At 34.5% G+C, this 72,089-nt stretch overlaps 4 protein-coding genes across 6 annotated transcripts in view; 2 read left to right on the top strand and 2 right to left on the bottom strand.

Moving 5' to 3' along the window:
- LOC102804638 (exonuclease V-like) overlaps window positions 1-5,958 on the bottom strand; it is a 12,451-nt gene extending 6,493 nt beyond the window's left edge. The window contains exon 1 of the mRNA XM_006821046.3: window positions 5,812-5,958. Coding sequence (XP_006821109.2) covers window positions 5,812-5,815 — 4 coding nt within the window. The 5' untranslated portion in view covers window positions 5,816-5,958. The remainder of the gene's footprint in view (window positions 1-5,811) is intronic.
- Window positions 5,959-6,344: 386 nt separating this feature from the next.
- On the top strand, window positions 6,345-25,569 carry LOC100374739 (uncharacterized). Of its 2 annotated transcripts, none has more exons than XM_002738420.3 (2): window positions 6,345-6,618; window positions 24,940-25,569. In XM_002738420.3, the coding sequence occupies exons 1-2, from the start codon at window positions 6,435-6,437 to the stop codon at window positions 25,428-25,430; spliced, it is 675 nt and encodes a 224-aa protein (XP_002738466.1). In that variant the 5' UTR covers window positions 6,345-6,434; the 3' UTR covers window positions 25,431-25,569. The 2 variants fall into 2 exon arrangements, with proteins under 2 accessions (XP_002738466.1, XP_077868547.1); XM_078012421.2 differs by lacking the exon at window positions 6,345-6,618 and adding an exon at window positions 21,012-21,228.
- A 5,521-nt stretch (window positions 25,570-31,090) lies between these two features.
- On the bottom strand, window positions 31,091-56,716 carry LOC100376833 (uncharacterized). Of its 2 annotated transcripts, XM_085491293.1 has the most exons (4): window positions 46,170-46,336; window positions 42,816-42,995; window positions 42,153-42,276; window positions 31,091-32,905 (listed from the first exon to the last, which is right to left on the bottom strand). In XM_085491293.1, exons 1-4 carry the CDS (start codon window positions 46,212-46,214, stop codon window positions 31,566-31,568), a joined length of 1,689 nt encoding a protein of 562 aa, XP_085347419.1. In that variant the 5' UTR covers window positions 46,215-46,336; the 3' UTR covers window positions 31,091-31,565. The 2 variants fall into 2 exon arrangements, with proteins under 2 accessions (XP_085347419.1, XP_085347420.1); XM_085491294.1 differs by lacking the exons at window positions 42,153-42,276; window positions 42,816-42,995; window positions 46,170-46,336 and adding an exon at window positions 56,692-56,716.
- LOC100376683 (acetoacetyl-CoA synthetase-like) lies at window positions 52,202-71,621 on the top strand. Its single transcript, XM_085491292.1, has 17 exons — window positions 52,202-52,596; window positions 58,091-58,194; window positions 59,044-59,161; window positions 59,644-59,757; window positions 60,066-60,163; window positions 61,026-61,222; window positions 61,600-61,753; window positions 63,468-63,548; window positions 63,897-64,021; window positions 64,356-64,420; window positions 65,121-65,243; window positions 65,824-65,937; window positions 66,138-66,263; window positions 67,104-67,173; window positions 67,349-67,407; window positions 68,055-68,257; window positions 68,796-71,621. Exons 1-17 carry the CDS (start codon window positions 52,482-52,484, stop codon window positions 68,931-68,933), a joined length of 2,004 nt encoding a protein of 667 aa, XP_085347418.1. The 5' UTR covers window positions 52,202-52,481; the 3' UTR covers window positions 68,934-71,621.
- The last annotated feature ends 468 nt before the right edge of the window (window positions 71,622-72,089 follow it).

Genomic DNA, 72,089 nt, shown 5'->3' with positions numbered 1-72,089 from the left:
AATCACTAAAATACATGTAGTATACTAAAAAAAAAAAATTGACTTCTCGAAGTGGTCACTGAATCATTAAAAATTTCAATGTCACAATCCTGAATTGAATTAAAAAATCCTGACTCAAGACATCCACACATTTGGTCTAGGAATTTTCAACCTATAAAATGATGTACAACCAATAAAATATAGATCTAGAAAACATTTATGCAAGAAGATATCATCAAAAACTTGCATACATTGGCCATAAAAATTACAAATTATGAAATAGTAACAATGGCATTATGATGAGACATGTTAGTAGTCAAACTAATAAATTTTGCATAAAAGTCATCAATATTATAAATTATCTTAAAAAGTTTGGTGTCATCACCAAAAATGAAAAAATTTGAAGCCTTTGACATGTCACCATGCCCAAATAGCACGGTTTCGCTAAAGCCGGAAATTCATAACTGTCCCACATTTTCACATTTACCTATCCTAGTTATAACAGATAGGCCTTATTTTTGACCCCTATTATCTTAAAAAATATGACTTATCTTGACATTATATACTTGTGTCATAAGCACATGTGCTACTAATCCTTGGGGGGAGCTACGTCACAAGACGTTCCATGTTGCTAAGACACGTACCACTATTTCTATGGGCTCTGTGTGCACTGCTGTGGAACGTGAAAATAGCGAAACTTGAGAAAACACAAACTCAACTTTGAAGTAATCCTGAACAACTGAATTTATATATGTTACACATGCAGGGGTAATCTTGTTACACTGTTCAGGGAAGTCTCAACAACCATCCCAAAGTACCGTTTTCTGAGAGTTTTCGACCTTTGTTTTCACCGTGATGGTTGCCAGGTGGTGAAAATGCTAGGATGTCCGCCCCCGAGAATAGAGCACACATACAGTTACTGTGTTTTGGTATTAAAGAGTGGCAGTCGTCATGCTATGAGGTTTGACCTGGGCATGACTTGCACTAATTACCCCAGGTGACTCTTTTTTTGATACCTTGCAATCACCTAAAAAATACTTAATTGAAGCTTTGTAACATCTCAGTTTTTCTCAGTTCATTGACCTGCGGCAGAGCAACAGTCAGTCACCATCTTTGTTTATATGAGGCCAATATATCTAGCACATGCGTGGCGTGACAACTACCGTCCTTTAACCCAACATTGCAAGATTGCCACACTGACAATGTATTTTTGTTATGGCTAATCTAAAAAGTGGCCACTAGAGGGTGCTCATCTGCTTGCTGGATAAATTCCTCCAGAAAGCTCCTTTTTAACTGTGGACCAATATGTCCAGCAAAAGTGTGACTAATTGAAATAAAACAAGTCATTGTCAATGACACGTCCCCGTTCCGTTCATATTTGAGTGACATATACATTCAAAGCAGATCATGACCGAAATGCACCTGCATATGTACAACACATTGTGCTAAATCTGAACAAAATCCATCCATGCATGACTGAGATCCGGTTCTGGAATTGTGAAAATATGTGATTTTGATGCATTTTCGGCCTTAAAATGGCCATCATTCCGCTATTGTTAAGCAGCTCATGAAACAAATGCACATATCTATTTGTGACATGATGTACCATGTGTGTGTGAAGTTTGAACTTGATCAATCCAGACATGTCTTGGATACGGATCCAGAACTGAATTCTTTAACAAAATGGCCGCCAGTCGGCCATTTCGAATTTGATCCGAAAAAAAAAAAAGACGTGCATCAAGGTCCTATTATGTTTAATGTATGTACCAAATTTGAACAAAATCCATCCATGCATAACTGAGATACGGGTCCGGAATGGTGAAAATGTGCGATTTCAATGCATTTTCGGCCTTAAAGCGGCCCCCATTTGGCTATCGTTAATGAGATCATGAAACAAATGCACATACATATTTGTGACATGATGTACCTTGTGTGTGTGAAGTTTGAACTTGATCAATCCAGACATGTCTCGGATACGGATCCAGAACTGAATTCTTTAAAACAAAATGGCCGCCAGTCGGCCATTTCGAACCCGATCCAAAAAAAAAAATGACGTGCATCAAGGTCCTATTATGTTTAATGTATGTACCAAATTTGAACAAAATCCGTCCATGCATAACTGAGATCCGGGTCCGGAATGGTGAAAATGTGCGATTTTGATGCATTTTCGGCCTTAAAATGGCCGCTATTCGGCTATCGTTAATGAGATCATGAAACAAATGCACATACATATTTGTGACATGATGTACCTTGTGTGTGTGAAGTTTGAACTTGATGAATCCAGACATGTCTCGGATACGGATCCAGAACTGAATTCTTTAAAACAAAATGGCCGCCAGTCGGCCATTTCGAACCCGATCCAAAAAAAAAAATGACGTGCATCAAGGTCCTATTATGTTTAATGTATGTACCAAATTTGAACAAAATCCGTCCATGCATAACTGAGATCCGGGTCCGGAATGGTGAAAATGTGCGATTTCAATGCATTTTCGGCCTTAAAGCGACCGCCATTTGGCTATCGTTAATGAGATCATGAAACAAATGCACATACATATTTGTGACATGATGTACCTTGTGTGTGTGAAGTTTGAACTCGATCAATCCAAGCATGTCTCAGATACGGATCCAGAACTGAATTCTTTAAAACAAAATGGCCGCCAGTCGGCCATTTCGAACCCGATCCAAAAAAAAAAATGACGTGCATCAAGGTCCTATTATGTTTAATGTATGTACCAAATTTGAACAAAATCCGTCCATGCATAACTGAGATCCGGGTCCGGAATGGTGAAAATGTGCGATTTTGATGCATTTTCGGCCTTAAAATGGCCGCTATTTGGCTATCGTTAATGAGATCATGAAACAAATGCACATACATATTTGTGATATGATGTACCTTGTGTGTGTGAAGTTTGAACTTGATCAATCCAGACATGTCTCGGATACGGATCCAGAACTGAATTCTTTAAAACAAAATGGCCGCCAGTCGGCCATTTCGAACCCGATCCAAAAAAAAAAATGACGTGCATCAAGGTCCTATTATGTTTAATGTATGTACCAAATTTGAACAAAATTCGTCCATGCATAACTGAGATCCGGGTCCGGAATGGTGAAAATGTGCGATTTTGATGCATTTTCGGCCTTAAAATGGCCGCTATTCGGCTATCGTTAATCGGATCATGAAAAAAATGCATGTGCATATGTCCCATATAAGGTGTGATGTATGAGTGAAGTTTGAACTTAATCGGTCCATGCATGTTCAAGATACAGGTGATCACGGACGCACGGACGCACGGACGCACACAGGGCAAAACATAAGTCCCCGTTTTCGGACTGCGTCCGAACGGGGACTAATAATATGACAGAATAATAAGTTATCCTACCCAATTTTTATTTTCAATGTTATCAGAAACACGTTAATTATTTTATTTGCCCACCAATCTTCTTTGACAAACTAAACTATGCATATAAACATTCCCGGTATCCTAAGTCATGCAAAATTTTTTTCTCAATGCAACTTATTCCCCTGACATTTCCAGGACAGTATTTGAATTACGGTACATACATTCATAAACTTTATGACTAATCATTGAAAAAGAATGAAAATGAATCCATTGAATTCACAGAAAATGAATTCCAGCTAAAAATTACCAAAATTGTGTTGCAGTATAATTATTCATACTGGCATTGCGTAATGAGATGAAATGAACTGATCATGAAAACCGATATCTCCCTATTAGTTTCCCTTAGAACATTGCTATATCCTTTGAAACCTTATTATCAGTGTGTTTCAACTTTGCTTTAAACAGTTGTAAATTTGCATATCAAAAGTCTCACTATAATTAATGAGGTGTTCAAATTTGAAATGAAATTGTATGTTTGTGATCAAATAAAAATGTATTTTGTAGAACACTCCAAGAATTGAAAAATTAAAAGGATTTGTCCACTCCCTGCATTTAATCTGAGCAGTTTTATCCTGTCAGCCCCATGCACTTTTACATTAAAGGGGAGCAGAGGTGTGGCTTTTGTCACTCTGTACATGAAATCGTTATGGCATTCATAACACAACACCTCGCCATGTTACAACTTTTAAGTTGTCAGTTAACAAGGCCTTTCATAGTAGCATTTCCGTGGGATTGACATACTAGAATGAATGGGTTCAATTATCAGTGTTCACTGATGACATCATTTGACTGGCCCTCTAGAGGCGAAATAACGCCAGGCAAAGCGGAAGTTTGTCGTCTGCTTCACAGCCCGTTTTATACCCAATATTTAAGGCATTTCGCAGCACATACAAGTTATTTTTATTGACAGAATTCATTCATAGATCTCAAATTTCATGTACAGAGTTTCACAAGCCACACCTCTGCTCCCCTTTAACTCAGTGACCAGATAAAGGTTAAATCTTCTACTTTTTTATTGCAAGGACATGCCACTATTGACATATAAACAACAAAATGTTACCCTGGGACACACAGGACTGTGCACATACCACATGTCCAGTGTTCAAAACTAAGGCAGACTTTTAGCTCTGCTGTCAACTTTTTCGAGCACAGCTTATCATACGAGTCATAGAACGTCTGTGTCAACTTTTTTGTCTTCTTCTTGAAAACTACAAGCCTGATTGCTTCGATACTTGGTGTATTTGTACCTTGGGTAGACCTTTCTTAGCTTTTTTTTTTTTAGTCTTGTGATGATATCTTCAATTCTTTAATTGAAATGTGCATTGCTAACAGCAGAGCTGTGAGGCTACTTGTTTAGTAGTTTTTTGATGGCCGTAAATATGATGAAACTGTTCAATGTGACAAACATTTAAGGCAACAAATGATCATCAAAACTACACATTTTTATTTTGTGTTCATTCAAGCAGAGCCAATACCTTCTGGTTCTGACGGCCATCAACTTTTTTACACAAGTACTGAACACTGCATATTACACCTGGCAGGAGAAAATTGATCAATTGCTCACTTTTTTCCCACTACATGTATTATGGTAGGTTTTTTCTTATTTCACTGCAGACTGAACTCTCCTCAAAGCCCAGTTTTTGATCAGAAAATGAGTAGATAACCACCATAATTTCAGACTCTGTTGCTAATTTTAGATATTAACTAGTTCGATACAGTAAAAAGGTTGCTGCTTTTGACCAGACAGTATTCATATTGGTAATAATGGTGGGTCAAAACGTTTGGGGTTGTGACGTCAAGGGGCTCTAGTGTTGATTGGTCACCGTAATTCTCGATTTTATTATAGTTTTATACAGTAAAGTATTGCTGCTTTTTACCACTAAAGGTGGGCCCAAATGTTGAGTATTGTGATGTCAAGGTGTTCTACCGTCGAGGGGTCAAAACGTCCAGAAGTCTAATCGTTCACAGGTCGAAACGGCGAGGAGTCCAAACGACTTGTAATCGCATTCAATATATGTATCAACAAAAGACAAGTAACCTTGACGGACAAGACTTTCCATAATATTATGGTTCTTGTTGTGATGTGAAAAGACTTTCCAACGTCTAATCATGGAGGTAGAAAGTTCTCTTTTCTACCTCCATGGTCTAATCTACTCTAGGAATATGTACAATTAATTTGAGGAGTCAATAGATGGTAGGCGTTGGGTTCGAGTTAGTATTAGACGTGAAAGTCTTTCCACACACAGTCCCTCAACACTGTGTTCCACACCACAACAACGACAACCATAATTAAACTCCTGTCACTGAGATGTTTATAAATAAATAAACGCTGCTCGGACTGAGATGGTCGTCTTCGAAGTAAGCGCTCGATTGTAAGACAAGTTGCTCAACATTTCAGTGAATCACGATAAACAATCTTCTAAGTACCTACCCATTTTTATAAATATTCACTTGACGATGACTATACAGAAGTGTCCTTTCATACCATTGCTGTAATTTGCCAATTCATGATTTTCAAAAAACGTGAAATGTCGTCATTCCGCGAACGCCGCCATGTTTGAATTTCGCGGGTGAGCGCCCTCAGGGGTGGAAGTCAAATTACGAATAGTATAAAATAAGAAATACATGAAGAAACCAACAAATATTACATTATCTTTGGGTTGTTTTTGTGAAAGGCGACTGGAAAATTAGGTACATTTTTAAAATAATATACAGCTTCCTTCAAAATAAAAGTTTCAATCACTTTTAGTCATTCTCAGAAATATTCATCCGCTTATGTGAAATATATTTTTGATTTTTGAAAAAAATATGGTTATGAATAATATTCATTCATCTACACGGCGTGTATATATTAAAATAAATGTAATTATAATAATTATTAATTTGTATATGAATATATTACAAGTTAACAAATAGGGACTACATATCGCGTAGGTTGATGTTATGTAAATGCGTTCTCCGTCGCACCTGTTGCATGTGAAGTCAACTGCGCTGACTGGCGAAGCGACTATGACTGGTTCTATTGGTAAAAGTGTCAAATAATATCTCGTAAAAATGGACAGTAAGACACAGACAAAGAAAAAAGCCACGAATACCTCCAGTGGGGGAGATTTATTAAAGAAAACTGGCAAGAAACGGCGAAAAAGTAAGCAAAAGACGAAACCACACGACGACCTGGCGTTAAAGAAAAGTTCATCGAAATCGACGAGTCCTCATTCGGATAGTCCCTGTGAAACAGGTAAGCAGAACTAGATGTCGTAATATTTACCCTGAAATAGCCAGACTGTCGAGTCACTGGTTCAACGACGCAGGCTGGTGGTAGCAACGACATACACATTCAGATTCAGCAATTGTTGACAACAGTGAGGTTGACCGGCGAGTGGCTCGATTGTATCGGTGCTGCCGGTCCGACGGGCAGACTCGACTTGTGGGTCCTAGTAGTTGAGATTGTGGTATGTCGGTACCAGGGTTAGATGGACACCTCGTTATACGAGATAAATTAAATATGAAATATTAAACTCATTGCGATCAGAACAAATTACCGTTACTGAATTGAGTCTTTCACGTAAACATGGTATGCCATAAAATTAAGTAGAAAACATCTAGTGTTTAATCAATATTGAATGTTGACGTGCCTCAAAACTATCATTGTACCAGTCGATTACAGAGTACCAAGCCTGTTGTAGGACATTCATTGTATAATGTAGTTGATAAGGTGAAACGTCAGACTATGCCCAAAGATAAAAAAAACTAATAAATTCACACCACATCCTGATGTGCCCACACATTTATTTGTGTGACAGATCGTGCTTGGTTGCATGTCAGTTGTTCCTACTCCAGGTAACTGTTTTGCCACTGAGCTCAAAACACAATAGTTCTTTCTTCATCAAGGACAGTGTGTTTATTCAGACACCTTCATAGGAACAGAAAAGTAAGCAGGAAAATGAGTCGCGTATTTGGAGAAAAAAGATATTAAATGTTTTATTTTTTTCTTCATTTTATTTTCGTCCACATATTTTATATTTATTTTCTGCAGTAATATTAAAAAAAATTTAAACTACAGTATTGAAATTTAATTCATAAGTTTTGGTATAAATAATTGTAATTTGAGTTAGAAATTCTGGTGTGAATAATTGAATCAATATACTATACTCGGTTTCACGCTGCCCAACATGCTTCAGTGATTTTTCATGAAATAACCCCATTGAATTGGCGTTACACCCCATTGCCCCTGTTCGCTGTTTGAACAGTTTTCCAGCAGCTGATGAAACAGACACGGTATATAAAGTTGTGCAATTTTTGGCTTTAACAGTCAACAAACTCACAATGTTTGTTGGGTTTGACATGCATAACTCTTCAACCGATATTAGCTGGTTTTATTTTGTTGTTGGTTTGTTTTGTGTTTTGTCACTTACTATGACAACAGAACATGTGCCTTGTATATTGAAAATCACATACCCTCTGACCTTTTGGTCATAAAATGTCTAACAAATACAAAAAAGTTACTCCATCAAATTACACTACCATTACTGTTATGGAATTAGATCATACGTTACGTTAACCTCATTTTTTCATTTAAAAGCAAACTTGTTAATCCCATGGACTGCACCATAACTTTTTTTTTATTCTATTAAACTTTAACTTTTAGAGTACTCAACAAGTTATCACCAGGCTTCAACTACAGAGCGTAAAATAATTTGTGCCATTGTGGCTAGTTTTTCTGGAATCGCGAAATTGATAAATTTCTCTCTTGTGAAATTAAAGTTTACATGAAGTTGTTTGTGAAACTTGATCATACAAACACTGAAGGTGCAAATTACTGAATACTTTGATTCACCTTCATCATGACTCCATACCTTTTGTTGTATTGTGGTACCAGCCTGACCTATGTGTTCACTGATTATTGCTAATAATGTTTTATTGTACACTGACTACAAATGCTCTGTCTCTTTTCACAGCCACTATGCTTGTTTGAATGTTGTGTGAGGCTTTGCCATGAACAACTAATGACAGTTTATGTGTGTTTTTATAATATGTATACTACCCGGTAGTACATGTTCATGTTAACTCTTTGTTATCAGAGTTGGACTAAATTGGCTGTGTTTTAACTTTCTTGTCACTTTTCACAAAAAAAACTTTTGTTTGTGCTCAAGACAGAATGGCTCTTATTATAAGAGTTTAGAGCTCATGAAAAAAACAAAAAAAGTAAATTTTATAACAAATCGTTCTTGATTTGCCTCATTTTTTTCATGAATAGACACATACTGTTTTGCAGAAATATCGTAGAAATGTATGTTTGAATAAAAGATGTATAGAAAGTTATACCTTATCCATTTTCATACGAATTATGTTTTGTATTCCATATTTTACGACAATTTCTGAAACTTACAAATATAGAATCAATATGGTAGGAGCAGAACTGAAGCTTGTACAAAGATATATCTGCTTGTGACATTTGACCCCTCCCTCACTATAGTTATAAAGCAACCAGAGAACCCAGAACTTTTAAAATTAAATCATAAAATTAAGTGTGACTAAATTGGAGCTTTTGTCACATTACTAAATACATGTGGATCTTAAATGGGCACTTCCAGTTAAGCCTAATCTGAGAACAAAGTTACTTTCTGGATTAAAATTACAATGGATAACAAAAGATATATTAACATTGTAAACAATATAAGCAATAGTGTCCCATGATTCTTTGGTGCAATCCCAAGGTTTGGAAGGTTCCCCTTTAAAAGTGAGTCGGCAACTGTACAACAGAATCAGTACATCAAAATGGTTGTTAATGGGTTAGGTGAAACAGTTCAACAAATTGAGCTAAAGTATTCGCTTGTGTCAATATATACATACATATCAAGTCCTTGCGTCAGATCAGGCAAAAGTTCCATTCGAGTAGGACAGTATAGATTCTTAAATAATTGGTGCAGTAATTTAATCTGTTGTTACAATGGTAATATGTAATACAGTTCAAATAGTCTGATGTGAAAATGAATCCTTTCTTACTATAGACTGACATATTTTTTTGCTGTATTTATTTTTGAATTCAGTATTGATTTTGAGAAGGGGTTTTGATTGATGATTTTTTTTCATTCTTCACGAAAACAAACATTTTTTGAACAGTGAAGGTGACAAAAGTTAATGGGAAAGAAAAGGTTAAAAGGACACTGCCATCAAAACCTCTGTATGTATGTAGTATTATATTCTATTACTGTTCTTCTAGTTGATGTTTGTTTACCTACAACGCTCCAGCAAGAACATAGTAAAACTGCTCATGGTTACATATATAAAATGTGACAAAATAAAACAAAGCAAAATAAAATGTGACTAAAATAAAATTATCAGAAAAATCATTGCATTATGAATTACTCAAATTCAGAGATTTTAACATATAGATAACATTTTCTTCAGAGTTTAATAAACTTGGTCAAGAATGCAAATTTATATATTTATTAAATGCATTAAACTTATAGTAGATTTTGCACATTATCTATATTCCATTTTTAATGTTGTTGATAATTATAATTAATGATCATATTGTTGTATAACGTTGATATGGTGTTGTATCAATAAATTATTTGTAAAACTATATCACATCAAGCCTTGAAGTAAGGCCAAACCCAAAAATTACTTTGGTTTGCCCAATTATTCTACTTACCTTTCCAGTAAAATGACTTTAGCAGACCTTTGATTGGTTGCTATGTAAACAGGACTTCAACATGTGCCTACCCATGATGCAGTTATGACAACACTGTCCACTTCACCAATTAGTTCCTTTTCACAAAATAATTCTGCATAACTTTTTCCCCATTATCCAATGTTCTGCTAATTTTGCTAATTATCGTTTGTGTTATGTAACCTACAGTAGGCTACTGCTCAACAGAATATCAACAATTTAATGTAGTATCTGTTTTATTTGCTACTTTTTTTTGTAGTTAGTAGTGATAAATCTGTAGAAATTTGCTAAAGTGCATCAGATTGATAGAACAGTACACTGTCAAACCATGTTTATTTATTTTACACATTCAGTAATTACTGACAATTAATAATCTATAATAGTGTATTTCTGTTTGCATTAATATACTGAACCTTTATGATTATTGTAAATGTAGTTAATATACATTTGTCACCATAAGTTACTGCGAATTCCAAATAAGTGTCCTCTAATAATAAAAACAAACATGGCAGCCCCCAGAGATTGACCGGACCCCATACAAAGAAGTTTGCTCAATCTATTCTAAACTTTTTGTATTTCCGCATTCATGATGTATCCTTGAGAGAAAAAGATGTATAACAATAAGGTTATTACGAGTATACCGAAAAGTATGCACGAATTCAGTACAGCAGCAGTATCACCGAGGCACAGGTCATATTATTAAAACTCTGGTATTATGTAGACATGCCTGCCAACAGTGGCTGGTAGTTCAATTTCATTTCAACTTAAAATCATTTAAATATCGAATGACAGATGTATCACCTCAATCAATCTGAACATATTGACCTTTACACTAATACAAAACCTATGTTTCCCTTAATTCATCCATCAAACTTACCAAATCACAGTTTAACGAGAAATAAATTGTACAGTGGCATAAACATTGTTTTATCTTGATTCGGACAAGGAAATGAGAACTGACATTTTCATTTCCAGTTTTTATCAGGGTCTCAGATAACAGAATATATTGGTTGATCAAAGTTCAACTGTGTTAAGCTAAACAAACGATTCTCCTCATTTCAATACTTAAAATTTGAAATTATTTGTAAATCTTCATATAGAAATTCGTATGTATTGTATTTGGTATTCTGAGGACACCAAATATCAAAGCTAAAATTTGTAAAAATGCTTCAGACTTATGAATTGAATTGAATTTATTCACTTAATTTACAGGCAATATTGATAAAAGAATACAATGCAAACAACACTGAAATACATAGTGAATAGGAGGCTGGAAAATAGTGTTAAACACTAGTCGAGTCCACCCCCTTTTCTAGGCTAAAAACAAACTACAATATTAATCTTGTTTTTCTTTAATAAATTACCATGACTAGTCTATTCTGAGGCATATTTTAGAAGAATTATGCAAAAGTTGGAGCATCAAGGCATTGAGGTGGGGCTTCCTGACAATCTCCACCAAGATTTCCAAAGTTTCTTTGGTAATTTTTATGAACTTTTATACACTTTTGTGATGGAGAAAATTGAAATTATTTCTAATATTTTTTTTTTTTAAATAAATATCATTTGCTGCATAATGCATGGCGTATGGTGATTGTATCAGCATTTGCTTCCAAGTTGATTCATATCTGTACTGCCTAGTTATGACATCTGAGTGTGCTTGTAACACTTTTGATTACTTCCGACCTGGGTTTTTACAGACAGACAGATAAATCTATTGTTTTTGCTGCCAGATATTTAATTACAGAACAATGATGCATTGACATCTACTGGGTCAGTTTAAAGTTGATCAATACAGTTTCACGAAAGATAAACTTTATTACAGATGAATAGTAAAAAATACTTTTCTATTTGATCAGGAAAATGTAAATAAAATACAACACAGATAATTAAATCAATCATGTCTTATGGTAGCGGAATTTTTTTTTTTTTCAGAACAACTTTTTTTTTTTACTTAGGAAACAGTAAAAGAAGACTTGTAAAAAAATTTTGAAACTCAATATTATGAAACGACTTGAAAAAGGAGGGGCTCAAACCAAAATAAGTGACAGTAATATGTAGGCAATATGAAATCTTCTGTACTTTAGGAGTTTTGAACTTTTATTCTAGATATTTTATTGAATGAATAAATGGCAATATTAAAAAAACAAAACATTAAAGGTCATTTCTATTCCAACATCATACTTTTAAAAAATGATCAATGTTAAATTTGAAAAATAGTGAAGTTCACATAACTGCACAGAATAATAAAACTATTGATCCACCTTGACACAACAAACCTGTATTCAAGTGAATATACCTTAGCTCCTTAGCCACTTGCTTGATTGCTTTGGAATTTTGTCTTTCATTGTCAGGGTCGAAACTATATACATTCTCCTTCAAAACTGATTTTCAGATTAGTCTGTAACTAGCTGAACATAAATCAGGACTCTACTTGTCTCTACAATTTAGTACTTCATAATATTTGTTGTTGAGCATGAGCATTGCCCTGAACTTTTTTTTTCCACATGCGCAAATATTCTCCATTGTCACTGGGTTGTAGAAATCACTTGTAAACTTGCTGGGAAGTACAAGGATTTGACTTAATAATACTACTTGAGAATGTCGTTTCTTCAGGCTCTAAAACCTACTGTGGTGTGACATTAAAGCCAGGATTTAAACTTTTACACACTTCATATTTCCTGTGGCAATGTGAAAATCTATTCTATTGCACAAGACAAAAACGCCTTGGATCTGAAGTGTATGTATGATGTGAGAACATTATGACGGGTTCAGTTACAAACTACTTTAAACTCTGCCTTGTAGTCTGTATACACATGTACGGTGTCATAGTATTTCTTGATTAAATTTAAATAACTGTTCGTATATACAAAACTTTGTTTGTCCACAAATGAATTGTCCATTATTTTTAATGATTTTAAAATTGAAAAATTACAAATTATTTAGTTTGTCTGTAGTTTGGCTTTGTCTTATCTGTCAACCATAGTTTGAAATGAAATCAATTTTTGGCTTGAATTTTTACATATTAATTAATTTACATTAATGTTTTTGTGGGCTTTGATCACACATAATAGACAATAATTTAAACAGAAATAAAACTTTCAACTGTTGGTGAATTAAACTCAATAATGAAAGAGCAAGTTCTATATATTTTCAGAATCAAAATTTGTCATAATTTTTCTTGAATTTTGTCATAATTTACAATTTTATTATTTAAGATGTGGCTGGCAGGACAAGGGTTAAAGGTAGAACATATATTCTTGTTTGAAATAAAAAAAAAATGAATAATTCAGTTGTTAAAATGGGAAAAACATGTAAAAAAAAGTTTTAAGAGTGGAATGCAGGGATTACTTCATGTATTACTAGTGAATTGCTGCTTGAATGAATTCTTTCCTAAGGTAAACTATTATGTATGCAAGTTGAGGCTTTTTTTCACTGAGCATATTCTCCCTGGAGGCGATTGTGACTATTTCCTGGCCCAACAATGAGAAGAACACTGCAAGAAATTGTATGTTAATAACTTGTGCATTTGTGTAAATTGCTGAATTTATGCAGTGTCTATGGTCATTAATGTTTTACATTACTCACAGCAACAGTTCGGCTGATCTGCACTGGCTCGGAAGATAAATTCTGATTGGCTAAAAAAACAAAAAAACTTGTGGCGTTGAATGCACGTTCATTGTCAGTATTGTTATGCAAATTCAAACTAGCTAATCATTTACAACCTTCCGAGCCAGTGCAGATTAGCCCCAACAGTTTATCACATTCAGTGACAAAAGTGAAAAAATAACGCAGCAACTAATTTAGAAGCTTCATACACATGCTTCAAGCAACACACCTTATATTATTATAGTCCCGGGCACCGAAAACAATAGAATTTACTGATCCGTAAAATGCTGTATGGACATGTTTGAAACGTGTTTGCATGTCCTGTTGAGAAATTGTGCATCATATTTGTATCACATTCAAACAGTTTTTTTTAGTTTCACACACAGAAGCGCTATCAGTGTGCAATAGAAATAGAATGGAAATGTTTGCACAGTGTGAAACTTTCTTCGCTGCTATCTTGGGCTGTTTTATCTTATTAAATTATAATGTTATTATAATTATTTACAATTTTGGAAGTGATACTTTATGTGCCAGCATATATCAGCATGGGGTTTAAATTTCCAGCTAAGACCCACTTGTCCAGGACTAGTGAAAAAAATATTCACGAATAAATATTTCCTGGTCAACTTCCATGGCCAATAACTTTGAAATCTGATGACAATTGATGCCCAATGAATTTGCCTCAGTGCCAATCGATATTTCCTACATAATTTCCATATATTAATATGCTAAGGCCATTTTTAAATCGTAGCCCTCTCAACTTCAAAGTTTAAGCCCCAAGTTCTGATGCATTTTAATGAAATCCAGTGATCCAAGACCCCGACTGCCATATTTTTTTAAAATCCTAATGGGCCCAAAGTTGGTCTTAAAACTACTGTAATCCAAAAAAAATTAATGGTCGTTTTGGTTTATGTGTTCTTTATTTGAGAGCATCTACCAGTAAATGTGGCAAATTTTTTGTCAAGTCGTTGAATTACGGTACTAGAAAAAAAATATATAGTTGTTATACTAATATAATAGAAATAGTATGGTACACCATAAAAAATGTTTAATTATCATTAAATTCCTCTTCTTACTTAGCTATGAACTGACTGAAAAAAAAAATAGTTTCTCACTTGTTTATGATGCACTGAAATTGATTGAGCAAACAGTCTTGCAGGTAAAAACCTGGATCCACCATTTGATTTCTGTGCACACATCATGTACAGTTGTACACGCATCACACTACAGACTTTGCTTTTCAATTGCATGATTTAAATGTTTCAAGAGAGATAACTGCTGTCCTGGATTGTTTACTGAGGTGTGTATCTCTTGTGTAGAATTAAAGTAAACAATTATTCGCATATTTGGTAATGGGGAGTGGTGAGATCTAACAAGTGATGCTTATAGTTATGCTGCATGAAAAGAAAATATAAAAATACACTTTGATGAGGGGTGGACCATTTGGTGATTGAGGGGGGTTTGAGGAACATGGACATGAATTTTTGTTCAGACCAACACAATAGCAAATATACGAACTGTAACCATTTGATTTTAAAGGATGATGGTCGTCATGACAACATGCATTTGATAAGAGTCCCAAATACTATGTATGTATACCAAAATATACCAATGAGGATGAAATGTTTTGTTTATGTTTGTAGTCATGACAACCAAGCGCTCTTTAAACTGCTGGCCTATTTTGGACTTGATAAAACAAGTTTTATCAAGTAAAAATGCAATAACAATTGCTAAATGCGAACAATAGCCACAAAGTGATCACAAAAGAAACTCTAATTCACCATTCACATTACACTCCCTCCTACTTCTAGATAACTACATATATAAAACAAATTGTTATGCAAGCCTATATGCTTTAAAAACCATAGTTACAAAATAGTCATCATTGTTTTGAAATTGAAAGTTCAAAGTTAAAGGCCAGTAATAAAATTATAGTTTTATTCAGTATTCTTGTTGCTCACTTTATTTGTTCCTGAAATCTCTTGACTCTGGCATCTGCAAGTGTTTAAATAGTTCTTCTGTTAGTCAGCTACCCGAGGATAAAGTTCTGTTACAACTCTGTGTACATCTGTGTTCACTGTGTTGCATAATGTATTGTATATTTGACAATATTTTTTGTAAAGCTTTTTCTGCTTTACTGTACACAGCATGGTAAATAAAAGATGTAATAAATGCTAATCACTGAAAGTATGTCCTGTCAGTATGGATTGTATTTCTCTATTAAGGTGTATGATCTGTGTTTCTCATGACCTGGTAAATGAATGAAGACAAAAATGTGTACGTGTGCATGGAACTTTTGAGTTTATTAGTTTTCATAGACTATTGAATGACAAGTGACCTCTTGTATACAGAGGTTTGAAATAAATTTGTTCACTTCCGTACTGATTTTTTTTCACGTACCTGGCAATACAAATGAATGTCAGATGTGGCTCCAAAACTGCATTCACTAAAAAGAAAGAAACCTGTATATTTCACATGCATGCATCTCAGTATCTCGAACATGCCTGAGCTGATTTCATTTAAACTTCACACACGCGTCATATCGTGATCCAATAGACCATTTTCCGTTCACTGCGAGAATCACGCGTTATGCATGAAATCGAACGTAAAAACAGGACAAACAAAGGTCATAGCGTCGTAGTCATGTCAAACATCGTGTGGGATTCGACAAACACGAAAGTATTTCGGGACATTTCCATGCTTAATAATGTGCTGTCCACATTTGATGATAGGCAATTTTGATTAAGTAAGGGTATTCGGAAGCAATATTTCTCTGTCGAAGATCGGCCGGTCAATGTAAGCTACGAAATAAAGAAATTCTAGTTCAAAATCAAATTGTTCGATTTTTGCGGCAGACGTTCGACGCGCGTCTTTCATGCATCTCGCGAGATCTCGCAATTGTATGGAAAATCACCTATTCAAGATGGCTGAATGACAGACAATTTTATGCTAAAATCAATTTTGTCATGAACGCCGTTTTACAACACTGCCATTTCTTTGACATGTTATGACCTATTTGGTTCTATGTAAGGTACAGTGATATGTGCATGTCAAGTTGATGGTTGACCATGCTGGATTACTGATGCACATCAAAGACTGGTGGCCAATTTGTTTCTTGCATATCCATAATAGGGGATTATTTGATAAATAAGGACCCATAATACATGTAGTTGTGGCATGGGATCCATATCAAATACAGCATGAAATCAAACCTATATCGCACATTGTGGCACTCCAACTCTGGCACATTAATACAGATTTTATAAAATAGAATACTTATACTTAATCATCCTTTATAATGGTTTGAATGCATATATCACAAGCTTTCAGAGTAGTATGCAGTTAATAATGGCATCTATATTTATTAACCAAACATCAGTAGCAAAATAAACATTTTAATAGGCAAGTAATGAAAAACAGGCTAATGTTTCTTTCAATAAATCGATATAGTTGAATTAGAATACTTTGTGCAGTGATTTGCCATTGCTATACGGTATATGCATGTTGTAACTGTTGCTTATTGCATTGATTTGGGAAAATGAATTAACCAGAAACAGTCTGCTTTTTTTTTTGTGCAAAAAGTATAAATTTCTTGGTGTATACATGCTTACTGGAACTTATCCCCGGACAGACTGATTTAATTTGGGACATGTGATTATATGTTCATATACTAGTGGTGACGTGAAATACTGATTCCTATTTCTCTGTTACTTGCAATACAAAATTAAAACAGAATAGCCAGCAGTATTTCTGGTATCCCACATGCTGAAGCCAAGAAAAAAAAATTGTATTCTTTTTAATCTTGCCATTTTTTTAAAATATTAAATGTTAATAAATCGGATTTATCATAGAGTTTCTATATTTCTTAATTAAAACTATGAATCCTTGCATCATTCAATACGTTTCTATTGCTTAGCAACTTGCTTGTATAACAGGTATTCAATATCAAAACACATGTTTGCTCCTACGTGTTTAATGGATGGTCATTGTACTGTGTGAAACGAAATCACTTGTTGGCCTCATTTCTTGTAAAATACAATCCTGCGTGTGCCAGGTAGAAGTTATTGAATTATATGTAGTCGTGGAGATCGCATTGCTGTTATTGTTTCCGCAACTAAAAGATCTACTGGTAAACCATGTTCGTAAATTTGTCATGCAGATTTGAGTTCAAATGAGTGCATACCACGTTTGGGTTGGTCAGTTTTCTACCTGTCTGTAGGAAATAGTTGATTATTTTGGATTACCTTATTTTACCTGCAATTTGTTTATTTCACTTTTTTTTTTTTGCCACTTTTTTTTTGCAGACAGCTAAATACAAAATTCAGTGAATACTGTAAACGCACTAATTAATCATTGGTTTTTTTATTTTACTATTTTTGCTAATAAGTAAATTTGCTAAACTAAATTCCTGTGAACATGTAAAATAACAATAGGAGTCACTGTTTCTCTGCCAAGTTCATGAACTTAAGACCCAGTGAAATTGCTAAAAATATTAAAATAGTGAAATTAATTGACAGTGAAAATAAATGGTTTTACATTATTAAAATTGAACGATAGAGTGTATTGCTCTATTAACAAATAACAAATTAATTTCAAGTGATAATAAAGTATTCTAAACGATGCATTTTCTGTTACATTCTCTGTTTTCGATTCTAAATTATGTACATTGTACATTTTTGCTTATTTAAACATGCTTTTGTTATTCTCTCTCATTAAATCAGTTATAAATATCTGCTATACATACTAAAGAGACAATGTTATAACTTCAAATATTTATTAAGGGCTGTGTAACTCCTTGGCGATGGCTAGCATTTATCCCTCTCTACACAAACATTTGTGAATTATACAAATGGCCACCAATAGGGGGCGCTCTTCATAAGTTTCCGCATAATCCAGGCAAGTTCAGTCTCAGTAGAGCCATGTTGAAAGATGTGATTATTGAAACTATCAAGCTTCATTTTGTATTGAAAATGGTAGAGAAAATAAAGCCATTCTGTTTGCATTCTGTGGTATCTGGCAAATGATAACCTTAATTATTAAAAACATAAAAGCAAAGTGTTAATATTTTTTAACATAAAGCAGTGAATTTATTGTCAAAGGTAAGAATTGTTTAAGTTGCTTATGTTATGTGATAATATTTAAATACTTGTTGAAATCAACAAATTTTGTTGACAATAAGTGAATTATTTTCACTGATTTTGCAAACAACCACATAAAAAACCAGTGGAAAAACAGAGATATTTTTTTGAGATTATATTTTGCTGAACTTCCACTGAAAATGAATTGCAGATGAAAATAATGCATTTTACATTATTTGGTTAATAATTTATAGCCATAAAAAAAATTATTGATCTTTATAAAAAAATGTTCAAAGTTTAAAAATGTTATAGTGTTAAAGATTCCAGTGTAAATACAAATTGTTGTCTTTCGATAGTGTTGTTAGTCTGTTTTACTATTAACTGATAATAGACATTGACGACTACAAATAAACCCCTTCAGAAGTTTCAGCAATGTTGCCTGCGAATTTTTCAATTAAGATAATTATAGATTTGTTGTTGCCCATCAATGACTTGAAATTGTTTTATGTTTTCTCCTATTTTTAAAAAAGTTTTAGAACTATGGATAATTATAACATGCACATGACAAATGTTATGGGGTGACGGTTTTACTGCCTTGATTTCATGTGTGACAAATTTTTATGAATTTCGGGTCACTGAAAATTAAATATTTTGTAGCATTGAAGACTTTTCTTGGGTCCTATGATGCAGAGTGAAAGTTTCTAGCATTGAAAACTGGAACAGTTTACAGTATATAAAAGCATAGAGCATAGGGAGTGGTGTTTTTCAATGTCTCACTCCTTTACAAAAACAAAAACAATTGCATTGTAATGATTATTTAAATGCACATTTTGTAACTTCACAACAGGAAGGTCGTTGAAATTAATGCGACTCTTCCGCCACGTTCTTCATATTCAGTTTCAAACGTTGTAATCACACATCCCTATCACATGTTAAGTGTAAATGGAATCTTGTTTCTACATATTTTTAGCACTTTCTTTCTCGTCTTGTAGCGGAAGAAGAGGGTGAATGTTAAATTAAATGATAACATTTGTTCAGTGCATGTTTTAAAGATTCACATCACCTTTGAGTGTACATTATGAAAGAAAAAAAAGCAGACTTTGATATTAGAAATTGATGAAGTTAACAAAACTAGTTGGTTGAAGATTCATTAACAAATGAAAGAATTTAATCGAGGTATTCGTGTTGTTGGCAAGGCAACATATGTAAACACTTGTTATTAGTTGCATGCTCTGCTTTGAAACTAAATACATTTTGATTGGGAGAATATTTCTTTTTTCTTTTTAGTCATGCAGCGCATATTTTAATTACCGGTATGTGTAAAAGATCGTGTATGTTAGACATGTCGTATATGCTGCGTGGGACCCAACAACCATCCCCCTTTAAACATAATCGTTGAAGGAATAAAAGATCAATGTTTTAAATTTTAATATTTAACCTTTTAAACTAAATCTTGGTGCAACAGTTTGCAAATTTTTATGTATTTTTCTGTTATTTGTGAATTTTAGTCCAAATGTGAATTCAGTTCTTGATAAAAAAATTTGAAAAACTGTTTATGATTATGCGGCTATTTTGTCATAGGTGAAAATTCTTCTTTTGTAGTATGGTTTACAGTTACTTTATTTACATGGTGACTGGTATATAAACTAAACAGGTGGTTGCCATGGAAATAAATATGTATCTACTGCAAACTTCTATATTTCTACTAGGTAAATAAGTAAAATCTCTTCATTTGTGTCTTGTGGGGGAAATAGCTGCTGACCTTGTACATAGTTCAACAGGTTATCATATTTGGGAGAAAAAAGAATACATTATCAAACTAACTGTATGCAGGCACTGTAGTAGCGAACAAGGGCGCTGTATCTTTGTTAGCCAGTTTTTAAACTTGTATTCTGGTTTCTGTCTTATTATAATTTACCATGACATCCATTGAACAGAAAAGTGACAGAATATCTATTACTAATAGGCGAAAACAAAGTTGTCTCTGTCGATATTTAAACGGCTGTGTTCTAGGTCAATGACAGATTAAGACACTTCACACCCTCCCACCATGAACAAACTTTTGTGACAAATCAATTCAGAGGTAGGAATGAACAAAAGGGGTACAGTATTATGCCGTATCATAACATAGTGTAATGTGAATAATGTGGAAGTATATGCATGCTATATCAGATATGTAATGTAATTGCTTCACAAGCCTATTAGACGACAATGGTCTCTAATAGCAACGTATACCTTATCCCTATGTCACTCTCGTCCAGCGTCATTGCGTCACGCCCACTGGTCACATACCTTATACTCATTGGCATTGTGTTCATGATCTGTGGAGTGTAAAATGAACTTCTTGAGCCGGACAGTCTTGGTAACTGTGCAGAGTGGACTTGCATTATGGCTGCTGCGAAAATAGCCGACAGATCAAATCATTCGGATAAATCCTCAGCACCACGAATGGGTGCGCCTTTACGAACTGGGAAAAATACACGTTCATGTAAGCATCAATTTATATCTTTATAAAAAAAGTTATTCTTCTGTAGATCAAGTAAACAGAGACTTTCAAACCTGCATATTGACTTTGCTTTGTATTTATTCTAAACATGCAGATTTTTTTCAGCCAAATGCTGTACAAGATCATTTCTCAAGAGACCAAAGTAACAGTTACCAGCTAACTTCTGTGCGTGCGCTAAAAACTGTCTATCCACATATAACTCAATTGTACGAGAACCAAAATGACCTTGTGGATGTACAACAAAAGTTTTTACCTATAGACGTTTGAAAAGCCTCTATATCAACGTGAATGCATCAAAGAAAACTTTTCAATGGAAAATTACTCACCTTAAAATAAAATTTAACTAGATTCTATTGACAGTTTTCCACTTGTTGATTTTAAGTATGTTGTGTATTATACAAAAATCGGCCTACGTCATTGTGTTTGTATCCTGTATCGTATCAACTTGTTCTCTAAGATACCTTTTCATCGTCCAAAATATACCCATTTTTACTGCTTTTGTCAAGAATTTTCACTTAAAACATTGACACCCATGCATGTAGACGCCATAAGCTGCCGATGTTATGTGGAATACAAACTGTGTGGTATTCAATGTGTTAAAATGAACTTGTATACTGTAAAAGGGTTAATTATTCACTGTCTGGAAAATGTGCTAAATTAAATGAATAAGTAAAATTTAGCACAGAACACATTATCTAAATAATAAAACTGTGAATTTAAAACCCACTGAATATGCCTGAAATGGTAAATCAGTGAAATTTAAACCCAGTGAAAATTGTACAGTATTTGGTGTTTTTCATATGTGATTAAAAATGTTTTACCTTCAAGACTAGCAACTTTGTCTGATCTGCAGGTAACCATGAAAAACTCAACATTTTTTTATAATGGACAATATTGTTTAGTACTATATTTGCATTCTTCATTTAAAGTTGTGCGATTCAAGCTGAGAAAGTTACGGCCCTCTGTGTAAATAAGAAATCAATAATGCCTCTGTTCAGTGAATAGGAGTCATTGATCATTATAACTTCTCTCTAGCGACTCGGAGCCCACAGGTCCTGGACTGCATGTAATTCTTTTTTTTCTGGTTCAGTACTTAATAGGATTTACCTTTCTTTTATAGTGTTTATTTATATGATATGCTATGTCGTGTTTATTTGTTTTGAATTCCCTACCAACTAAGCTTGACTTGGAGGTGGTTGTGGTTCAGCCAATTATTCTGTTATTATAAATCGCCCACTCTACTTGCATGCACATAATGTGGATTTCTATTCAGTGGTGTTAGCCGTGCTGAACACACCCAAACATTGATTGAACCATTTGAACAGAGTTGTTTAAAATGTGTCCGCAATACATGATTTCATGAGTTGTAGGGCAGGATTATGATAGTTTATTGCTGGTTTTAGCATTATTAGGTCAGTCATGATTTTAGGAATTTAAAATCACATATTTAAAGTATTAATCAAGCCACTATTGTCATATTCTAAAATAAGATTTTTTAATATGATACAATTCTAATAAAAAATCGGTTGTAATTTAAGAAAAAGTTCATGCCCTAAGAAAATGTTAGGGTCAAGTCATAAAGTTTGTAATTTAATTAGTCCACGTTTGGACGTAGTCCGAAAACGGGGACTTATGGTTTGCCCTGTGTGCGTCCGTGATCACCTGTATCTCAAACATGCATGGACCGATTAAGTTCAAACTTCACTCATACATCACACATTATATGGGACATATGCACATGCATTTTTTTCATGATCCGATTAACGATAGCCAAATGGCGACCGCTTTAAGGCCGAAAATGCATTGAAATCGCACATTTTCGCCATTCCGGACCCGGATCTCAGTTATGCATGGACGGATTTTGTTCAAATTTGGTACATACATTAAACATAATAGGACCTTGATGCATGTCATGTTTTTTTTTTGGATCGAGTGTGAAATGGCCGACTGGCGGCCATTTTGTTTTAATGAATTCAGTTCTGGATCCGTATCTGAGACATGCCTGGATTGATCGAGTTCAAACTTCACACACACAAAGTACATCATGTCACAAATACGTATGTGCATTTGTTTCATGATCTCATTAACGATAGCCAAATGGCGGCCGCTTTAATGCCGAAAATGCATTGAAATCGCACATTTTCACCATTCCGGACCCGGATCTCAGTTATGCATGGACGGATTTTGTTCAAATTTGATACATACATTAAACATAACAGGACCTTGATGCACGTCATTTTTTTTTTTCGGATCAAGTTCGAAATGGCCGACTGGCAGCCATTTTGTTTTAAAGAATTCAGTTCTGGATCCGTATCCAAGACATGTCTGGATTGATCAAGTTCAAACTTCACACACACATGGTACATCATGTCACAAATAGATATGTGCATTTGTTTCATGATCCGCTTAACAATAGCTGAATGATGGCCATTTTAAGGCCAAAAATGCATCAAAATCACGTATTTTCACAATTCCGAAACCGGATCTCAGTCATGCATGGATGGATTTTGTTCAGATTTAGTACAATGTGTTGTACATATGCAGGTGCATTTCGGATCAGACCACTGAAAGTGGTCCGAGATTTCGGTCATGATCTGCTTTGAATGTATATGTCACTCAAATATGAACAGAACGGGGACGTGTCATTGACAATGACTTGTTATTAGCTACTGTCACTTGTTGTAAAAGGGGACATGATTGACACCAAGGTAACGTTAATTTGCTATATAGATGAAAAAGCTACCAACCATGGATTATTTCATACGGCACTGTACCAAGTTGACTGTAACTACATAAGTCGGAAACTTGTTATTAATTTGTGACATTTGATCAAAACGTGGAAAAGATTAGTGACATTCACTATAACTTTAATTGTTTTATGAAAAGGGGTTCTTTGACAGTATGACAGTATATTGTGCTAAATTACATGCATGTCCAAATCAAGTAAAGCACAATAGTGGTTGAAGCGTGTCAAGTTCGATGCAGTTCTCATGTGACACATAGCTAACCTATGTTCACATGGGACCTCGGCACATGTCGAATATGTTCATGTTAATCAGACCCATATCTTCTTTTCTAACTTGGCATCAGACCATATGTTTCTCAAAAATCTAGCTGCACTTCTCTATTGCCATGTTATATAAATCAGTAAATATAAATAATCCACCACCAAGGGCGTGATTTCAGTTTGTGCAGTGCATTCATTCAGGCAGCCATTCTCGGGGTGTGCTGTGTTTCGATCCAGACTCCCATTGGAGCAGAGATCAGTTCACATACATGTTTTGGTATGTGCTGAGATATACACTATTGGTGTGTGTAATACTTTGTTTCCATGAAATCTGAATGCATGTGTGCTGCGTGATGACTGTGGCAAATTAGAAGGTACAACTCGAGCAAAATGTATTGATTGAATTATGTTGTTAGTAAGAAGCTAGATGAATTTGATGGATACAAATACCAGACAGTAACGCACACCCCAACACCCACTCCACCACATTATTTCGCAATTAATTTACACTTCTACTGTAGTTTTGACCTCTTTGGTACGACCATAAATTGTCATTGTTTTTTTGATAATCCATTAAAATCTAATACTAATGTAAACTGCTGTAATTTTAGTTCCAATGAATGTTTCTGATTTGATGATTTACGGTGTTTTTTGTCAAATTAATTATTTTGTTCTGTTTTCTCTAGCCGGGAAAAGATCTAAGGACTTAGCTCCTCTAATAAGTGGTCAGGGTATCGCTTTAGGAGCTCGGAATACAAACAAGCCAACATCACCTAAATCAAAAGTACCTGATGGACGCATCAGCAGTAGTAGCAGTATTGAGAATAAATGTCCAGCCAATGCTTCTGCAGTGGAGCTACCAGAGGAACCAATAACTTCAAAGACAAACGACGAAAGTGTTAATGACAATATCAACTACATTTCAAAAAATGCACTGCAAGAGTCGCCTTCAAATAACAGTATTGAAGGAGGAATAAAAAATATGAACTTGGTTACAAATGAAACTCTGCGTTGGGATGTGATACCAGATGATCCAGAAATGGAGAAGGAACGTATACGTGTGTATAAATTTAACAGGAGGAAAAGATACTTAGATGCAGCAATCAAGGAACGAGGTCTTTCAGGACATTTCACTGAAAATGACTTGTATGATGATGGAACCGCATCACCCAGGTAGTACTGAAGAATACTGTAGTCCGCTAAATTTTTACCGTATAAGTTCATGATTCCCACTGACAGTCATTCAGCAATTAGGGAGTTTAGAATTGATTCCACTGAATTCACTATTATGTACATTTGGCTACTTAGTAGTAGTGTATGCTATGTAATAATTTATTTGCCTTTAAATCTGCAATAATTATGTTACGTTGCATGTATATTTGTTGGCAAAAATACCGAAAGCATGCACTTAAATTTTATCTGTGTTCTTTTGCATGGGACCCATATAAAATCATTCATGAATGAAGGTATTACTTCAAATAGCTTTTGAGAATCTGTTAAATTCATGTTAAATAGGCATTTTTGTCATAATGACTACTGATCAAATGGATTTACATAGTAAAATGCTAAAATGGTGTTATGGTTACAGTCAATTGTATCGAATTGAATGAAATGTACCCAAATCGATTCAACCCACGACTTTGGCTTGATTGATGTCCTATTGCCAAGTCAAAAAACAGTACTATTAAGACACATGCATATTATATCAGTATATTATGCGCAACATTTCATAAGCTTTGGGACTATTGTGTAAAAAATTGAATGGTCTAAATTTGTGCACTGTGAAATAATTCTGTCAGAATTCCACTTTGTTCCGAATTACTGGATTTGAAATGGGCAAATAAGTGTGAATTGGAATTTGATTCAAAAGCATGGCAAAATAAATTAAACCTCTCAATCAAATATATGCGCTGAAAAAGCAAACCTTTGTATGTTTATTATGTTTTTCCTATAGTTGTACACTTTGCTTCAGAGATGCACATCAGACTCTTCAGTTGTTTGCATTACGCTCGCCATTCGGTACCTTTCTTTTGAATTCATAGGACCACTTTATTAATGTTTCTGTAGCGACAGAACATACTTTGGACGTTACGTACAAGGTTGGTTGTGTTTAAATGAGAGGGTATTCAAGGTAATTTGGCTGACAATAAAACTTTATTACAGTGATTATAATATATGCTTATAACTTGTAGAATATTAGATCTTTTGTTACAATATTAAAAACCCAAATTAAAGGCTTTGGGTTGTAAAATTTAATATGGGTCCCATGTATACAATGTGTGAAATTAATACTTTACTTGATGTAGTCAGCAAGACTACCGTAATTGGCACTACAATTCTTCTAATAGTAAAGAATTTTCAGTTCTTTACACAGGGATTCACAATAATTTGTGTGTGATTTTTGTCATGTATTTGTCAAGCTGTCCAATTGTGACAATATTGGACAGTAAAAATGTAATGAGCATAAGTTTAGGAGAAGTATTTACAACAGCTAACGTGACAAAATGTTTAATTCAAGAAATATTGAAATAATCATTTATTTAATTCATATTTTTACGGATATATGGTATTTTATAATGTATGTTTTTACTGATACCGTATTTACTCTATTAGAAGTGCATGTAAATTGCATTTTTGATCATAGACGTAACTTCCATTTGTGTAAGCGCATATTCTACTAATAGAGCAAATACAGTACAAGGTATTTTGAAATGCATCTGTTAGCAGATATTTGACAATTGAGTTTTGTACTTGTGGATTTTATTTTCAGAACATTGAATAAAAATACTTGAATCATGAAAAAAATTGTGTAACTGTATTTGTATAATAAATTTGATGCAAAGTAAAATTACAGATTCTCTGTAATTTCTTTTCTAACATGGCTGGGCCATTTCAGCGAATCAGATTTCAGGATGCTTATTCTATAATAATTATATCATAGATTGGAATGCAAGTATTATGTGGGTTGGATGTTGGAACTGCCTAGAATTTTATTCTATTGAATTTGTGGTGAAAATAGGGTTGATCATGTATCAAAATTCAACAAATAGTAAAAATAAGTGTCTATAGAAAAATTAACATAGTTGCAAGGATACACTATCAATTCTGGTATGTACATGGACACATTGATTGCAGTCGTATTATATGCCAGTTGTAGAATGACTCATTTGAAGTTGTACAAGTTGCTTGTTCCACAACGTATAAATGCATATATGTAGATAGTTTGGAATACTGTAAAATACTGTATTTTTGCTGAAGGGATGAGTTGGTGATAATATAATCCAGCGAATTCACCTTTATTCTTATATTTTACATTTAACTTTTCAAAATTCAGTGACAATAAATTCCATAAAAAAAAAACACCCAAAAATCATTTCGGTGAAAATTAATTCCAGCTATTAAAAATAAAGTATTTTACAGTATTTTGCATACCTAATTTGTATAGATTAGCCAATTGATTGCTCGTTCATAGAAATATGAATATCACTCAACAGATTTCAATCGCACTTGGTTCATTAAGATAATCTGTAATCCTCCCAGACCTGATTAGTGTTTTTGGTTGATCATATTAATCGCCAAATTTGCATAATCAGCCAGTTTACAGATACACAATTAAATGTGGTTCCTTAGTTGTATGTATGATTTGTATACAGTAGATTAGATTTCTCTCGCAGTGTGCATCCCAAACATGTTTCAGTGCACAGGCTTTAATGTGCTAATCTTACATTTTTGTTTAGTTTTAAAAATTTCAATCTCAGCCTCCAACACTGGCGTTCTTTCTAAACTGTCTTTGATTTTTTTTCTAGATTATGTTATTTTCTATTTAATAAGTTATAAATAACTATATTAAATACAGTGGGTAGAGCTTTTTGACATGTCTGGACCAATTTCAATAACATTTTTGTACATAGTTCATAACATTCTAAAAAAAAGTGTGCCCACATTCTGTCGCAAAATATTGTACAATACAGGGGTTAAAATTGAAGCATTGGCACTTGTGTCTACAACAGACGAAAATCTGTCAACTGGCATCAAAAGTCATTAGTTCAGTTTAGATTTATGTGCGCTATTATCGTTGAGGGCGTTTCAACATCCAAATTTGCTACTGCATAACAACGAAGTGAAACAACATTTTGGTTCTTCCATTAGCAGAATACTTTTTTTGTTGAATAATTCAATATTCTCTATTTTTGAATACTGTTTATGGGCTTTTAACTCGCAAATACAGGTACAGATTAAACATTCACCTGAATAAAACGTACTGTGAGAAATTAATTCCCTGGAAACAACATATGGTCATGTGAATCACGGTTACAAACGGTTACTTGTAACCGTGTTTGAATGTACCAAGAAGTACATCCATGAATGCACCAAGGGAAATGCGCCTATGCTGAACTGACAGAGGGGTCACAGCAAAGCCCAAATTGCAAATCACGCAGATCCTGGAAAAAATATCTAACGTAAATCCTAGTTATACTCAGCAGCCCACGTTTATCAAAAAAAAAAAAAATATGCGTAACATACAACATGCAAAAGAGCAAACATGCCTAACGTATATACAAGTCACCAACTTGGGTAAAAACGCCAAAAGTGCCAATTAAAACATTGCATACTAAAGGCTAAATAAGTGTCAATAAGAATACGAATCATTTTACACGATCACAACTGCTATAATTAAATAATGTTTATGAAGGTAAAAAACTTATTCAGGTACCTAATCTAGTGTTAACACAAATAAAGTTGCCCATTTTAAGATGCGCGTCATTGCAAATATAATACTAGTACTTACTAATTTCACCAATCATTGATACTCTCCATGAATCCACCGACCGTACCATTGGAGGCAGTTCGTGTGGGGAAATTGATATTGACTCTCGATGCGGAATCCCGGATAGGAATATTCCGGATCAGAAGACCATGTTGCACCTAACCTTGCTTACATTATAGACGATGTTTAATAACCCCCTCCCTATGACCAAAAAGTTGTTTAACTGTTCTCAAATCTTAGAAACGCAGGTCAAAAAGATAGACCAAACCCCAAAACGGAGGTCAAAACCGTTACACATACATTTTCAATATACCTTTTCAATGGGAGTGATCGCCGCCACAACCAAACCAACCCCCAACCCCTCATCTCAGACCCAGTCTTACACTGTGATACTTGTATGCGTCCTTCGTCTCTAGTCTTGTGAATGGATATAATGTTACATCCACCAATACCTCATTCAACAGTTAAAGTCTGTCACAAGCATAGAACACTTTTTGAGCCCAAAATCTCGTCCTAAAGTATTATTGACTTTTTTGGCCTGTTAGAATTCAATAATAGTCCCTGGGCAATCTTCCCACTTTTCCTATTAAAGTAGCCCTTAAGTCAAGTACAATTCGGGATTGTATTTTTTACATTTACAGATAATCTCTGCGTTTAGGGGTTAAACACACGGGTAGGTAGTGGATTCTGTAGGAAAACAATCTGCAAAGCGAAAATGTTGTGAAAATTTTCTAGAAAACCAAAAATCACACACACATTTAACTGAGAAAGCAAAAAAAATTCAGTAAAACCTACAATAATATTAAAATCTATAATTTTTTTCAAAAGTACATTTTTTTGGTTTTCCGTACATGAAAAGTATAACCCTTTTCACTGCGAAATTTAGAAAAAATATACTTGACTCGGGTTGATTCGCTGTGCCGTTGTACAACCATACACATGAGACAGGGTATCAACGTATGACGTGTCATCCCTTTGTACACGTTTCACCCATGAATATAAACCATCTACGCTTTATGGATAATTTACGATCCACATTTATTCACTATTAGTATGGAGACAATACAGGTGACATTATTTAATTATTAAACTACCGTTACCATAACTTCGCTGGTTCCCATCAGCACCCATTCTCTGGAAGCGGCGGAGTCGTCATCTGCGCATACGTCAGATGGCCACAGCGTTTCATTGTTTACAAACAAGCGTCGCTTGGGACTCAATTCTCGCACTTGCGCAGGTGACAACCCTCCCGCTTTAATCAGGGCACACGAGGGACCATCGAACCCTTTATTACACACTCCAGTAACGATACAGAATAGTTTGTTGAAATAATTAACAAAAGGGGAAATGCGCATGCACTTAAATTATTGGTACGTACTAATAGTTCAAAGGCAGCATGCACACATTCACACATTATTTGAAGAAAATATGTTGCAAGCTAAATAAACGACGTATTACATCTATCAACATGCAATAATATTAAACATAATGAATTTCGTCTATACTACCTCTCAAACACTAATTACTGCACATAGAATCAAGATTTTCTCATACACACTATATGGGCAATATCAGGCTGTAGATGAAATTTTGAATTTCGCTCAATGCATAAATTAACAGAATCTTAATTTAGCTAAAGTGAAAATCATCTCACTTGAGAATACACTTTCTGTTGTATTGACTACGTCTTGAATTACCGAAATTACAAGGTAAATAGATTAGATATAATAATACATGATTGCAAACATTACAGTAATTGTATGTTATATCATTGGCAAGGTAAAGATTAAAAATTATTAGGAATTAATATTATATTGTTGCTTAGTAGTATCCAATTTATGATCACATTTCTAGTTGCTTAAAGAGCAAATATGCAGATTAGTATACACATATCTTTGGAACAAAAACGAGGGGCAGCGATAGACGTCTAAAAAACACAGTTTCAAGGTAAGTTTTTTTGTGGGAAACATTATGCTGAACATAAGATGTGGTAGTGACTTGCCGAATGGGAATGTGACGGGGAACAATGTAGAGGTTGGGTTGTTAAAATAATAAGACTCGGAAGCCTGTTTGTGTGCCACAGTGAAAATAAAATTTATTTACATATACATACATATCACGTGAGCAGAAGAACCAGTCAGTTTAGGGGCAGACAATCATTTCTCATCGGATGGGGATAAATTAGCATAAAGCCTCAGCAAAATTAAAAATACCACTTGGAGACAAAGAATGACGTGATGTCCATCTAAGGAAAAGAAAGAGAAATGGCTCTATCCCTCTAAAAGAACCAATCCATTGTGATTTTTTGTTAGAGAGCAAATATTGTGTCCTAAAAGTCTAAATATTTATAGTTTGGCCTGAACATTTTAGGTTAAATTTTGTGTTTATGTACACATTAATTAATTAGCTAGTTACTTACTTACTTATTGCTAATGGTTTTTGGTTTTGTATTATTATTAAATAAATCACGTAGCACAATGTTCATATGTCTGTTTATGACTAGTAACTGGCAGGGATAACTGTAAATATTCGTCGCATATTTGATTACCCAAGAAATGCCATGACATCTTCATCTTCATCATCTAATTGTCTTCTTCTTCTTCCACTTCCTGACCTCAAGAATCTCATACCTGAATCTTCATCATCGTCATCATCAGCCCACTTTCTTCGACTGTATGGGCTTCTGTATGGACTTCTAGAAGAATCTTCATCTTCATCGTCTTTCTTTGATTTGCCTCCCAAAAGAGCCATTAAATCATCGTCTTCCTCCTTCTTCTCTTCTTCCACTTCCTCTTTTTTATCTTCCTCTTTCTCTTCTACTTTTTCGGGTTCAGTATCTTCTGATTTTGCTTCTGTATTTTCCTCCACTGACACTTCCTCTTTGTTTTTGTCCTGTTCTTCTTTTTCATCATCTTTTTTAGTTGCTCCTCCCCCTAAAAGAGCCATTATATCATCTTCCTCTGTCGTTTCGTCTTTTTTCTCTTCTGTCTCATCAGCCATTTCCTCTTCTTCCTTATCCTCTGTTTCATTATCTGCAATCCCCTCTTCTTCCTCCTCCTCTTTCCCATCCCCCTCTTCCTCCTCTTTTTCCTCCTCCTTTTCCTCCTCCTCCCCCTCTTCCTCTCCTGCAGCTTCTTCATCATCATTAGTTTTACTTCCACCTAAAAGAGCCATCAAATCTTCATCCTCAGTCTTTTCTTCAATCCTTTCTTCTACCTCTTCTTGTTGTTCTGATCCTCCCTTTCCTCCTCCAAGGAGAGCCATTAGATCATCCTCCTCACTCTTTTCTTCTGTCTTTTCTTCTATTTCTTCTTTTTGTTCTGACTCTTTCTTGCCCCCTCCAAGGAGAGCCATTAAATCATCTTCCTCGCTTTTTTCTTCTGTCGTTTCTTCTACATCTTCTGTTTGTTCCGATTCTCCTTTTCCTCCTCCAAGGAGAGCCATTAGTTCATCATCCTCACTCTTTTCTTCTGTCTTTTCTTCTATTTCTTCTTTTTGCTCTGACCCTTCCTTGCCCCCTCCAAGGAGAGCCATTAAATCATCTTCCTCGCTTTTTTCTTCCGTCTTTTCTTCTACATCTTCTGTTTGTTCCGATTCTCCTTTTCCTCCTCCAAGGAGAGCCATTAACTCATCATCTTCGCCCGTCTCCTTTTTCTTTTCTTCTTCTTCTTCCTCATCCCCTCCCTTTTCATTCTTCTCACCGTCATCATCTTCTGCCTCTGATCCTTCTGTATCTTCTTTTTTCTTTTCATCACCTTCTTCATCACTTTCAGCTTCTTTCTCATCATCTTCTTCCTCTTCCCCATCACTTGCTTTTGCATCATCTTCATCCACGGCAGCCTCTACAGTAACATCCTCTTTGGCCGCCACTTCTTCTTCTTTCACTAATAAGAATTATAATATCTCATATAAGTTACTTTTATTCAACTATATAAATTGTCCTTAATAAAATAATATAAAAAACATTCATATTATATAAAATAGCAGTGAGAATAGCAGGAACTAGTAGAAGATTTTGGCAGAGGCAAAAAATGTCAAAGTCAATGCTATCACATGCAACAGTTTATGATAAACCATCTGTGGATACAAAGAGGACATTGAAATATATCTGAAATACAGTCAATGGTTCTATATCAAATGTATCATCATGCATTTTGGTACATTTCAGGCACTTGCCTAAAGCATGTAAAACAAGGTTTTGGACAGAGAATTTGGTTAAGTACTAACTGTGTTGTCCAAAGGCTTGAATACATTTGACATATGTTGGATTTGTCTATTATTATATTATTGATATCATTTGTTTATGGTTTGAGAATAATGCTAGCCAAAATATCACACCATTTCAATGGATAAGTGATATCAGAGCATAATCTTTGGATCACATCACCGACTCTGCTTTTACATTTTATACATCTTAAATTAGCATAGTTACAAATTAATCTAGTTAAAATAAAATTTAGGTAAAATCATTTTACCATTGCATAATGTGCTTTTCGACGTGCGATGACGTTTGAGCAGTTATAAATGTTATATGGATGTGAATAATATGTACAATGGTTACATGATAAATACCAATATTACAATAATATCCCATGGAAGATACATGGTTATTGCCATCTTACATGCCCCTCTCGATTCTTGAAGAGAGGTTGCCTTCTGTTGGGTATTGTTTATATAAATATTATGACATGTGAGAAGCTTAATTTTCGCAGTAATTCACCAATGTATGTGTGCTAGGGAAAAAAGAATTATTGATTGTTTTCACTGTGGGCAGATGATCAAATGACTTACAGATTCTGTGATGATATATGATCATGCTAACAATGTGTTAATTTGTTAAAAATGCATGACGCACATACGCTTTTAGTTTATTTTATTTCAAATCCAAAAATACAAAATAATGACTCAATCTGAAAAGGGAACAATGTTTATCTGTGACACTTTAATCCAGGCAGATGACAGATGACAGTACAGATGACTACAAAATATCATTGTTCAGAAAGCACTGCACACAAAATACAATTACCAAAACAGAATAATCTGGAAGTTTCAATTCACTGTAACATATTCTGTATGTATATTTTGAATGGTTAAACATGATTAAAATACAAAAACTAAGAAATAAGAAAGTATAATTTGTGTTGCATATAATTTTTTTATTTTTGAAATCCTGCATGAATGTTATCACAGAATTAGATGATTGATGATATTCAAAATAATATAACAAGTAATATTCAATAAATTACAACAGGTAACGCTGTACATTGTCAGGACCACAAGACTATTCAGACTTACTCACACTTTCTAAAGTTTGATCTAGTATTCTTAACAAGCTGAGTAATTATCATACGTGTATGTTTATAAATGCATTATGGTTCATCTGAATAGCTCACAATTTAGAAGCAGTGTATGTCCAGTGGCCTCAATATATGACATGAGACCATCATTACATGGCTTATCTGAAGACTAACCAGTATATGTAAAAACTCTTCATCATTGGCGCAGTTTTTTTACTCATAAACAATGATTTTATATGGATGTTAGAAAATGAAATTCATTGAGTCAAGCAACCCCTATTCCATGATTGAAAAATAAAATTCTTTACTTCATTGCTTCTCCTAGTGGTGCACATACCTCCTCTGAATAATACTTACCTTAAGTCACCTCTATCACAAGGACAATCAGAAGAAGGTAAAATACAACATAGGTAAACTACACATGGCTTTCCCTGTATATGTAAGGTTGGGGGGGGGGGGTTAATAGCATAGGGTGTGGATGATCATTACATATGTTGGGCAGATCACAGTATAAGATGGAAAGATGGTCCACAAGGGGTAGGGAAGATCACAGCCTATGATTGGAAGATCATAACATAGGGCGGGGAAGGTAATTTATGCATACAGATTAACCATATATATATGTCTAGGATTGAAAGTAATCATCTAATTAGAGTGTAGGAAAAACATATGGAAGCTACTGATAATGACTCTTTAAAGAAACAATTTAAAGGAATCCAAAAGCAGGTGTAAATCAGAGTGTGCAATTATGTACAGTAACACAGAAACAAAAGTCGTGAAGTTATCCATGCTGTTAATTAAAGTCGAATGCCTTACCCTTATACTCACAAAATCAACACTAATGTTAATTTATTTATTTATCATGAACTTAAATTTACAAAATGTACTAATCAACCTGATTACTTAAATTGCTAGAAATCTGGACTGCACATCTCTCCCATCGAACAGTTCTAGTGGATATGTGTTACTAAATTAATTAATTAACATTAAAGTCATATTGAACAAAAAGTTAAAGGCCGTCCTCTATTGATAATGATCACTATAAGAAGTAAAAAATAAAGAAGGAAGCAAAAACAAAAAAATTAAACTCGCGACCTTCCACTTCCACTTGCAAAGCAAAGGCCCGAGCCATTACAATATGCAGTTCCCCCCCCCCCCTACAGACACTATATACACTTTTTTGTAAAAACAAATTTGAAATCTATATAGGCCAGCTATATCTACAGATTAACTATATATTTAAGTATGATAGCGGCTGAATATTATTGGAGTTATCACGCCCCTGACGGCGCCAGACGACAGGCATTATTGCAACAATACAGACATGTTATTTATCACATTCATTCACTGAATTATATTTTCATCAGAGTTGCAACACCGTCTGACCTGAACAGACCATTACAAAAACAATGGATTGAAAATTTATTTTTATGAATTTCTTCTACTTTTTTCGCTGTCTTTTATTATCACCCCAAGGGAGAGCTATTCAATCATCTGTCTTCTCCTCTTACAATTTATCTGATTCTTCTATGCATCATCATCCTCTTTCTTTCCTTTCTGCTCACTGTCATCAATGTTCATGTTAGTTTTTACTGTATCCCCTGTGTCTGCATCTTCCTTTTCCTCAACACATTGTTCATCTCTTTCCACATTTTCCTCATCTTCTCCTTCTTTTTCGACAGCAGTATCTACATTACTTTCAGCCTGTTCTTCTACCTCTTCTGATTCTCCCTCTTCTCCTCCAGGGACGGCCATTGAATCATCCTTCTCAGTTTTCTCCTCTTTCTTTTCTTCTTCCACTTTTTCAGATTCAGGTTCATCATTTTTCGTCCTGGCTTCATCTGTATCTGCTACTTCTGCATCTTGTGCTTTCATTTCTTCAGCGTTTTTCTCATATTTTTCTCCATCATCTTCAGCTACAGTGTTTACATTAGCTTCATCTACCCGATCCTCACTCTTTTTGTCTGTTGTTTCATCTACCTCCTCAGTTTGTTCTACTTCATCTTTTCCTCCACCGAGGAGAGCCATTAATTCATCATCCTCAGTGTTCGTCTCTTTCTTTTCTTCTTCCACATTTACTGATTCTTCTGTGCCTATTTCATAAGCCTTTTCCGTCTTTTCACCATCCGTATCTTTCGTCAATGTACTAGTATCTTCTATCCCTGCTTCTTCAGAATCTTTTGATTTCCTTTCCTTGTGCCCTTCTTCACTATGTTTCTCTTCTTTCAGAACACCTTCTGCATTTGCCTTTGCGTCATCTACTTCTTTTTCTCCATCATCATCAACTACAGTCTCTACACCGTCTTCCTCTTTAGCCTCTAGCTCTTCGTCCTCTTCTTTTACTAAATAAAAATTATAATATTTAAAATAGGTTGCTATTGTTAATTTTATGGCGTACTGTTAATTGATTTAACTCTAATAGATTTACTCTAATTAGTTTGACATCATATCATTTGCCCAAATAACAACATAGTTAAAGTGTAACTGAATTGGGCCAATTGACTTTTTTGTGTGCAAAAAATAATTATAAACAACATTATGAAAAAAAATCAAGTGAAAATGGTATATAAATTGGGTAAACAGTCAATGATATTCCAAAACCGGGCCACGCCCCCCTCTCCCGTCACCTTCGAGTTTTTTCGGCATTACGAGTGTTGCCGAAATGGCGCCACCAACGGGACCATAAAGCAGGAGATTGCTAGCAGACAAGATTGTTAACCATTTTCCATACGCAAGCGTTTAGTAAACCAGCATACAGTACAGTTCTCGCGAAAGCTTTGGCCTTTGTGGCTTCATTGTCGCCCCAGCATCGTATCATTGTGGCATCAGCTTCGCGTCATTGAAAATTGAAGCTGTGCTCGCCTCGCCTATTTTGTGGCATCATCGTGGCCTCAGGTTCGCAGTCTCATGGCATCAGCTTCAAAGTATTGTGACATGAGTATGACCTCATTATTTTCACACAGTAAAGGAAAACACAGTTCGATATATAATCGATTTGAAATTCAAGGCGGTAAGGGGAATAAAATAATAAAATAAAATAATCAAGAGTAAAATGACATTTTACTACAAAGATATCTTGTTGAATTATTTTAGTGTTGCGAGTATTGGGCACCAACAACTTTGTGAAGTAAATTACAATCGGCAAGGTGACGAGTGTCGTATTGGCTGCAAGGAAAATTGTGATAAATTTAAATCACACGATGCAATCGTCGTTCGGATACAACAAGATTTGCTATATACGAAATGAAACTGTTCTTGTTATAAAATTACCTTTTTTTCACTCATTTTATTTGCTGGTAAGAGAACCGATCCCATGCCCGGACTATTAATACGTGCAAAACCCACGTACGCTGCCTGGTGCGTCGGCGTTGTCGCCAGTCATCTTGATACAAAGTTCCAAAACAAGTGCGTACATTCCCACCTATGATTGAATGGTTGTGATGGCGTCGGTCTTTGATAAAATTTGACATCCAATTTTCAAAATTAAGTCACGATCAGCATGGACGTATTTGGTGACCAGCCGATGAACAATTTGAAAATTATGATTCACACGGAAGTCCTTCGATACTGAAAATCGTCGACCCCAGCCTAGTCTGGTTTATCTTATTTCCCAACTCACAAAACTGATTTGTATCTCAGCCCTGTTTTTTTTTCTTTTTTTGAACTGAGGTCAAATCCCATCCGTTTGTCAAAACATGGAGCTCCATGGTCAAAATATGCCGATGTTTTTTCAGTGAATAATTGTGAAGCCTGTCACAGCGCAAAAAAACTTAGTGAATCGACGCCGGAGATTGGATGGTACGACGAATATATGCTTTATTACAACATCATTGATTGGATGAGAGTCACCTGATCGGGGCACGACCTGGGTCACAGAACCATATTTGTCCGTATTATCGACAGAACTTTGCGAGAGAACCACACCCACATTTTCATCCATTTTTAGCGCGGAAGTTGCCAACAAATGTCAAAAAACTCATGAATTTTATGGATTCGAATAAAATAAAGCTAGCGATTGGCAAGACTGGTTAATAATATATCCCCCGATGTTCTTCGATTTTTTTTATTTCAAAGTGAGAAATGGATAGTTGAAGTTCCATCGATTTCAAGGCGACTATTCCACTGCAGCAATAACTCTACGCACTGTTGTAGTTTCGAGAGGTAAAAAAATATATAATAAATAGTACTTGTTTCATTATTTGGTTTTACAGCAAATTACGGAACATGATCCCGGTGAATTGCTATAAAAAAATGCTGATTGTGTTGAATGGCGGACGTCGGGACCGTTTGGAGAAACCAACGGGGATCGATATTCCAAACAAATTATTGGGACACGGTCGGTGGACCTTTCAAACAAATGAAATTATTAACGAAAGACGAGATTTTTCTAGATATATACGAACATATATATACCAAATATATGCAAAATTGACAAATACACAAAGACGTGTAATATTATGCTTTTATGGTCCTTGGCTTGTCTTCTCCTTGGGGGGAAACAACAATAATTCGAATTTACGGCATCAGTGGACCAAAGCCATCAAGAACACCAGGAAATATTGGAATGGACCTTCTCCTCATAACGTTATCTGCAGTGCCCGAATCATTTATCAGTACGTATCATTTACGCCCGAATCATTTATCAGTACAATTTCATTTGTTTCGATCTTGCAGTTGTAGGTATTCGCGTCCTACCGGACGCACACAAATTTACATTTTAGAGTGCAGATTTTCTAACATTATTGATACATTGTTCAGGTTTTTTTTTATAAAAATAACAACGTTAAGATTTTCGGTCACGATGTTCAAAACTCTGTGTCTGTGCCTTAACCGGGTGCCTGAATCGTCATGGTCATTTTGGGGAGGTACACGATCACCCACATCGCGTATTTTCTCGCAGGTTCAAACCTGTATGGGCCACTTTGTCTCTGGCACTGTAAAACAAAATCGTGACATCTCTCGTTGTCATCATATTCCTCGATCTCATAACTCTCGTCAGACGATGATAAGATAGATTCCGTGTCGCTTTCCGAGCACTGCATGCGTATAGCGGCCATTGTGAAACGATGACAAGTTTCCCCCGTGACGTCACAAATCACCCTTGCATGCTAATTAGGTTCTCTAGCTGAAGTCTCGTTCTGAGTCGGCCAAGAAATTGGACGTGGGCGTTTCCTTATCCAGAACTTTATTATTGATTGTTTATTTAATTTATGTACATTTTTCACTTGTTTTTTTTCATAATGTTGTTTATAAATAAATTTTGCACACAAAGAAAGTCAATTGTCCCAATTCAGTTACACTTTAAAGCAATTATATATATATGGTATCCATTTCTATTAATGTTTCCTATGAGGTATATAATTGTATCCGTACATATGGCACAAGCTATTCAAAGAAGGAAGTAGTAATTTTAATCACGAAATGGTTCTCGAATGATCGAAGTGTTACAAATTTACTATTATCCCATAAAAAATCATCCTTGGAGGACTCCACTGGATATGTCCTACCAAAGACAGTCTCGTCATAAATAAGTCATTGATAGAGGGCGCAAACTCATTAATCTAATCCCATATCAAGAAACTAAAATGTATTTCTTATACATTTATACAACTTAATTATTTGTCCATATTTATTACTTACTGTCTTGAAACCTGGGGTCACAAACTTTACTTGACCCTTCATTCTGCTCATACAGAAAAAAGTAACATGCAACTTTCTTAGAGCGCCATGCCCATACGAATGTACATTATCGTTACTATTAGTGTTAACATTATTATTATTATTATTATTATTATTATTATTATTATTATTATTATTATTATTATTATTATTATTATTATTCAGGTTATTGTTATTTGCTGATGTTCGCATTGTAAAACAATAATATCCAATAAATTGTACACTTATTTTGTTTCATTGCAAAAGATATTGGTAAAATTTGGAGAAACGTGCATTTGAAACTAAAGCCATTTAACGTGTTCTCTGTTGCACAAGTCTATATCGCTATGCATTCCATCATGAAATGCGCTCTAAACATCACGTGTGAAGATAAATTGCGTATAATTTGTAACGTTTCATCTATCGCACAAGACTACGAGAGTTAATATCGCTATGCATTCCATGACATGCGCTCTAAACATTACGTATAGATAGATGCGTATAATTTGTAAACATTTTGTCTTACCTTTTTATGCACCTGGAGATGAACATAAAATATGAGCCAGCGGTATAACAAAAATAAAATCAATGAAGTCCATGTTTACAACTACTAACTCAAAAATAATACTGTCCACGGCCAGTCACTTAAGCAAAAACAAGATTTGACAGAGATTCGCTGAACAAACATGGATCAATTTGCACTGTCGAATTAATTTATTTTTATCTACATGAGTACAGTACAGGGAATGGTGTGTTATGTTATTTCATGTAACTTGATGTAATCAAATTTCGTATCGTGTTGCTGCATATGTGAATGTAGTGGATTTATTACCACACTATAAGCCGAAAAACCAAAGGTACACAGCTTTGACAACAAAAAACATTTGATTGGGGTGACACAAACATTAAATGTAAATAAACATAACAACTATTACATTTACGTGTCTCGTTTCTGAAATGTGAAATTTACAAACTTAAGGATGTAGTAGAGGTTTTGTTCTTTGAGAATATCAAATTTCCACATTATCTTATAAGAAATATATAAAGCATGCATTCAACTAGTAATAAAAAAAACAATTGCAGTATTATAATATTGGGGTGGGTACATTCATGGGCTCGGTAAAATTTCTTATATTTATTATTTATTTATTTTCTTATTATTTATTATTTATTATTATTATATTTATTATAAGTGAACATATTTTCTTTTTAACTATCAAGAACAAAATGATACTCGTCTGCGATTGTGTTCAAATTACATATTAACTAGGGACCTGCAAATATCTGCCAGTTTTGATTTTTAATTTGTGTGCAGATACACTCGACGATTTGAGAATTAATACACAAATGATACTTATCAATGCGAAGTTTTAAACATTTTATATTGACTTTTCATAGTCACTCACGTCTTCTTGTCAGTTCTGGTAATCAAGCTTAAGCTAATTTTCAACCCCAAACAGATGTAACAAATGCTATCCGATCTATATATATTTATTTGTATATTTCTTAGCTGAACATTCCAAGTATTCATCTTCTTCTGAGGAAGTTTAACTTTAAGATAGCGCATATCAGGGTAATCTGCTAATTTCTGGTACTCGCTGACAAAGTTGGTGTTAATTTATGTTGTCCACATTAATGTATATTAATTAAGACAGTGACACTGTTAGTGTTTCCTGGATTAAGAATGTGTTGTGAATGAAAAACACTCTGAAACTCAAGATTGTTAAGTAGACACTTGTGTTGGTGAGCGGAAGTAATAATATATTATTATGTTCCTTATATATTATATGATGTAATGTCGAAAGCTCACAAATTCTGTTCTGATTCGACTCTCAGGTTTAAGTAGCGCCCTTTTTCGATGATGTGCTTCTGTGACGTAAGTGCTTGTTTTGTTTCATCCGAGGTCGTAATTTAACAGGAGGATTTAACTACACTCTAAAAGATCAACGACCACATATACACTCAACAACAACGTTCGTTTTCACTGGTCTACGTCATTCTGACGTCATAGAAACGTATAATCGTTAGAGGGCGCCCGACTTTGAGAAAGGAGTACTAGTATTGTTCTGGTCTGTTCATATTCTGGTCTGTTACATTATGATATGTATTGGATAGTTAATGATAAACTGATTAAGATGTGTTAGTGTATATTTAATAACGCCAATCGTTAATTTACCTGGTTCTTCGTCTACACTGTCTTCTCGACGGAACCTTTTTTTCGGTTTGGGAGTTGGATCATTGATTTTCAAAAACTGCCACAACTTTTCACTTTCTTTAGCCTTTTCGAAGTCTTCATAATCCTTGAGAAAGAAGATGTGTTTAAATACACCGTTCCTATAAAATCGCGCCCCTAGCGACTACGCGATTTTGATGTCACAGAGGCACTTTGTCGCTAGAGGGCGCGAGAAGCAGGAACAAGTTTATTTTTACATATTTATGTAAACGTTAGAAATATACAAAATTCATGTTGGACAATCCAAATTTAATAAAGGCGGTTTTGTTATTCAATCATTATTGAATTTACTTAGTAAATAAATCCCCAATGAGAAAAAAATCAAAGATGCAGACGACATAAAAAAAATCCCACAATTCAATGATGTCTCACTTCCTCTTCAATTAAGAAAGTAGATTGCCATTCATACGCTTTTCATTGAGCAGTTTTAACCAACGATTCAGCAAACTTTTGAAATTTCTATAACGTATCCCCCCCCTTAAAATGGCGCTTTCCCGCCTAAATTGTGCGTACGTATCGGTATGATTGACACATTTGGGGTCACAGTATGAGAGCTTCACTTTCACACCCGCTTCTTGTTTTCGTCACGTAAAAAAATATGCTTACTCCTAAATACTCGTCGTCTTTGAAGAACTGGGGAGGCTGTGGTTTCCCCTTTTTTGGCTTCTTAGTACACAGCTCCCACATTCCCTTCTTGATGTTTTCATCTACAGCAACATCAATCTTTTCATGGTCAACTCTGTTACCATCCAGAAGAAAATTCACGAGTTGTTGTCGTTTTCTAACCTGAAAAAATAATTAAGGATAAGTTAAAGCGCGGTGGTCGTCGCGCAGCGCGTGTTCGAATGTCATGTAAATAAACAATGTATTTTACATGCGTTGTATACGTCGCTATGAGTCCCATATCGAACAGGACGCGGCACGACGACTGCCACCCTTTAATACCAACAATACAAATGTTCGGACAATACACTGTGGATGACATGCATATGTTTACTGTCAGCTTTTCATCATATACTATAGACGATTTATATAGTTTATGTTTGTGATAATGCATGTTCGTATCAGTAATTCATTGCGCATGCGCATTTCCTAGTTCGCGAATAGGCGAACACACTTCGATTTACGATAATTCATAATTCAGATTATTTACTAATACACAAAATTGTAAGATCATACAAATAAATACAAACAGAACACTATAACACAGAATAATCCGTGGAATAAATAATGACGTCACCTTAAAAAAGATCCACATCATAAAAAAGAAAGATTTGTTATCAAATTGTATCATCTAAATTGTAATATGTAATGTAGATTATTTAAGATTATTATACTCATTTAATTTATTCAGGTCGTTTCATACCGAGATGCAATAAATGACCATCAGATAGGTGCACGTGGTAAATCATGTATGCCCGCGCCTTTCCGACTGAGGTAAACAAACATCCTTCGCACAACGGTACCGGAGGCGGCGGCACGAAATTTGGCATGAGGGGCGCGATTTGAAATCTAGACCCTCTGAAACGCTATTTCCTGCATTTTAAGGGGCAAATTTTGTTGACACAACGGGTTTCAGCTTGATGTTTCAACATTTATTCAGGTGAGCGACCGCCCCTTTACCCCTCCTGGTACCGCCGCCCCTGGTTACATACGTACAGATGTGCATCAAACAAGTCCACTTTCCAAAGCGGTAGATGGGTGACAATTGCCGTTTTAGACGATATTTCCCACTGAGCCTGAGAAGCACTTTGCCGCCAGAGGGCGCGGATCACTGTGATATTGTTAGAAACTTCTTTCTAAGGTTTATGCGTAAACAAACGTAATTACCGGTAATATTAGTTGGCATAGATTTGAAGATGTCATATGATCTAGAACATGTAATTTTAAATTGTTCAGTTTGATACTATATTTTGATGACTGCGATGGGATATGATGTATCGTGACTTGAAAACACTGTTCTGGTAGTATATATTTATATGCACTTATGCACTATGATTGTGTTGGAACTACACTAACAATCACTGCACATGTAATAGTGGTTTTTATTTTTCATCTATAACGAATACTTCTGCGCGTCCAGTCAACGCAGCATGCTTATGATAAAACTGGGGGATTGAACAAAAATCAGTTTGTGTCCATGATGCATATTTAAGTATATACTGATAGTAGTGTGGGTAATATCTCACGGCACCCACCGGTTACAATGGTATGATATTCTAATGTGAACAATGTTTACGATATTGATCGTTTTACTTATTAATCGTATATGGTTAGTTGTCAGAAGGGAAACAAATCGTATTACGAAATGTGGCTTACATGCGACAACAATTTGTTACATCGTTATACCGCATTAGTCTTGCGCTTCGTAACGGGTAATAGTTATATTATATTATTACAAACATCGAAACATTCCTGCAAAGTGCGACTGGCGAGTAAACGTCAAACATGTCGATTTATCATGCATAAACATAACACACTTCGTCATTTACAGCGATTTGAATAACGTAACAACTAACATATATTGTCTTGTTGCCAGGTTTAAATTGATTATCAAGTTATCAGTGGATTGGATTTGCATAAAACTTGTTTTTCAAGTCCAAATGAAATGTACACGTTAAACAACTTAATATATTCAAGTGACCGCCAGTGAACTCGAAACAACAACTTCATTTTTGCGGAGCAGATTTGAAATCCAGCAAGAAAAGAGCCAGACTTTCCACGAAATATGGAAATGTTCGCGTGTAACAACGACCTGTATTATGTTAAAACACAGGAAGTAGAAATATCATGTAAGTCGCCCATCTCAAAAAGGCGAAGGATAAAAACAATCGTCAGCCAGTGAGTTATTGGGGATGAATTGTTTTGCGCATGCGTCTTGCTGAACCTCGCCAGGAATGTGAAAGTTGACAAGGACGAGCGTGATCACTTCAACTTTGCGATGTAAAATAACACCGTGATAGCACTAGCGCACTCGGGTCGAGATATATTGATGGGGCCAGCTATGGGAATTACAACTCCGCCGTATTGTCATCTGTTTTGCGAACTGAACTAACTGTTTACAAGACGATGCGACCTGCGTTAATGTGTAGGACCAATACCGTGACGGCGAAACAAATACACCGGAAAATATCGAAAATCAACCAGTGTGTAAATTATAAGTGTCACTGACATTTCGACGTCGCTTAAAAATACACACTGGTTAAATTCCACGAGAAAATGACTTATATTTTTCGAATAAACTAATGGATTACGTAATAACTGCCAAAACTCGCCCGTCACTGCCTCAGAAAGGCAACACTGTGAACGTGCACGCGATGTATATTTTACAGTCATGATATAATAATAATCATAATAATTATTAAAATAATATCTCCCAGAGAAAATAACAATGCTGCGCAATATATGCGAGAGAAAAAATAAAGAAAGTTCAACAAGAACTCTATTATCAAGAAAGTTGTTGTATTTGGAACACTGTGTCAATTTGAGTAGTTAATGTATACCTCACACAAAGGCGCCGTCCAACAATTATGGAGACGGGAATAATACATTGGACATTATTATACATTGCAAACATTCTATAAGAACACGAAACAAGTCTACACAAACAAAACACACATACAAACTCTGTTCTTGCGATGGGTTATCGCTGTAAAGATAGTTTGGGGCCCACTTAATACCGCGACTATGTTTGAGGAAAGGAATATATAAGGAAACAAAGATCACAAATATGGGTTATTGCTAGATTTTTGCGGCATAAATACGACAGTATTCTGTATATACTGTATATATTTGTCTTCGTTGCAGTGACGGGGATAATGATACGTATATGGCCAACAATGAACATAATGACGAGACATTTAAATTATTTGAACACACAACGAACAATGGCTCCCTTTCTGGAAAGATGAGATTAGAATATATAAAATCTCCCCAATTTTTTTAATGGTTTCCACATACCTCGCTTGAGCATGAAATACTGGTTACATAGACCTTGATTCCCATGGTTACGCTCGACGTATTGACTCTAAAATGCTCAGAAATATACCAGTCATAAAAAAAAACTTGTAAGACTTTCCTTCTCGGAGGCTCTTCGTCAAATACTGGGTCAAAGGTCGGACACTCGTAGTTAACGCGTTGTTGGTTAGATACAGCACGGTTCCATGGGGCAAATTACTCACGAGCGCTGTTAACAATGTTTTCTTTTGGGAGTTTCTTTTTGTGTCGGTCGTTTGCATTGCAAATCATGAGTGACAATTTACAGGAGAATAGTGAGTTGTACAATAAAGTCTGACACTGCGCGTTTCCGTGATTTTAGACATTTTCTAAATCGTTACATAGAAAAGTGTTATAAATCGCATAAAATCGATCTAATACAAATAATAACAAAAATAACTTCAAATATACGCACAACCATTAATAATGAAAAACAAAAACAGATAACCTTATGCTCGCAAACATTCACAATACATTTTTTTTACTTTTAAGAAATATACGACAAACCAACAAAATTATGAAATTCATTGCATTCAAAGGTGTGTGCGGCTGATGTACAGAAACTGTGAAATAACATTTGGCTGAACTGTTGCCATGGTAAAAACACTTTAGATTGGTAGTTATCTTGTCAAACTATGTAAGAGATACACTCATAATATTGTATGTATTATTAACATATGTTCAGGGGACGGTGTGTACCGATATGGTCGTGGAGTAAGTACCTAGCCAAATTGAAATTCTGGCCCAAAATAAGACGCTCATATAGTATTAAAGGCCGGTAGTCGCGCCGCGCATGTGCGACATTTGTGTAGATAAACATTAATTTTCCCATAATCCAATGCGCTTTTCTAATTAAATCACGAGCCAGAGTATGAGTTTTGCCCTGGGTGCCACTCTTACTAATTACAGTCGACGACTCCCTCGATACCTTCCAAAGACCAGCAAAAATACCCAATTGAAGCTAGGGAACCTCTCAGTACTCGTTGGTGTGCACAACATACATAATCGCCATATTTTTTTATATGCGCGGCGCGACAACAACCGCCTTTTAAAATAATTCAAATTACTCGGAACTTACCCCGAAAGGTTGATATCAATACTAACTTGCTTATTGGAGGTTGATGAAATTCGACATCGAAGAACACGGATTTAGAACTTGAATTACTGTAAAAGGGTTAATTATTCACTGGGTTTTAACTTTGCTTATTTCGCGTACTGGAAAATGCGCTAAATTAAAACCCAGTGAATATGTAAAATTGAGCATAGAACACGTTATCTAAATGATAAAACAGTGAATTTAAAACCCTCTGAATATGCCTGAAATGGAAAATCAGCAAAATTTGAACCCAACGAAAATTAATCATTTTACAGTACAAAAAAAAACAAAAACAGTAGAGTGTCATGTCTGAGATCTTGAAAGTCTGATAACAAAAAATGAAATGAATTCATTTTAGCTTACAGTAATAATTAGTAATCAATCAACATTTATAAAACTGGCATACTGGTGTAGTTATCGGAGGGGACAAAACCGACTGGGGATAGTATACGACAGCTAAACAGCGCCAACTACGTCCCGTGTGCAATGAGCCGTTGTCGAAAGGAAAAACAACATTTTGTTTTCAGTAGATTACTCTAAATCAAGAAACAATCTGTTCAAAGATAATGTACATAAATAAATTTTAAAAACATACTAAAAACATCAAAACTAATTGTTTGCCAAAATAATCAAAACTTATCAATTCTTTTCAAATGTATGAAATAATTTGTTACAACTAATCTAACTACCTAATTCTAGAATTGTTAAACGTGTATATAGATATACGTACAATATGAATGCAAATGAAAGCAATTCAGAAAATATTACACGAACCTTCAGATTTGGTACAATTTGGTTAGTAAAGAAGGTTATAGATGCTAATATTTCCCTGGCAGAATCCAAATAACGTGCAACTCAAAAGGCTGCTTTGCTATGAGCATGATTTGTACTACGAACTATGTGCCATTAATAAACTTAGTTCGTATTGTAATTTCAAGAGTCTGTTAAAGCCTGAAAAATACTTGTTTCAGATTTTATACATATGCATACACTGGCATGATTTTGCTATTCTAACCATACATTGTGCATTGAACAGAGGCGCCTTTTTGCTTGATTTCGAAAGGTAGTTTATTCCACGATCTCGGAACAGTATTTGCAAAGGTTTAAAGGATGGTAGTCGTCGCGCCACGCATGCGCGAGATATGTGTGTGTCATCACAGTCCCTCAATGTGTGGAGGGACTGTGGTCTCATATAAACAAAGATGGCGACGTTGGTCGTTGCGCAGATCAACAAGTACAGACTGAGACGTAGCCAAGCTTTAATTATTTTTTAGGTGATTGGAAGGTAACGAAAGAGTCACCAGTGGTAATTAGTGCAAGTCGAGCCCAGGTCAAACCACATACTCGTGATTTTCATTAGAAGAGCGCATTGAATTGTGAGAAAATCAATGTTTATCAACATAAATGTCGCACATGCGCGGCCCGACGACTACCGCCCTTTAATTTAGAGAATTGACTGTGATCTTGAACAGATATTACGTATTTGCTCATATATGTTAAGGAGACCAGACAAGGCATGTATGAGTGAGTCCACGAAGTGCCTTGTATGAGAGGAAAGTATTCTCTCAGTGTTGTCGGATACGGGAAGCCAGTGTTGCTTTAGAAATGAGATCGAATTTTCTTGTTCAAGTTGGTGATGAGACGAACTGCATTCTTCTGCAGTATGAGACCTGTACATTGTCATCTATCGGAGTTTAATTGTAGTATGAGACCTGTACATTGTCATCTATCGGAGTTTTATTGTAGTATGAGACCTGTACATTGTCATCTATCGGAGTTTTATTGTAGTATGAGACCTGTACATTGTCATCTATGGGAGTTAAATTGTAGTATGAGACCTGTACATTGTCATCTATCGGAGTTTAATTGTAGTATGACACCTGTACATTGCCATCTATGAGAAGTTTAATTGTAGTATGAGACCTGTACATTGTCATCTATCGGAGTTTTATTGTAGTATGAGACCTGTACATAGTCATCTATCGGAGTTTAATTGTAGTATGAGACCTGTACATTGTCATCCATATGGAGTTTAATTGTAATATGATGCCTGTATATTGTCATCTATATAGAGTTTAATTGTAGTGTGGGACCTGTACATTGTCATCTATAGAGAGTTAAATTGTAATATGAGACCTGTATATTGTCATCTATGGGGAGTTTAATTGCAGTACTAGACCTGTACATTGTCATCTATAAAGAGTTTAATTGTAGTACGAAACATGTACATTGTCATCTATGGGGAGTTTAATTGTAGTACGAGACCTGTACATTGTCATCTATGGGGAGTTTAATTGCAGTACTAGACCTGTATATTGTCATCTATAGAGAGTTTAATTGTAGTATGAGTCCCTTAGATTGTCGTTTATGGGGAGTTTAATTGCAGTACGAGACCTGTACATTGTCATCTATGGGGAGTTTAATTGCAGTACGAGACCTGTACATTGTCATCTATGGGTAGTTTAATTGTAGTACGAGACCTGTACATTGTCATCTATGGGGAGTTTAATTGCAGTACGAGACCTGCATATTGTCATCTATAGAGAGTTTAATTGTAGTATGAGTCCCTTAGATTGTCGTTTATGGGGAGTTTAATTGTAGTACGGGACCTGTACATTGTCATCTATGGGGAGTTTAATTGTAGTACGAGACCTGTATATTGTCATCCATGGGGAGTTTAATTGCAGTACGAGACCTGTACATTGTCATCTATGGGGAGTTTAATTGTAGTACGAGACCTGTATATTGTCATCTATGGGGAGTTTAATTGCAGTACGAGACCTGTACATTGTCATCTATGGGGAGTTTAATTGCAGTACTAGACTTGTATATTGTCATCTATAGAGAGTTTAATTGTAGTATGAGTCCCTTAGATTGTCGTTTATGGGGAGTTTAATTGCAGTACGAGACCTGTACATTGTCATCTATGGGGAGTTTAATTGCAGTACTAGACCTGTATATTGTCATCTATAGAGAGTTTAATTGTAGTATGAGTCCCTTAGATTGTCGTTTATGGGGAGTTTAATTGTAGTACGAGACCTGTACATTGTCATCTATGGGGAGTTTAATTGTAGTACGAGACCTGTATATTGTCATCTATAGAGAGTTTAATTGTAGTATGAGTCCCTTAGATTGTCGTTTATGGGGAGTTTAATTGCAGTACGAGACCTGTACATTGTCATCTATGGGGAGTTTAATTGCAGTACGAGACCTGTACATTGTCATCTATGGGGAGTTTAATTGTAGTACGAGACCTGTACATTGTCATCTATGGGGAGTTTAATTGCAGTACGAGACCTGTATATTGTCATCTATAGAGAGTTTAATTGTAGTATGAGTCCCTTAGATTGTCGTTAATGGGGAGTTTAATTGCAGTACGAGACCTGTACATTGTCATCTATGGGGAGTTTAATTGCAGTACGAGACCTGTACATTGTCATCTATGGGGAATTTAATTGCAGTACGAGACCTGTACATTGTCATCTATGGGGAGTTTAATTGCAATACTAAACCTGTATATTGTCATCTATAGAGAGTTTAATTGTAGTATGAGTCCCTTAGATTGTCGTTTATGGGGAGTTTAATTGCAGTACGAGACCTGTACATTGTCATCTATGGGGAGTTTAATTGCAGTACGAGACCTGTACATTGTCATCTATGGGGAATTTAATTGCAGTACGAGACCTGTACATTGTCATCTATGGGAGTTTAATTGCAGTACTAAACCTGTATATTGTCATCTATAGAGAGTTTAATTGTAGTATGAGTCCCTTAGATTGTCGTTTATGGGGAGTTTAATTGCAGTACGAGACCTGTACATTGTCATCTATGGGGAGTTTAATTGCAGTACGAGACCTGTACAGTGTCATCTATGGGGAGTTTAATTGTAGTACGAGACCTGTACATTGTCATCTATAGAGAGTTTAATTGTAGTACGAGACCTGTACATTGTCATCTATGAGAAGTTTAACTGCAGTACGAGACCTGTACATTGTCATCTATGGGGAGTTTAATTGCAGTACGAGACCTGTACATTGTCATCTATGGGGAGTTTAATTGAAGTACGAGACATTTACATTGTCATCTATGGGGAGTTTAATTGTAGTACGAGACCTGTTCATTGTCATCTATAGAGAGTTTAATTGTAGTATGAGTCCCTTAGATTGTCATCTATGGGAGTTTAATTGTAGTACGAAACATGTACATTGTCGTCTATGAGAAGTTTCATTGTACTAGTGTGAGACCTGTACACTGTCTTCTATAGGAAGTTCAATTGTAGTACGAGACCTGTACATTGTCATCTATGGGGAGTTTAATTGTAGTACGAGACATAGTCATTGTCTTCTATAGGAAGTTCAATTGTAGTATGACCTGTCAGTGTGTCTGCATCTTGTACCTTATATATCGGTTAAATTTCCACAGCTGACACATATTTTTGACAGATGTGTTTGTCGATAGGTACATGTGCGAATACCTGACCTGACTGAATGGGTCAATCTGTTTACATTCTGATGTATTGTACGGCGTGTATTTATTTTATTTTATATAGTTTATTTTATTTTAACTCATATATATGTTTTGTTATTTTTTAATTTATTATTGTTTTTTTTTATTACATATATTCAGAGGTACCTCTGATAATATCTTATTGCATCACGACCAAGTTGTAGGCTTTCGCAATTGCCTTAGTTTAAAAACCATAAACAAATATAGGCAATAAAAAAGCCCATATAAACATATTATTTTAATCAGATTATAAAAACAACTAAAGTAAGCGACATTGCATGATAAGAAATCACGTAATAAATGTCGCGTGATTTTCTATGACCAATCGCTGTCAACTTATAAATATTGAATGAAGTCATCTCACTACCCTATAACTTCATTAATATCACTACGCGCGAACGAAGAACGTAGCAATCATGATTTTCAGTATCATTATGGCTGGTAGCATGCTCATCTAGAACAATATCCCGTATTTCATTAAATTGAATACTAACAAACTGTATTTTTTCAGCAATGAGTTGGAATTAAAACTGAGCTATGTTTGATTCGCGGATGTCGAAAGGTCACGGATCTGTTACTCGGTTACCATTCGACTTTGGTACACGGGTCGTGTTTACATAATCAGCTGTTCCACTACATCGTATTTCCCACACCAGTGAGTTAATATTGTTACCATGGATCGAGCGCAAGACACAGTCGATGTTGTTATGTGGCGTCCCGACTCAAGAAAAAAGACAAAAATTGAAGAATTCCGACAGAAAGTCAACTGTGAACACCACCTGAATTTGGGTGAGTAAAGTTCGAATCAGGGCATCGTCAGCAGCGCACTTCGATCGGAACATTCACTGGGTGTGTACCTTCGATATAGCTATTGTTTAGTCTTCTATTGGCCACGTTTGCATTTGTAGAAATGATGTTCTAAATACTGCTAATAATTAAATCAGCAAAGTGTGAATGTCAAGTTTAGGTCTGAATGCATCACACCCTAATGAAGTTATTTGGTGTAAAATTGACAAAAAATTATTGAACAAAAACAATGACTTGTATATAGCCTGTGTTTATATACCACCTGAAAATTCCCCCATTTATAAAAAGATTGATAATGATATCTTTCAGCTGCTGGAAAAGGACATCACTAATTTTTCGTCCAAAGGTGATGTAATTTTAATGGGAGATTTTAATTCCAGAATTGGCAAAACTGATGATCTAATCAATGACAATAATAATAAACATTTACCAATGCCAAATGACTACATTAATGATCATTTTAAAACAAGGAAAAATATGGATATAAATTCTAAATCTAGTGTAAATAAATTTGGCAGAAAATTAATCGATATGTGCATGGAGTGTAATTTAATCATACTCAATGGTCGCACAATTGGAGACTCTGTTGGCAAATATACATGTTACACACCAAATGGTTGCAGCGCTATTGACTTTGGGATTATTTCAAAACTTTTTTATAACTCTGTACAATACTTCAAAGTTCATGAGCTATCTAATATTTCGGATCACTGCCCTATCTCTTTGTCTTTAGCCATAAACCAAATCATCTATAATGCCCTGAAAAAAAATAATAACAAAAATAAATTGGATCCATTACCAGCAAAATATATTTGGGATGTGGATACAAAAAATAAATTCTTGGCCTCTCTGCATTACAGTGAAAAAAATGAAATTACGGAATTTCTCCTAAAACAATATAACAATGATTCAGAAACAGCTTCTTCAGATTTTGAAAAAATCATATTATCTCTCACAGACCAAAATGTTAAAAAAATCACTCCAAAGTGTTTTAAAAAGAAAAACAAAACAATACTAAAAAAGAAAAAATGGTTTGATAATGATTGCTGGTTGCTTCGCGTAGAATTAAAAAATATTTCAAAATTACTGCAGAAACATCCACTAGACCCGATTATTCGTGGTAGATACTTCAAAACAAAAAAGCAATTCAAAAATTTAGTCAGGAAAAAGAAACATGCCCTAAAACAGTTAAAACTGAATGAGCTTGAAAAATCAAAAAGTGATACATCTAAATTTTGGAAAATACTGAATGATTTAAACAATGACAGTATAACACATTCAGATAATGAACCTATTTCACCTGGGGACTGGTTAATTTACTTTAAAAAACTGTTAAATAAAAACAACACTGTTCACTCTAATATGAAAACACATCTAGAAACTTTAGAGAAAAGTGTGGACGCAGTCAATACAGAATCTTTGAATGGTCCTATTCAAAAAAATGAAATTAAAAAAGCAATTAGCCAATTAAAAAATAATAAGTCATCAGCAGAAGACAAAATCAGTAATGAGGTTTTTAAATGTGGTGGTTATTACCTGTCAGACGCACTACAAAAACTTTTTAACATAGTGTTCATGTCTGGCAAATTCCCCGATTCTTGGAATACTAGTCTTATTGTACCCTTGCACAAATCTGGATCAAAATTGAACCCTTCTAATTACAGGGGAATAGCAATTTCAAGTTGTTTAGGTAAATTATTTAATAGTATTTTAAACACAAGACTAGTTTCATATCTAGAAAAAAATAATATCCTCTCTAATAAACAATTTGGATTCAGGAAAGACTGTCGGACAACAGACAATCTGTTTATCCTGAAAACTATTATTAATAAATACCTCCATCAGGACAAGGAGATCATCCATCAGGCAAATGATAAAAATAAATTGAAAACATCAAATAAAATTTATGCCTGCTTTGTAGACCTCAAAAAAGCCTTTGATAGTGTTTGGCATGAAGGTCTTTTTTATAAATTGTTGAAAAATGGTGTAAATGGTAATATGTACAAAATTATAAAAGATATGTATGGTGATGTGAAATATAAGGTAAAAACAAGAAATGGTTTAACAGAATCATTTTGTTCAAATATCGGAGTAAAACAAGGATGCAACCTTAGCCCAAGTCTGTTTAATTTATTTATTAATGACCTGCCTGATATTTTTGATAATGATCATTGTGACCCTACACTGTTACACAACACACCCATTAATTGCCTTCTTTATGCAGATGATATTGTGATTCTTTCAAAATCCAAAAGGGGATTACAAAACTGTTTGGATAAACTATCAGCCTACACATCAAAATGGCAGTTGTCTGTCAACACAGATAAAACAAAAATAATGATATTCAATAAGTGTAACAGACTCCTTAACAAGGAAATATTCTTTTATGAAGGAAAAGAAATCAATATAGTTAAAGATTTCAATTATCTTGGCTTAACTATGAGTCCAAATGGTAAATTTAAAGATGCAATGAAAAACCTAAAAAGAAAAGGAATAAAAGCCTTATTCTCATTAAAGACCAAAATTGGATCTGGTAATCTGGACATGTCCATACTACTGTCACTATTTGATAAACTTATCAGACCAGTTATTGTGTATGGGAGTGACATTTGGGGAGAAGAAAGCTCTACAAAATCAATTGTAGAGGATGTTCAGCTTACATACTATCGGTACATTCTTGGTATCTCAAAAAATACACCAATCATGGCAATATATAGTGAATTGGGAAAATTACCTCTTGACTCTTTTATTAAGAAACAAATGATAAAATATGCCAATCGTATTGCAAATTCCACAAATACTCTACTTCAAGAAGCATACTATGTCAATAAAATTATTAAAAGTAAATGGTTTAAAAAACTTGATCTGATATTAAATAATATTAACCATTCTTATCTTTTAAATGAAACAAATATTATCTCATTATCAAAATTAAAAACAATTGATGAGAAATTAAAAGAAGAGTTTACAACTGAGTGGAAAAATGAAATAAATAATGACAATAGGAAAAAATCAAATTCTAAAAATAAACTAAGAACCTACAAACTTTTTAAAACCAAAATAGAACAAGAAAACTACTTAACAATTATGAAAAACAGTGAACTTCGCAAATCCTTAACAAAATTTAGACTTGGCAACCACTGTCTGAAAATTGAAACAGGCCGGCATACAGGATTGGATTTTAAAGACAGAGTCTGCAATATGTGCGACAATGACCATGTTGAAGATGAACAACATTTTGTCACAAATTGTCCTCATTACAATGAAATAAGATCAAAACTTTACATTGTAGCTAATAAACGTATACCAAATTTTGACAAATTTAGTAATGAAAATAAATTCATATCATTACTAAGTGACGAGAAAATGACAATTCTTTTAGCTCAATATTTAAAAAACTGTTTTAATACAAGACAGCAGCACCTACATAAACTAAGCCAGTAATACATTCCTTGTATTCAACTTATTATCTTTTTTTTTTTTTTTATGCCTTTTTGTTCCCTTACTCTTTATGTGGTTATTTTTCTTTTACTAATATCTGATTTGTAACCCTTTTCATCCCCTCCGAGGGATGTTGTGTGTTAATAAATAAATAAATAAATAAATAAATAAATAGCCCTGTTTATTTGTACAGGGTTATGGACACCCTAAATTTTCAAATTCAAACAAACCAAAAAGCGTTTATTCGCGTTATTTGGTTGGGTTGGTCCATAAAAATCATTTGTTGAGGTATCGTCATTCAGTTTGATTAGTGTCATAACTTAGCAACGATGTCTGAAGTTGTAAACTTCCACGATTGCTCGCGCCACATTCTGCCTCAGCCCAGTAGCCAATCAAAATGCATTTCTTGTCAGCACACCCCTGACACGCCTTTTTAATATTTTGCATACTCTGGTGATTCTAGCCAAGTCATACTATTTTAAATCCAAGGATATAACAAATATTAATTTTGAAGATTTTAAATCGAAACTGGTAAATGGAATCGTTTGATAACATCAGTGAAAACGTCACACCAAATACTCATAATATAACATGCTTCCAGAAATTGTAAAAGCCAATAACAATAAGATCACTTACTTTTCGTCATCGGAAATTCTATATCTGCATGTAACTACCCCCAAATAATGATGTTTTTAATATAATATAATAATCAAAACATATTTGTGAAGCGATCATAATAATAATATTACACGACTGAAACATCTGTGGTTGTATGGTTAATGGAATAACAAACATTTTGTATAAATAACTAACTGAAAGCAATTGTTGATATTGATACTATTTATGTTATCTTGCGTAGAATCGATTTTTCATCCAGTAAGATTCTGTTATTATGATACAAATTGTATCATCTGTGTGTCTGGTGTTAAAGTCTGTCTTCTAACGATGGAATGCAATTTTGTACAGTAATGACACAATGCAATGGCCAAATATGGGCAGTGACATGGTGTACTGGTAATATTGTAATAATTAACACAAGAGAGTCGTCATCTGCGCATGCGACAGACAGTTATAGCCTGTTGTTGTTTACAAATAAGCATCTACCCATGAGCCTTTGCATTTTTAGCGAGCATTGTTATTGTCACTTAGGACCCCCCTCTGCTTTAATACACGCTATAATAAGTATATTGCACTTTTATATTTTGTTCATAACCGAACAACGATGAACCATTTATTTTTGCATGATACCTTACTTGCTGTAATTCGCTTATGGCGGTGCCTATGCCTACCATAGTTACCTGACATGAATTATTGCCGTCAGCTGGGACCATAACATACTGGCACCGTCTGCTATGGTTATGCAAATTATTATAAATCTCTACTACAAACTGACATGCACAATACCATATGCATTTTTATTTACACTGTAACATTGTTCCTAAAGTAAAAATATAATTAATCCCTTGAGCTTCCACTCACCTACTTGTCAGTCAATAACGGCAAATTTATTTTAGATTTTGCTACCACAAATTACATCACTTTTCAAAAATAATGTCATGTACACACGTAAATGTAAATTAGACTGTATACACCAAGAAAACATATTAAATAAATGTTTTCTACATGAATCTGAAAAATATTGTGATCTCTCATATTGTTATCTTTACATCATAAGTGACAAAAAAAAAAATAGTAAACAAGTATTATCCACTGTAGCTAAAACTATTTTACCCTAGGTGGAAGCCCAGACACTTTGACACAAGATGTACCAGAACCTGCATAATATGTTCTATATTTTGTCACTAATTTTGATTGAAACATAGCCAATCAGATTCACAAAAAGAATTAAATAACAATACATAATAAAAGTAATGCACCAACATTTTGGTTGTAAAATGATGGGTTAAATATGTTCTAATTGAAAATATAGCCAGAACTATTTTATTATTTTATTTTTGATTTTTATGAAAATTATGAAAATAAAAATGGAGGAAGTGCATTATATTCACACAAAATCTGTCATTGTTATTTTTAGAGAACTATGCTGAACTATGGCAGTGGTCGGTTAACCATTATGATGACTTTTGGGAAGCTGTCTGGAAATTCACTGACATTGTTTATTCTGAACCTTATGAGAAGGTGAGTACCGGTTTATGAAATGGACACTGGATGATGTCATTGGTGGAACCCCATTCACAGTGTCTGCACCAGGTCACATTATCCTACACAAAATGTTTGTTTTAACCGTAGACCTTCTATGTTTTAACTATAAAGACAATAGTCATTACTATTATTATCATCAAGACCATCGTGGTTGTCCAAAACAAAAGGATTTGGTGTAGCTTTGGTTTAATTAGCGTACATACTTGTTTAAACGCTGTAACTAGATAGAATGGGGTTCCGTAAGCATGTGCATAATGGTGAACTACTTGCAGAATGGACTTGTCAGCATTCAAGGATGGAAGGATGACATAGATGTCAGGTATACATGTACACTCATGCTATTTTCTGTTCTATATAAATTACGTGAATGATTACAAGTGGATGCCAGCAACAACATATTAATTGTCAGTGTTTGGAGATGAGCTGTTACAACACCTTTGGCCAGAATGATTTTTGAATGACACGTGTGAAAAAGTGAATTGGTTTCTGTTTTCGAATGTCATGCCATAATTGTCAGCTGGTAGCGTGGAACTATTGCTTCATGATTGTACATAATAACCCAATAAACATGTCATTCAATTTTTGACCAACTTTAGGAGTAGATTTCTGTGTTCTTAAACATTCTCAAAACAAAACTTTTGGTGATCTACTGCTTTATTACATTGATATTCTTTCCTACATGCATACATGTACATACAGCATGGATGTTTTTTTTTTTCAAGATTGAAAAGGTTTCATTTTTGGCAAAATCAATAGAAAGGCAACCTTTGCTTGTACTGAAAATAGTTGAGTTTGAGTCATTAACGCTGTGGTTTATTTTATCAGGTTGTCGATACTAATAAAAACATAAGCGATATTCCAGAATGGTTTGCTGGAAGTCGGTTGAATTACGCTGAGAATATGCTGCGATATGAGGACAACAAGGTTGCAATCTATGCAGCTGGTAAGTTCAATCTTAAATAATGATACTAAGTCTAATTCTTGTTCTCTGGCACAGTAGATTTGAAAAATTATGTTCTTGGGCACTCATTTCAAATTTAGAATCATCAAGTTCATGTACATTCAGTTTAATTAAATAAATATAATTATCAGCTAATTCATGTTCTAGGGCATTTATTTAAATACTTCTAGATAGAAATGTATGTTCTGGGGCAGTCAGTTTACTATTTAATACAGAAATGCATGTTCTGGAGTATTTATGTTTTAGGGCAATCAGTTTAATGTTAAGATAAAAATGCAATTTCTTATTACATTTACTTTAATATTTATTAGAAAATTCATGTTTTAGAGCAATCAGTATGATGTGTAAAATACAACTGCAATCAACCAATCACATATATGGTCAATAGCTGACCATGATTGTGTTTTATTGTGGACTAGATAATCCATGGTACATGGTTCAATGTTTTGTTTACTTCATTGCAGCTGAAGGAAAGGAGGAAGTTGAAAAGTTGACATTCCATGAGCTGCGGCAAACAGTGGCACAGTATGCTGCAGCTCTTAAAAAGATTGGTGTGAAAAAAGGAGACAGAGTTGTTGGTAAGAAAAGAATAAATAAAAACATTCCCAAATAATAAACAATTTTAAAACACTACAAATTCTTGCTATTTTATTCAACGGAAGATTTCCATGCCAACAATGATTTTATAATAATGATATGTTGTCAAGTGAGGTAGTCATTTTGAAATGGAATGGGTCAAAGTTCATACTGTGTTACAGGTTCATAGCTCGTAAATTAGTTTTGATATCTCACATGGTCTCTTAAAATTTTCAAACATTTAGTTATGGGAAATAATTCTTGTGTTCAACATCTTTAATTTCCATAATAATGTACATTATTTTCGCAGGGTACATTCCAAACTGTGTTGTTGCAGCCGTTGCTGTCATAGCAACAGCAAGTATTGGTGCAATATGGAGTTCTACTTCCCCTGACTTTGGAGTTTCGGTATGTGCAGTTGGTGATAGCACCAGTATATGACCATAAATAACTATCATATATTACTGAAAACTAGTTACATATTGAAGTGAAGTGATTTCCCTACCTCTTCCTAACTTAGAAATTACACAGTGTACATTTTGGATAACGATCGAATAGAAAGTTTGCTCTTTTATTGATACATGATACTTTGATATAACAATTCAATTTGACGAAATTTTTAACTCAACATATACAGCTCAGACAGATAAAAAAGAATACTGTTATTCTGTTCTCAAGATATTGGGCTTTTAAATTAGACTAAGTAACAAAATAAGGATTATGGTCATTTTGAATTACAGATTTGATAAAGGCAGCCATATTATGACATCACAGTTTATTTGCGAATTTAGATTGTTTTATATTAATTAATCAGAAATATATCAAATTTCAAAAGTTTAACAATGTATACAAGTTTCAGTATATAAATTATAAATTAGTCATGTCAACAGCCTTGAATATAGTATTTTTTTTAAGTAACTCTTTTTATGTTTATCAGATGTTGTACAAATGAAAAATTGTTTTAGAAATTGTTATCTGACCCAGACAATTTTAGAATCATGACCAATACTAGTATATATTCCATTGGGTGCATGCAGTTAGCGATAACTATCATTCTAAAAAACTCAAGGCTTGTCATGGATTGATGCCATAGATAGCATACATCTACGTAACAATGTACACAGTATGATGGGTAAATGCCATGATTGCCTGTAATAACAACGTATGTACAGGTTAATAGTGAAGGCGACTGTCTGCCTACATGTTGGTGTTGTCGTCAACATTTTCTTGTGGTCATGATTAATTTATATTTTGTTGATTTCCTTTTCAGGGTGTCTTGGATCGGTTTACACAAATCAAACCAAAAGTAATATTTTCTGTTGATGGCGTTGTGTATAATGGTAAATCTCACAATCATTTAGACAAATTGAAACAAGTTGTTCAAGGACTTCCTGATCTAGAGAAAGCTGTTGTTATACCCTATGTTAATAAAAAGAATAACTTAGATATATCGAATATTTCAAAAAGGTAGGTCTAAAACAAATGCCAATTGTTTTAAACCTACACACTAATCTTGAATTTTATGTTATTTTGTTTATGGCAGTGACGATGGTTTTTTTGAGTTTGAATTGTGAGTTGGAAAATGAAATGATATTTTTGTCCAAACAAATTTGTAATAAATGTGCATAAACGAACACCAATTACAATATTAGAATATTATTGAAATTATAATATAGAATAACTCAAATCCATATGGTCATAACAATCATGACTCAACTCTTACATATTTGATTACACTTATCAGTCGTCAGAACAAATTGTGCCAAAGCAGTTCGAATAACAAATAAAATTCAACAATACATATTTGGTCAGTCATTATATGTTTATCTCTCTTGTATTCCCAGTGTTTTCCTGGATGATTTCTTAGACAGCGGTTTGACGGAAGATGGACAGGTGCCTCCGTTGGAATTTCTGCAGTTGCCTTTCAATCATCCTCTATATATCATGTATTCCTCAGGCACCACTGGACCCCCTAAGTGCATGGTACATTCTGCTGGGGTGAGTGACATATTAATAATGTCTTTCTCTGGTACATGTGCCACTGGACCCCCTAACACATGGTCCATTCTGTTGGGGGTGAGTGAAATACAGTGGCCCCTCGCTAAGTCGCGGGTGTTGGGATCCAAGCAAAAATCGCGACTTATCGAGGGCCGCGACTTACCGAGGGACGTCGTGAAAGAGGGAGGTCGTGCATTGAAAAACATATAAAAAGCACATATAAACCCTCGGTTTAGTTAATTGATGTATCATCACATGTGTCAGGCAGTATTCGAATAAAATCATGATTATGTTTGCTGTAAACATTGCGTTGATTATTTTGTTTGTGTCTGATATTATGTGGGCCGCTTGCTGTTGCTTGCGACTTCGACGGTAACAGCTTCCAAAATAAACCAGTTTCATCGCAATTATAAACATGTTCGTCAAAATAACCACCTTCATAGATAATTTCTCTCAGTTTTTCGGGAAAAGTTCCGACAGCGTCAATGTTCCCAGATCGAGCTTCACCTTGGATTGAGACTGCGTGTCTTCTTTGCCATCGCAAGAACCACCCTGAACTGGCCTTAAATTCAAAGTCGTCATATCTGAGTTGTATGCTTTGCATTGGGTGATGGGACCAGATAGTGGAGTTCCGGCAGACCGTTCTTAAAGAAACGTAAACAGCTTTATCGGTGTCATCATTGTCGGACACTTTCGCTTGTTTTTCTGTTCAGTCCCGCCTCTTGGTCAACTTTGAAAACAAATTTACTTTTCATTTTTTACCCACCCACGAATAGTGGGCTCAACCACGTGCAACCCTTAACTTGGTTTGACACGGTCGATCGCCGTGAGTTTATGGCGTACGAACAGGCTGTATAGCTTTCGCTTTGACATGCTGCTCAATTGAGAAATAGAGATCAGAATTCTATGAATTCAACTCATTGTAGCGAGTTTTTGTAGAGGTATACCAAAATGGGACCGGCCAAGAAGTACGTACGGCCACTACTCGACACCCCTGTTGACACCTTGAGTAAGGCCACTGTTGCTCATTGCGTCTCAGCAATTGACGAACAGTGGGTGTTAAGTTGTCTCTTTAACGGTTAGTTAAAAACACTATGCCACGAAACATTAGTCTTTGTACTTCAAAATTGCTGTCAAAACACAATAGAAATTTTGGGAGCCATCCAAGTACCCGCGACTTAGCCGAATCGCGACTTACCGAGGCGCGACTTAGCGAGGGGCCACTGTATTAATGTATTCCTCAGGCACCACTGGACCCCCTAAGTGCATGGTACATTCTGCTGGGGTGAGTGAAATACTAATGTATTTCTCTGGTACCACTGAACCCTCTAAGTGCATTCTGCTGGGGTAAATAATATTGTAAAATGCTTTATTTTAGCTGGAATTAATTTTCGCTGAAAAGACTCTTTTGGGTGTTTTGTATGGAGTTTAATTTTCACTGATTTCTGACGTGTTGAATTGAGTTAAAAATATGTGAAAAAAAAGGTATATTTGCTGGATTTTTTACAGTAAATAAATGTGTTTTCCTGGTACCACTGGACACGATAAGTACAATAAATTCAACAAGAGTGAGTGAAATATGAATTCCGCTGGCATTGCTGGACCCCCTAAGTACATTTACATTCCACTATGTTGAGTGAAATATTGTGTTTTCCTTTGGCACCACTGACACGATTTTTGCTGAAATTAAATCATTTTCTATTTGTATTTGCAGGGTACACTTATAAAACATCTAGAGGAGCATGTGTTGCAAGGTTGTATGACGAGGGATGATATTCTCATGTATTATACTACAGTAAGTGTAACAAATATATATCATCATACCAATCACTTTTAGCCTACCGTACTCGTGATCATCTAATTTCTGATTGGATCAATCTACGCTTTTGATTAGAGTTCTTCAGACACTGGGATTCAATCAATGAATACAACTATAGTTGAACCTTGAATAACGCATTGAATAACGCATGAAATTGACATAACTCCATCGCGATAGGGAGATGGTCACTTCACAATAATAAAAAGATTATTATCATGATTCAATGCATCCCATTCTATGAATCTAGTGCAGTCATTGGTAATTGTGTACATGTTGACTGGTCCCACTACATATTAATTTGATATGTTTTGATTTGATTTACAGACAGGTTGGATGATGTATAATTGGATGTTAACAGCTTTAGCTGTTGGTTCTACTATAGTCTTGTATGATGGTTCACCGCTGGTGCCAACACCGGATGTACTGTGGGATCTCATTGATCAGCTTGGGTAAGTTAGATTTGAGGTAGAAGCCTACTCAACATTTTCATAAATCACACGATAATGTTCATTTGTTTATTATTTACGATCATGAAGCTAATGTCTCATGGTACAATGAAATAGCATTATCACACCAGTGATAAAGTGATAGATCTGGTCATGATGTTTGGAATTTCTTTGAGACTACTTTCAGAAGATGAACTAGGGTTATGGTTCAAGACCGGTCAAGTGACCAAAACCATAATGAAATAATGTGTAATTTGATCTCTACACACAATGTTCAATTGTGACCTGTGTACTAATCAACACTCTATATGTACATGTTTGTATGTAATTTTTTCAGGGTAACAATTCTGGGTACAGGCGCTAAGTGGCTGTCAGTTTTAGAAGACAAAGGCGTGCATCCGGGTGAGGTTACTGAATATTATTGTTGTAAGAATTTTGCAAGAGAAAAATTTTCGTGAGAAATTTTACAAGTTAGTTAAAATTGCATAATTTTTGTATTGTGAAAATTTCATTGAGGGTTCGTAATAGTGTGCTCTCTAACAGAAATTAATAGAAAAATAAAATTGTATGGGATTGTAAAGGTGCTTTGAGGCACAAACAAAAGTTTTTACGTTTATTTTGTTTATAAAATGAATTTCATTTCAGCAAATTAGAAATTCTCTTGTAAAATGTTTTTTCAAGATCACGATATTAGTGTACAATTTTCTGTTGGGTAAATGACGTGTCAGTGAATCACAACAAAAAGTTGCGTTACAGAAAATCTTTGTGCATCATACTGGTTTAGAGGGCACACTGGTCTTAAAATTTCAGTCACAATGTCTTTTAAGAAATATTGACCTCAAGAATGCCATTTATAATGAATCATCTAGTCTCATATATTTTTAGCAAGGAAAATTACTAATGAAACTCAAAAAAAGGATGTGGGATCATATAAATTTGTGAGATCCAAACAATCCCATTCAGAAATGTGAATTTTCTCACTTTTTTACAGATGCTAGTCTCACTTCCAACTATTTTCTACATCATAACTGTAGAGGGCGCTGTCCTATTAAAAACTGATCTGTTTGAGATTATATGTTTTTATATGTTTAATTTCTAATAGCGGAAACTCACAGCCTGAAAACTTTGAATTGTATTTTATCAACTGGATCACCATTGAAGCCGACCAGCTTTGAATATGTTTACAAACACGTCAAGAAGGACATAATATTGGGATCTATCACTGGTAGGTGTGATCTTTTTACCAGTATCTTGAACAGATCAATATGACCTGGCTTCTATTGTTGATAGACATTGACATAATTATGTGCTAAGTGGCATTTACTCAAAAGTAAAAATAATATGACAGAACCCCACAGGCTTTTGTGAGGTATGGAAGTTATTTTCATGGGTGATGCGGTGTATCCTGTGGCTGTGGGAGTGAAAATGCAGCATGGATACATCTCCTCACAAGTGTCTGAGTGCATACTTTGAGGTATATTCATAATAACCTTATTATTATACATCTTTTCCTACCAAGGATACATCATGAAAATGCCGAAATCCAAAAAGTTTAGAACACAATCAGCGAACTTCTTTGTATGGAGTCCGGTCAAACCATGGTGGCAGCCATGTTTGTTTTTATTATTAGAGGACGCTTACGCGCATAATCATCCCTTATTTGGAATTCGCATTTCCTAATATGGTAGGATGAAAATACCCTGTACAATACCGCAAAACTACGGCACGCTGTAACTTATGGCGTTATGGTGACAGATGTATAATAATAATTATTAATATCATTGATGTGAAAATCATTTGTTTAGGTGGTACAGATATCATTGGTTGCTTTGCCGGTGAGTCGTGGATGTTGCCGGTCTACAAAGGAGAGATACAGGGACCATTTTTAGGCATGGCCATAGAAAGCTGGGATGACTCTGGTAAGGCAATTTCTATTGTTCTGTTTCCATTGTTGCAGTGTCATTACTCTGTATGCATGTGGGGAAGCGTGATTTAATTTTTTTTTTTTTAATTTTATACTAAATGGATGCCATTACTTTCTATAAAAATAATATGCAGGTTTATTATTTTAAGATGCATAATTTGTAACAATTTTTTCTCTTTTTTTTTAAATCTGCAGGGAAAGCAATATATGATGAAAGTGGTGAATTAGTATGTACAAAACCGTTTCCATCCATGCCAACTCATTTCTGGAATGATTCTGAGGGTACTAAGTATCATAAAGCTTATTTCAATAAATATGAAGGTGAGTTTTTCTTCTTATTTGTGTCCATGTCATGAACAAACTTCAAAGAAACCTACGATATGCTTGACGTATGGTCACCATAATTCTATAAATTTGAATATAAAAAAACCTGTAAAGTATAACTATGAAATATAATACATTACAAATCCCCCCCACTCCCTTAGTTTACTTCAGCCACTGATGTATTGTTTTTTGTTTTTTTTGACAACACTTTATGCCTCGATGTCACTGTACACAAGACAGTGTAGTAAGATCATAAATTGTTATTTAATTGAAATAGCTGAACTGTCAATCATTCACACTGACTCCTCCCATCAAGACAACAATTTGTTATTTTCGTTTTTCACAAAACAATATGATATTAACCGCTAATTTATGAGAAACAAAAGTACTATTATCCTAAAAGCCCCAGTTCATTTAAACAAACATACATTGTCTAAGTTGAATAGAACCAATATTAATCATGTTATAACAACTGGTACATTAATTTCATGTTGTATTTTTTGTTTTCGAGTGAGAAGAAAAAAAAGAAATCTCAGTGATTCCTAAAATATTGTGAGCCATTGTCTGTCCACATGTTCCGGGGCGCATATGTATTTTTTGCTATTTAGTGCTGAAAAACAGAAAACAAGTCAGTATTTTATTAAAGTAACTGGCTATCAGTTGATTTCTACATCGCTGTAACAGAATAAAAAAACACAACTGACAAGTTGTAAACAGATTTAGGTAGTTTCTATTCAGAGTTTGATTAAACATACTTGACTACCAAAATCAGTTTTTAATCATCATTTATTTATTTTAATTTCGTTGGTGAATATCTCAGGAATTCCTTTTTTTCAGGTGTATGGGCACATGGTGATTTCTGTCTAATAAGTTCAAGGACTGGTGGCATTCTAATGCTGGGCAGAAGGTATGATCTCACAAGTAATCAACACTAGTGTTTCCTTTAAGCAAATTTGATGTTCAGCAGCTTTGTTATTATCTCAAAGAAAGTTGTGTCAAATTTTGTTATTATTAACTTACGACATTGAGGTAAAAGTTGCTCTATTCACATGATAACATTTTACTTTTTCTCCCTTATTTAGTGATGGTACTCTGAATCCTAATGGCGTTAGATTTGGCAGTGCTGAACTCTATAATATTGGTAAGATATTTCAAAAGGTGAAAAAATGATACCCAACACTGACCATGTATGTATCAAATGACTTGCTGTATGAAGTTATGTATTTTTTTTTTAAGTAAGGGAAAAAAAAATCAAAATACAGATGCAGGGATTGAACTTCTTTGTTATTTGCTTATGGTCCCATACAAACTGGAAAGTCCCTGCCTGTCTAAAAAGGACAAAAAAATATCAAGTACTGTGGAATACTTTATTTTCGCTGGAATTCATTTTCGCTGAAAAGGCTTTTTGAGCGTTTTGTATGGAATTTATTTTCACTGATTTTTGATGAGTTTAATGTGAAATATAAGAAAGAAAGTATATTCGCTGGATTTTATTTTCATGGAATCATCCCTTCAGCAAAAATAGCGAAAATAAATTCCAAGCGAAAATAAAGTATTCTACAGTATTTAATTCTAAGTAGGGGGGGGGTCGTTTTGGAAGGCTATCTGCTGATTTCTACCGCACTGTTGCATCACAAGATTTCACTGAGATCTTGTCTCATGTCACAGAAGCTGCTTGCCTTATCTTTATCCGCCCTTGCTTGAAAGTAAACAAAAATAGCTTGAGAACTTACTAGCCCAGTCATGCTCTTGAATTTCACAGCATCATTTTTTTTCTTGAAATTTCAGTTGAAAGCTTTAAAGAAATACAAGATAGTTTAGCTGTTCCACAAAACAACAAAAATGGAGATGAAAGAGTTGTTCTCTTTCTGAAGATGGAGTCAGACTATGAATGCAATGATGAACTTGTAAAGAGTTTGAAGAGTACCATCAGAACCAGGTTATCTGCCAGGCATGTTCCTGCCATTATAAGAAAAATAGACGACATTCCGGTACGACTTACTTTCGTGTTTTCCAATTTTGGTAGATTTTATGTTAATACTTATTTGAGAGGAGTCAAGTGAACATTCCATTATTGCCAAGGGTCGACTGGACAGTTTAAAATTGAGAGGGGTTGACTGAACAGTCCAATATTGTCATCACTGTCCCGAATTGCCCCACTCCTGTGACATAAAATTCCCAGCCGACATAATTTCCATTATTTTTATTTCCTTATTCATGCATCGCTACAATTGCGAATACCAGATTTTGCAACGTTTGACAACTAGTGTATTGGGTAGTATTATCAACAACTTTGAACACATATCTAATGACATAAATACAAACTGTCCGCAAAGAGCAGTATTGTTAGCCAGAAAATGGGAGTTATAATGGGAGGCCACAAGTGCGAGTCATTAGTCATTATTACCTTAATAGTCTAGTCTGGTTTGGTGCACTATGGTGCATAAGCAGTTCATGCAGACCAGAAACAATTTGAGTTTGGGTCAAAACAGTACTAGTTTCATTCAAATTGTTATTTTTACTTTTCAGTATACGATTAGCGGCAAAAAAGTGGAGGTAGCTGTGAAACGAGTGATATCTGGTGAGGATGTCAAAGTTCGTGGAGCGTTTTCCAACCCAGACTCACTAGATTTGTACTGTAACCTTCCTGAACTACAGGGATATTGAAATACCAATTGTCGGGATAGCGTCAATTTACTATAATGGACAAAAAAATAGAGCGTTGAACAGATTGAAATACGACGTGATCAGAAGACTACCCCATAAGTCTTCAGTATTACCGGTATATTATTATGATCTCAAACATATTCATTCATATGTTGTATTTGGGTGTATATTTCAATGCTATTGCTACTGTGTCAACAAATGTTTCACTTACATGTATAAGTACAGTGGCCCGTCACTAAGTCGCAGGTGTCGGGATCCAAGCAAAATTTGTGACTTATCGAAGGTCTCGACTTACTGAGGCAACACTCAGTGAGGGGTCACTGTATTCATGTCTACTTTTTGTCCAACCACTTATTTAATATTTAATAAACAAGTTACACGGTTTCTTATGATGTTGAATGTAATTACTGTACTATAATAGATGTTTCCATGGCAACATTAATAGTACTGTATGTTAAACATTGTATAATTATGTGAATGTGAATTTTAGGAAAAATTTACTTAATAATTGTGCTTATAAAGATACATTTTTTTATTTTTAAGTCATATTAGGAAAGAAAAAGTGTGCTATCCATGATTCATAGAGTACAATTTATGTGGATGACACTACTCAAAAATTATATTTTTGAGTAAATAAAAACATAAATTTTGAATAATTTTGTCAGAATATGCATGATTTTTTTCTACCGAAACATTTGAGCAAATCTAAAATTTCAAGGTAAATTTGGGAAAGTTACAATTATTTTAATCATTATATATTCTTATTTTGAAAGGATCAAATATATAATTTGGATATTTTAAAAAAATGAATTGCAAAAAAAAAAATCATTCCAGACTTTCAAATTGGTCACCTCTGAAGATGTGCTTAGGTGAAAAGAACTCTGAAATAAAAGGTTGAATTTTGAGGAAATGTTATTTAAAAAAAAATGTATGTACTATATAGAAATATGGTATAATTAAATATGATCAATGTTTTTTTTTTGGTTATTTTTTATTTTCCTTGATGGCGCCACCTATGCTCAAATCAATAATACTTTTGTTTATTATAGTTTGCTAAATGTTACTTTGTCTATAAAAGATAATTCTCAATGGCATCCATGTTTTATATTTTCTTCAATGGCGCCACCAATGGTAAAATTAATAATACTTTTGTTTATTATAGTTCATTGAAGGTTATGTTGTCTGTAGATGATTTTTCAATGGTGACCATGTTTTATCATATTTTTCTTCAATGGCGCCACCTATAGTCAAATCAATAATACTTTTGTTTATTATACCCGGTAGTTTACTGAAGGTTAAGTTGTCTGTAAAAGATGATTTTTCAATGGCGACCATAATTTATCATATTTTTTTTTCAATGGTGCCACCTATGGTCAAATTAATAATACTTTTGTTTATTATAGTTCACTGAAGGTTACGTTGTCTACAGAAGATGATTTTTCAATGGTGACCATGTTTTATCATATTTTTCTTCAATGGCGCCAGCTACGGTCAAATCAATAATACTTTTGTTTATTATACCCGGTAGTTTACTGAAGGTTATGTTGTCTGTAAAAAATGATTTTTTTTTAATGGTGACCGTGTTTTATCATATTTATTGAATGAGTGCAATTTTGTTAATATTGAGAATTGTATTGAAAGACAAATATATTTTATGCAACATAACAACTTAGAGAAGAACTTGCAGTCATATACAGAACATGGTCCTTTCAACTTTCAATTGTCTGCATTACTGTAAACTTGGTGAAACAAGCTTTTGCAAAAGTCATTTTCATGCTCTTATATTAATATCAGAAATGGACTTATCTGAAAAAAATGAAATGAACTTAATTTATGGCACATGTCTGAAGTGCATATTTAACAAAAATAAATATACAAAACGATCAAAACAGCTTTCTACTTTGACGCCAATAGCTGACACAAATTTCATAGTTGACACATATTTGCGAAATTCAAATATGAAATGATTACGCGCATAAGCATCCTCTAATAAAAACAAACATGGCTGCCGCCAGGGTTTGACCGGACTCCACACAAAGAAGTTCCCTGATTCTGTTCTAAACTTTTTGGATTTCGGCATTACAATGATGTATCTTTGGAAGGAAAAGATGTATAATAATAAGGTTATTACGAGGATACCTCAAAGTATGCACTCAGACAGTACGCGTCGCATTAACCTCAGCTGTACTGTCTTTGTGCATACTTTTAGGTATCCTCGTAATAACCTCATAATATAGTATGGTTGAGAAATACGATGCCCAACATCAAAGCAAAGAAATTACCATGCAAACAAAATAATACAGTTTTAGTTTTGTTTGAATAAACCTGGGAAAATAATTTCTAGATTTATGGTATATCTTTTTAATAAAGATCAGTAAATGAATCATATTTCACTGTGGTATTTTTGTTTTTTTTATTTGCTGGAAATCAATATGACAACAATAAACTAAAGAATTCATCAACTTTGTATTTGATGATTTCAATGGGGATTTGCATGTCACACGTAATTTTTACCATAGAGGGTGTACTTCACTGTAGTTGAAATGTCCTCAAAGAATGGTTGATGCCAGACCACCAGAAACAAAAATGTTATCTTCATCGCACCTGAATACCAAGGTCAATTTTGTCAACTTTAACAAATAAACCTGCTTATTTTTTTTTTCGCAAAATTAAAAAATACTGAATAAACTTGACTTACTTAATTAAGTGCACTTTTCACTAATAAATTAGTAATGATGAAATCTGTTTTTCAGTTCTACATCAAAGTTTAATTCTTTGCCAATTCTCTTCATAACACAGCACAACAATTCTGCTTAGGTTGGAAAAATGAGGAAATTAATACTTTTTTATTGGCTAATTTTTTTTCACAATATTATATAAAAAATAAATATAAATTTATGTCTTTCAATCTGCATAACATGTACATAATTTTTGTGAGTGTTTTTTGGAATTTACATCAAGTAACTTGCATGTGCCAAAAATCCATTTTATGGCCCCAACAAATATTTTCACATCAATTAAAATTTCTTTAATTTTGAACCAAACAGATACAACAATCTACAGGTGTTGGTAAAACTTTCTGAAAAAATACAAGTAAAATTCGTTTTGTATTTTACAAAATTTAGAAATTTACAAAAACTTATGTCTGTATTTTGT

The sequence above is a fragment of the Saccoglossus kowalevskii genome, chromosome 16 (assembly GCF_978046115.1).
Source record: "Saccoglossus kowalevskii chromosome 16, keSacKowa6.1, whole genome shotgun sequence".
In the NCBI taxonomy this organism is placed as follows: Eukaryota; Metazoa; Hemichordata; class Enteropneusta; family Harrimaniidae; genus Saccoglossus; species Saccoglossus kowalevskii.
The sequence above is the reverse complement of the archived record's forward strand: the minus strand, read 5'-3'. Positions and strand labels throughout refer to the sequence as shown.

Bases quoted from the DNA above. Each gene is read 5' to 3' on its own strand.
- LOC100374739 (XM_002738420.3), top strand. From the start codon at position 6,435: ATGGACAGTAAGACACAGACAAAGAAAAAAGCCACGAATACCTCCAGT. The intron at 6,619-24,939 runs GTAAGCAGAACT...TGTTTTCTCTAG, and splicing joins GGATAGTCCCTGTGAAACAG to CCGGGAAAAGATCTAAGGAC.
- LOC100376683 (XM_085491292.1), top strand. From the start codon at position 52,482: ATGGATCGAGCGCAAGACACAGTCGATGTTGTTATGTGGCGTCCCGAC. The intron at 61,223-61,599 runs GTAGGTCTAAAA...TTGTATTCCCAG, and splicing joins ATATCGAATATTTCAAAAAG to TGTTTTCCTGGATGATTTCT. The intron at 63,549-63,896 runs GTAAGTGTAACA...TTTGATTTACAG, and splicing joins TTCTCATGTATTATACTACA to ACAGGTTGGATGATGTATAA.
- LOC100376833 (XM_085491293.1), bottom strand. From the start codon at position 46,214: ATGGGAATCAAGGTCTATGTAACCAGTATTTCATGCTCAAGCGAG. The intron at 42,996-46,169 runs GTATGTGGAAAC...TTATTTTTTCAG, and splicing joins GTATTTCATGCTCAAGCGAG to GTTAGAAAACGACAACAACT. The intron at 42,277-42,815 runs GTAAGCATATTT...TTCTTTCTCAAG, and splicing joins AAGACGACGAGTATTTAGGA to GATTATGAAGACTTCGAAAA.